Here is a 72,089-nt window from a genome sequence, read left to right on the forward strand (position 1 = left end):
TCTTTTCTCAAACGCATCAAGTCAAAATTTTGAGACAATCATTTTGTTCAGAATAGTAGGGCTGTCCAGCAACAATGTCTTTAGGGATATTAGGCATGTCAACCTCCCGCAATTACACAATTGGTCCCTTATGCTTTAAAACTAAATGTTGCTTTAAAATAAATCAATAGGCATTGTGTTTATGGTTGCCAATAAGACAAATCAGCAATATATCGAGAAAGTGTGCGGGCATTAAGTTGAATTTTTTGGGGATTGTATCATCACTACTTCTGCTCTTACAAGTTAAATAAACAAAAAGAGTCTAAGTGTATCCAGGTTGTCACAGAGCATAGATAGAATCTTTTGGGAATGATATTGAGTTTTATTTTTCAGGTTAACTTCAGAAGCTATAAAATTAAATTAAAAAAATACCGTTCGTGTCACGATTCAAAATTGTTGAAAAAGTTTCTCCTACATAAAAATTGCAACCCATTCTAGTCATGAAAGTGATAGTCAAGCCGAGAGTGATATCGAGCCGGTGATCGAATTTAATATACGTGATCCGAAACCGCATTTCTCGAAGGGTGCTCCGCGTCCTGTCCGGAATTGTCCAATAGTTGCGAAAAATGCTGAAAAGCGACAAGCCTGGTAGGTCATAAGCCCGGATGATCAAAATCATATTGAAGTCCGTAATGTTGCAAGAAAGGATTCTGGATCTGGTGGCGGAAGAGCTAACTACAGAGGTCAGTCGAGGAGAATCAGAGCTGCGTCATCAAAAGATTATTATAGACTTTCATACTTACCTGATGAGGTAGAAACGCTCTTTTTCCTGCCGACACATGACAAGTTAGTTCTAAGTGAATAGTGACAGTGTGGCCATGTTCACCCTATGCGAGTAATCATATGGAATGTCCAGGGTGTGAGAAATAAGGTTGAACAAGTACTGAAGGACCTAGGTGTTATTGATATTATTGCTCTTGTGGAGTCGTGGCATAGTGACGATACAGTGCCTTATTTTGAAGGATACTGGGTAGAAAATGTGGCGCGTAAACCAGCAAAGAATATGAGATATTATGAAAGTATTTTGCTGTTAATTAAGCAAGGTCGTTTCCGTAAACGTTCTCGAATTTCTAGTGTATCGGAGAATATTATATGGGTTCGGATTCATCTTGTTAGTGGTAAAAGATTGATTTTAGGTACCGTGTATATTGCCCCCCAGAATAGTTCGTATGCACCAGAGGTGACATGGAATTTATTAGAGGAGGAGCTTAGGCAATTGCGATCACGTTTTGATAAGGATTATTTTTTGGTGGTGGGGGACTTTAATGCTTATACAGGAATATGTAAGGAGATTCATCAAGTTTCATTTGTTGATATGCCGGACCTGATACCTGATATTTATAAAACATCTAGAAGGGGCAAAGATATTGAAAGAAGGGTTAATTATTGGGGTAAAAGGCTTCTGGAACTGCGTTCAGATAATGCATTAGTGATTGGAAAATATGGAAGATTTGGGAAGGATGGGGAGGAGAGTGAGTTTACCTGTCTGTCGGGGACAAATCCTAGTGTAATTGATTATGTTTTGGTTGGTATTGAGCTCGTGGCCCTGACAGTTGAAGTTGAGGTTCTTAGGGTCGTAGGCTCTGACCGCTTACCAGTTGAGATTAAGCTTTACCTTGGAAGAGGAGTTCCAAGGAATAAAAAAGGCGATAGTCCTCTTAGTAGGGTTACAAAGGATCTTTATTTTCAGGAAAGTTTTTAAAGAGTGAATGGAGTAAAGAGGAGCTGGAGTTGGTAAAAGAGGAGTTTTGGAGGCCTTAAATAATTGAGAAAGTTGAGAGTCTGCACGACGAAACAAGAGATATAGATGAAATTTTGGAAGATTCAGGTTTTGTGATTTATAAGTGTGCTCGTGTGTCAGGGAAACCAAATATGAAAAGGAAAAGTAGTTTTTTTGATGATGAATGTAGTTTTTTTAAAAAGGAGTTGGAGGAGTTATTAGATTTGGTAAATGCTTGCTCTGTAGAGGAAGAAAGGCAGAGTTCGTTTTTATGATTTAAGGGAAGGAGAAGGGAATATAATAGGCTAAAACGGAGGAAAAACTGGAGAAAATTATAGAGGAACAGAAAGAAATAGAGAAGGCTTATATGGTAGGGGATACAAAGTAATTTTGGTCAGGAATAAGGCAGGAGAATAGACAAGGAAAAGGTTAATTACAAATCCCTGAAGCTAATACTTGGCCTAGTTTTCTTGAGAGTATAGATGAAGATTCTAGTGGCCTTGGTAGTGAAGAATCAAGTGTTGCTCCGCAGTTTCTGATGAAAGAAGAAGATTATGAGTTAGTGAAGGAGGTAACCTCAGATAAGGTAGGAAAGTAGTTAAGAAGTTGAAGGGAGTATCAGGGCCAGGAATAGATGGTATACCAAAAGTTTTGTTAAAGAGGTTTCTTGGTGGTTTTTTTTTGCTAGTTTTAGCAAATATTTTTAATAGAATTATAAGTAGTGGTGTATGGCCTTCCCTATGGAAAGTATCGATTATGGTACCTCTATTTAAGACAGGTAGTCCTAGTGCTCATGATAGCTATAGGTTGAAAGCATTAGCGCCTGCACTTTGTAAAATTATAGAAAAGATTTTGGACAATCAGTTGAATGAATGGTTGGAGGGTTATAAGAGGAGCAGGGGGTTTTCACGAAAGGGTATAGTACGTCTGATAGAGCATTTGTGTTAAGTGCACTGATAGAGAAGTATCGATCAGGTAGAAATAAGCTGTATGTTGGGATTCTAGACTTAAGAAAGGCATTCGACAATGTAGATAGAGCTCTCCTTGAAAAGTGTTTAAGAGATGTAGGTCTACCTCTAAGTTTAACTTTTTCGTTTATTTGTTGGTATGTATTCTGGGACTAGGTCTATGGTCAGGGTTGCAGGTTCGGGATTTTCCAGGCTATTTGACCTTAAGAAAAGAGTGAAGCAGGGCAGCGCCATGTCCCTGAGACTGTTTGGTTTGTTTTTGAATGATATGGTGGAGTTTCTGGAAAAAAATGGGCTTCAAAGCTGTGTCTTGGAAAAATTAATTTTTCGGTGTTATTATTTGCGGATGACACTGCATTGCTTGCGAAGTCGGCAAGGGAGCTTCGGATATTACTTGATTTAATTGAGGAATATTTACAATTGAAAAAGTTACAGCTTAACTTTATGAAAACTAAAGTGATCAAAATTCAGCACCAGGGTAGGATGAGGTAAACATCAAATGGCTCATTGAATCACCCCATACCTTTTGTAATAAACTTCTTGAAGTATGCAATATGGCATACAGAGAAGGGAAATTCCCTATTTTCTGGAAAATTGCCGAGTACACACGAGTAGATCATCAGCAAATTCTCAAGTTTTTGACTGACTTCTAAGTTTTAATTCTGAAATATGCAGTGTGAATAAAAGAGGACTTATGACAGTTCTTTGTGGGAGACCATCTTTAACTTGTTTTCTTGAACAAAGTGCCATTCATCTGAACTTGAAAAGAACGATCACAACGTAGATCACCTATCATTGGTACCACTATAGATGGAAAATTTTTTATGATTCATAACTTCTAGTAACTTTTTGTATTTAACGTTTTAATAAGCATCTGTCCAATCACAGCCAAACTCACCATCCTGAAAAGCCTCTGCTCTGTCTGTTTCAATTCTGGTTATGTTGTCCATTGCACTGTGACCCTTTCTAAAACCTGTTTGGGATTAAGGTATCGTTTGATTGACTTCTGCAAACTATTCTAATCTTTTTAGAATTATACGTTCAAATATCTTGCCCATGGTGGGGAGGACTGATTTTGGTCTGTAAGATATTGGGTTATCGGGTGGTTTCCCAGGTTCGAGGATTGGGTGAGTAAGGGCAATAAGGACATAGAAAAGTTAAAAATAAAGCTTAGTAAGCAAATCTGACAATTTTTACTTTTTAGTTACGTGTTGCCTCCTCCTCAATACCTTGCTCTTAACGCTAAAACTTTTAGTACTTTTGAAAAAACCTTCTTATTGTTCCAATTAAACCAAACTAGTGTTTTAGAAGTCCTTCTAAAAGAATTGGGCCCAAATTAAAACTTTTAGTAGCGTAAAGAACGAGCTTTTGAGGAGGAGCTAACCCCCTTCATATACATAATAATTTCTGTTCGTTTTAAGTTTTAATGTTGCTCCTTACGTCTGGTTGGAAAAACTTGTTTTTTTATTTAAATTCTAATAATTTTTTAAATAATCCCAAGATATCTGGGCAACCTCCCCGGAGAAAGACCCTTATCACGGATATATCCTCTAGACAATTTAATGCCGGTGAAAATTTACCCAAGCAATTACCCTTAACAACCCAGCGCGTAAAACTGAAACGGAAAAGAGAAAGCAAGAAATATAAAAAAATTGCATAGGAATTCTGTAAAATTCCCCCAGTGTTAAATGTCTAGGGCAACTAGGGGGCCTAGTTGCCCTTCAGTCTTTTTGGTCACTTAAAAATGGCACTAAAACTTTTGATTTCCGTTTGAATGAGCCCCCTCACAATACTCTAGGATCACGGGTCCGATATGATCAACACTGAAAAAAAAACCCAAAGAAACAAGCACCCGAAATTCCGCTTTTTTAGAGTTTCGCTTACTATTGAGCCAGGTCGCTCCTTACTTACAGTTTGTTACCACGACCTGTTTGATAATAAAACCTACAAAACCACTTTCAAGCGAAAATTAAAAATGTTCATAAAATACTACAAAAACGGTTAGGAAAACACCTGCACATTGGAATACGATAAAATAAAAGTTCCATCTTAAGATTCAGTCCCTTTGTCCTATTTTCGTCCAATAAAATAATATCCAATATATTTCAATAAACAGAAACACAATGTTTCAGATGTACCTTTATTGTTAGAACAGTTGGATTCCTGGGTGTTGTATTCAAATTTACATGGTCCTGATATGCTAGGTAAATTGATCAAAGAAACATCTTCACATTTTGGTAACAAACTATGGTTCGGAAAATGTGAGGGCTTCTTGCTGCGACCTGGTAAAGCATCTTCAACTTCTAAAACAAAATTTAAATTAAACAGACATAAAAAAATTTAAAACTTGAGCTCACTAAGCAAATATGACAGCTTTTACTTTTTAGTTATGTGTTGCCTCCTCCTCAACACCTTTCTCTTTACGTTAAAGTTTTTAGTACTTTTGAAAAAACCTTCTTATTGGTCAAATTAAACGGACATAGTGTTTTAGAACTTTTTCTTAAGGACTTGGGACAAAATCAAAACTTTAGTGTAAAGAGCGAGGTGTTGAGGAGAGGACAAGCCCCTTCATAAACGAAATAAACTCTGTTCATTTTAAGTTTCAATGTTGCTCCTTACTTCCAGTTGGAAAAACTTCTTTTTTTTTAATTTAATATCTAACTATTTTATAGATAATCCCAGGAAATCTGGGCCACCTCCAAAGAGAAATACCCTCCCCATGGATATATCATATAGAAAATTTAATTCGGGTGAAAATTAAACCATTCAATTACCCTTAACCACTCAGAGCGTAAAATTGAGACGTAAAAGAGAAAGCAAAAGAAAAAGATAATTGTATAGGAATTCTGGCAAATTCCCCCAATGTATATTTCCTTTGACAAGTTCACCCCCGGAAACTTCCCTCTCCATGGAAAGTTCCCCCTGATAAAACCCCCAGCATTTAATTCGTCTTGTCACCCTAAAATGTATGCATGCTTCCAATAATAAATAGAACGCGTAAACATTAGATAATTTTTATAACTTATAAACTTTTCTCTGGGGGCTGTGGGATCATGTTAAATCTAAAGTAATGGTTATTCAGCCTTTCAGCTGTGATGAATACAATTGCTATTTCAAAATTTTTATCGGGCGATTTGGGGGAAAAAGGGAGTTGTGGAGGGGACCTAGTTGCCCTCCAATCTTTCTGATCACTCAAAAAGAGCACTAGAACTTTTGATTTCCGTTTGAATGAGCCCTCTCAAGGTACTCTAGGATCGATACGGTACTAGGGTGATCGATACGACCACAACTACAAATAAAACAGGCACCCATGAACTTTTTTCTGGCAAAAAATACAAAATTCTGCATTTTTGCAGATAGCAGCTTGAAACCTCAACAACAAGTTCTCTGATACGCTGAACCTCATGGTGTGATTTTCATTAAGATTCAATGACTATTAGGGGGTGTTTTCCCCTTTTTTCGAAAATAAGGAAAATTTTGTCAGGATCGTAGCCATTGATTGGTAAGACTAAACTTAACGCATTTTATATATTTGAAATCAGCATAAAAATGCAATTCTTTTGATGTATCTATTGGTATCAAAATTACATTTTTAGAGTTTCGGTTACTATTGAGCCGCGTCACTCCTTAATTACAGTTCGTTACCACGAACTGTTTGAAAATAAAACCTATCAAACCACTTTCAAGTAAAATTTTAAAAAGTTCATAAAAGGCAATAAACACGGTTTGGCATACACCTGCACATTGGACTCAGATGAAACACAAGTTCCATCTTAAGATTAAGTCCCTTTGTCCTATTTTTGTCGAATAAAATATTATTCAATACGTTTAAATTAACAAAAACACAATGTTTGAGATGTACCTTCATTGTTAGAATATTTGGATTCCTGGGTGTCGTATTCAAATTTACATGGTCCTGAAATGCTATGTAAATTAAGCAAAGGAACATCTTCCCGCTTCGGTGACAAATGATGAATTGGAAAATGAAAGGGCTTCTCGCTGTCACCTGATAAAGCATCTTCAACTTCTAAAAGGAAATTCTAAATCAAACAGACATAGAAACATTAAAAGTAAAGCTTATTAAACAAAGCTGGCAGCTTTTCTTTTTAAATAGGCTATGCTTAAAAATTTGGATATACAGACATAAAATATATACATAAAATCAGCTGTATAGGTAGGTTTTTTTTCCCAAATTATTTTGTAAATCTACTTTTCATAAGTCAAAAGAAAACAAGAAACATTCAAGAAATGTCCCTAACATAGAACGAATTAAAACCTGAAATTCATAATATAGAACAAGCTGCTGGATAAGTGTAGTTGCCTTAAATTAACCAAAAATCATATAACAAAAAATAATCAGATAACACAGCCCCCCCCAGAACCTGGGGGCAAGTGTTGTAATTTATGCCCCCTGGGCATATAAGGTTTTAATGGAAGAGATAGGAGTACAAACTTCAGAGGGGGCTCATTTATAAATCTGAATTTTTAGTTCTTTTTTTGAGTCAAAAGTGATCTGATGGTAACTACCCCCCCCCTCCCAAACCAACCATCTTTTTCCCAAATCCATCTGCCAATTTTTTGTGATTTTAATTTTATCCAAAATAGACCAAAGATCATACAGTAAAAACTCAGGGGTTTACACCCCCCTCCCCCGAGCCCGGGGTATATAAAGTTTTTATGGAAGGAATGATCATATAGCTTCGTCAGGCGCTCTTCCTATTGGAAATTGAAAGTTCTAGTTCTCTTTTTTAAAAACAAAAGGGACCAGAGGGCAACTAGCCCCCCTGTCTTCTTTACCTTAAAGTTATCCGATCAAATTTTTGAAATAGCCACTTTGTTAAAATAAGTCAAAAGATCAGTTAACAAAAACTCGTGTCAACACAAACCCATAGAGCCCTGGGACAAGTGTTTCATGTTATATCCAGGGGGCATATAAGGTGCTTATGCAAGGGTTTTGAAAATATTTCAAAGATCAGATAAGCCAAACCCCCACCACAACTCAAAAAACTTATAAAAGATATTTTACTCCATAGCCCAAGCAAGCTGACCCCGGGCCTTCTCTTTATGGCCCGACCCCCCCCCCAAAAAAAAACTTATTAACGAGTTTTTATTTAAAAAATAATGGCAACTCACCCCTTGCCCTCCATGGCCTGACCCCCCCCCCCCCACACACACACACAAAAAAAGAACTATTAACGATATTTTATTCCAAGACTTGGTAGCTGACACCTGGTCCTCCATGGCCCAAAACCCCTCCCTCGCCCCAAAAATTATTAATGATAAATCATGGGAACTGATCCCTGACCCTCCATCCCTCTGGTCCATTTATTCAGGTCAACTGAAAAAAAAAATTAAAGCTTAACAATCACAAAAAATAGACAATTAAAAGTAAAAAAAAAAAAAAAATACCACTGAATCAGGGTTTTCTGCATTAGTTCCCAAAACATAAAATACAAAATATAGTCTCACAAAGTTTAGCAGCTGATTTCAACTAACTTTATTCATCTCTTACTTGTATTATGATTAGATATTCCCATCTGAGCCCCCATAGCTACCCCTGATGTGTTGGAAATATTTCGTTCATCATCCCTGGACAGAAAAAAGACTGACAGAAAATTTTTCTCCAAGACAATTAATTGTCTCACCAAACTTAAAAATTAAAGCTAATAAATTGAATTTGACTGTGTTTTGCTCCAAAAAGAAGCCACTATTATCACCACTCAGCTTTTAATCGTTAAATCAAAGTACAAATGCAGTTAATTTTTTTTTCTTAGCATCACGTAATGAGCAGGGAGAAAAAAAACGGATAATTATTTTCTAAAACAAAGTAGCTTTTCTTTTATTCAGACATTAACTGTAAAACTTACCGTTTTTAATGAAACAATCCTCAGAAACTGTGTTGGGATCGCACATTTTCAGAAATTGTGACTAGTCTATGAAAGATCTTGGAACGGAGTTAATGCAAATTATGAGAAATACAATACTATCATTAAAACTTCGATACTACACAGATTTAAGTCAGGAGAGTCCTAAAATACAAAAGATATGAGGATTGATAACGAAGAATTACTTTTAACCACTGTAGAGCAGATTTTATCTTCATACAGTTGAAAGAAAACTCAACTCCTTCAACAGTCAAAGCCATTACAAATTTGATTATTATTTTTTTTAGAGGGTGCTAAAATACTAAAACTGTCTTTTTGATGTAACTAAATTTAAAGTGTAGTTGTGGATTTTAAGTTATAGTAAAATTTCACAGTAAAAAAGCAAAATACAGCTGTTAGTAAATTTATCAATCCGAAATTTAGAAAATTTGGTTTACTTAACGAAATGAAAGCTTTATTCATGGTTTTAATACTTTAAACACATTAAAGTGTAGGCCTATTATGTACATCTTATGTTTGTCCAAGCAATTTAAATTCTAATCTGAAGTGAAACTCAAGTATTTGCAAAATATTTCTAGAAAAATAAGTCTTTTGTCTTTTAATATAGGCTAAACTAAAATGTAACAACATTTTCCTAAAATATTACTGAGAAATTAATCGATTGTTTGACTAAGGATCTTCCTGGGACCCACTTATGCCAAGGTCTAAATTTGGCTTAAATTACTCTTGTAGCCAAATATTGTTTCATCTTTACCAATTTATTATGAAATCAATTTCACTCTTTCACTAAAACTCTTTAATTACACTTAAAGGTGATATTTAAATGTAAAACAAAACAAAAATATCCCTATTCAATATGTTTTCTATATATCATGGTTACAGTGACAGCTGTAACATAATAACGAGCAAACCCAACCAAAAGTAAAAAAATACATTCTTTTTAGTTTAGTCCAAAAGTCAATTTGTTTTATTCAAATAGTTATTCAGAGGGTCAGAGACCTTCCGTCATTTATCCTACTCGCCTTATTGTGAGCGATTTGAAAATTTATTCTGAGCTTCATTTAAAAAGGCAGGGGAATGCTAAAATGCTTCAATTTGCGTTCTTTTAGTTTTCGATTTAGTTTCTGTTTTGGGTTTATTTTTTAACTGCGCTTATCCAAATAACTTGAAGACTATTATTCTTATAAATTATTAAATTTATTATTATTTTATTTCTTAAAATCTTATAAATTTATTGTTCTGCAAAATCAATCTGTTTTCCGCAAAACAAAATATGTCGTAACTGTGGGTTATGCCAAGAGCTGTCATTTACATCTTCCTCCACTTGTCGCATCTTCATGTCACCTTTGGGATAGCTGTTTGTGCCTCGCAATATTCCTTCCAAATTCAAGCTTCCGATTTGTTTTTAGAACCCTTTAGAGAGCAAGTGACGTAATGTAAAAGGCCAATCCGATTCATTTGGAAATTGTGGAGATGACAATGCAATTCGACCAAACAAACAGCAACCTCCAAAAAATCACCTTTGTAGGCTACTATTTCCTCTCTTTCCTTTTTACTTTTAATAGATCTAATAGAAAGAATTCACTTTCGTCAACCAGTAGTGATTGATATAATTGTCCTAGAACAAGTGATAACCCTGCAAACAAAACTCTTGATGAGGTCAAAGCTACCAAAAGCCAATGGAATGCAGCTAAACTAGCAAATAGAAAAAATCCATTTAAGTTATAATTCATAAGTTTGTTCATGTTTATTAACCTTCAAGATTTAGTTAAGGGTGATGGACCTGGGATTTTGTGACCTTTTTTGGTTGTTCAAGTAAATATAGTCTTCACTTTTAATAGATCCCCCTTATCCACTGAATATTGAGAGACCCATTGTTTGCACTATAGACATTCGCTTTCGTTTTATTCTTCGGTAATAACATCAGAGCTGGAAGTTGTTTTATAATGTGGGTTCTAATTACTTAATAATTTAGTTCTTTTTGTGGGTTTAGTTGTTGTTTTACAGTGTTATATTTAAAAACAAGTGTAGTTTTTTCTCTCTTACCTTAAAATTTTTTTTTTTGGCTTTTCGGTTTTTTCCGTTTAAACTCCTGGACGTGGGGCCAAAATATTTGGGATTTTTTAAATTAAAATGTTGTTTTGTTTTTATTTTTTGTTTACTTGGTTGAAAAGAAAACCAGTTTTTCTTGCTTAATTTTTTGTAAATAGAAAAGCAGTGTGGTCTAGAAAATTATTTACATCTAGCCTAGAGGTGGCAAAAGACCAAATAAATTTTATTGTTTTTGAACTTAGCAAAAAAAAACAGAGCATTTTAATTACGTAAAAAAAGTCTTTAGAAAAGTGTAAGTAAATAAAATAATTCCAAAATCGTTTTGTTTCAAGCACCATTTAAATACATATGATGAAGTTAATCACACGAGAAAGGTAGATTTACTAAATTTAAATTATTTGTTGAAAGATAAACGTTTCCAGAGGTCACAAATTGTAAAAGAAATAGAATTGTTTTTTAATATCCTCTGCGTTTTTTTTAATACCTATGACTTCAATAAAATTATATCAATTTTCAAAAATTCTTTTGAACATGTTTTATGATTATCTAGAAAAAGATTAAACCAGAATTTTTTTGCAATTGAAATGGGAACATGAAAAATAAAAAATATGACTGTATAAACCTAAACATTTCCCGGGCCCAAGTATGATTAATTTAAGCAAAAGGGAGGTAACCAAAGAATAAAAAGAAATACTTGTGAATGGTGTAAAATTCGGTCTAAATCCTAAAAAAATACCAAAAGAAGAAATAATTTAAAAGGTCGAGATAAGGATTCATAAGTTTTATAAATATTTTTATAATAGAGATGATTTAAGACTGGGTATCGAGAATATTTTGATAATTTACATAAGAAATTAAGAACAAAGATTTTTTTTTTTTTTAAATAAATGATTTCCGATTCTATAATAATAAAAAAAGATGATAAAATCAAAAAGTTATTAATCCTAGAAAAATATGATTACGATAGAAAAATATAAATAATTCTAAAAGATATTTCAATATATAAAAACTTAACTCAAACCCAACTGAATCGTATGTTGCAAAATTAAGAAAGGATTTAGAAGGCCTTAAAACTAATGGAAGCATCACACCATAGATGTATTACAAGTTCTTTCCAAAAGGATCAGTCTGCCCAAGAACATGTGGTGTGCCAACAATACATAAAACAGGTCTCCTCTAAGACTGTTATTATCAACAGCTAATTCGCCAACGTAAAATAAAAAAAAAATATAGATAGCAAAGACACTTAAACTTTTATTAATATTCAGAATTCTTATATAAAAGACTCAGAATTCTTAAAAAATAAACTTATTAATATCAAAATATCAAATGAACCTAGGCTGTTTAGTTTTGATATAAAATCCATGTATACATATGTAGGTTAAATTTTGATAAATCTTTAAGTATTTTATCAGAAAAAGTTGTCAAACATCAAAATGAGAGAGAAAAATTATGAGCAGGACTTAAAGTAGAAACCATGTTTATATTAAATTTAGTTAAAATAACTAGTAGGTATACTAAATGTTTCAGGTTTAGAAATAATTTTTTTCATCAAATTAGGAGATTAGCAATGGGAGGACCCTTAAGTCTGCTGTCAGCAAATATCTATGTAGAGTATGTAGAAACTTTAGCTATAGAAACATATTTTTTCAAACCTAAATTTTGGGGCACATATATGATGAGTTAGTTATTTGGAATTGTGGGGAATCACAAATTGAAGCTTTTATGGAGCATTTAAACGACTTGGGAGGGGACTTAGTTTTTACAATTGAAAAAGAAACAGAGAATAAGTTACCGTTTTTGGATATTTGAATCCATGAAAATAATAATGAAGTAGCTTTTTTAATTTACTGTCAACCAACTAAAATCAACCATTATTTATCTTTTGCATCAAATCACCCAATCCAAGTAAAAGGGATGTAGTTATTTCTTTAATTTATAGGGTATTAAAATTAGCATCACCAGAATACATGAGTAGTGAACTAATTTTTATCAAGGATATTCTAATAGGTAATGGATATCCCAAAAAGATGATTTTTAAAATTATTGAAAAAAAAGTAATGGAACTAGTAATATTAGAAGAAGTTGGGTCAAATCAACATAAAAATTACATAACTTTAGCTCATATCCCAATATTGTCACAGAATTTAAGGAAAAAACTAAACAAATATAATATAAAAATAGCATTTTAATCTAGATAAATGATAAGCTCTTTGCTAAGAAATGGAAAAGAAGATTCCAAAAACATGCAAAGCTCATGTGGTAAATTATATGTAGGAAGAACACAACAGAATTTAGAAAATAGGTTAAATAAACACAAAAATGCCATAAATTGCTCACTAAAACATAATCAAAAACCGGAAATTTTTGAATCAGCTGTAGCAGAACACATATTTGACTTTCCTCAGGATAATATTTTATTTGATCAAAAAAACATTGTAGATATGTCTATAGGGCTTTTGCGAAGTTTTAGAAAAATTATTGAAATAAAATAAAATATCTATTTGGGTATTAGTAATAATACAGATGAAGGGGATCCTAGAATAAATACAATTTATAATAGTTTAATTAGGAGCAGGTAAAATTGTCTACCAGTAGTGATTTACATAATTGTCCTGGAACAAGTGATAACCCTGCAAAGAAAAGTCAGGATGAGGTAAAAGCTGGCAAAAGCCATCGGACTGCAGCTAAACTAGTAAATAAAGAAAAATTCATTTAATTTATAATTCACGAGTTTTCTTATTAATCTGAGAAATTTAGTTAGGGGTGATAGACCTATGGTTTTGGGACCTTTTTTTGGTTGTTCAAGTAAATATAGTCTTCACTTTTAATAGGCCCCATTTATCCACTGAATGTTGAGAGGTTTTTCGTCTAAACTTCAATGATCAGGAGTTGGATATTCTTAGTCCACATTAGGCAGGTCATTTGTGGGCTATTTTTGAAAACGAATCTGATGTACATTTACTTTTTAATTGTTTGTATGACTCTTTGAAAGAAATTATAATGGATACTTGTTATCCAACCTTGTTGAATCCAGTATCAAAGAGAACAACCCCTTTGAATCCTTGAATGATTCCTTAAAGGCTGATGGAAAAAAAAATAGTCTTTGGAAGGCCTACAGGCCCTGTAAGCCATTTACACACGATTATCAACTTCAACTTTTTAAAGCTTATAGAAGAGTTTACAATTCACTTTGCCAGAAGCCCAAATTGTTATTTTACTATAGTTAATTCTCTGTGTGTGGTAAAGACATTAGGAAAACATGGCTAGTAATCAATTGTGTTATCTTCTCGGTCCCCTTCTGTCCCTTCAAGAGTTTAATTGATGGTAAAATCATATATGGTGAGCTGAAAGTGCAAGAGTGCTAATATTGCGAAAAATACAGCCTCTTCTGTAAGTCCTTCTTCTTCTCTAAATGGATTTAGGTCTTATCTTGGACCTCCTTATCTTAAATCAATGGTTTTGCAGCCTACTTATGCAGTTGAAATAGCCAGAACTGTTAATTCTTAGAAAGGTTCTTCATCTTCTGGCCCAGACAGAACTTCTACTAAGGTTGTCAAGCTCATTCTTCCTGCCATCGTTACCGCTCTTGCAAGACTTGTCAATATGCCTTTCGAAGAAAGTGTCTTCCGAAGAGCCTCAAAGCATGCTTGTTTTATTATACATTTTAAAGGTGGTTCACGAAATGACCCTGCTAGATATCGTCCTATATCTTTCTTATCAGTGTTTAGTAAAATTCTTGAAAGAGCTATGCTTTTTCAACTTCTTAAATTTCTTAATTAAAATTTTTTTTTTCATGATTCCCAGTTTTGTTTTAGGGCAAAGCACTCAACTGAGTATACACGTGCAAATCTCTTGAATTATGTATATACATTTCTTAACTCTATTCTTGTACCTGCTACTCTTTCTTCTGACGTATGTAAAGCACTTGATTCAATAGCACACAAGATTCTTCTTTGAAAACTATCCCACATTGGAATTGGGAGTATTTATTCTTCCTTTCTATCATATTTATTTGGTCAAGTTATCTCAGTTGATCCTCTCTTTCCAACCCATCTGAAATAGAGTTTGGTGTTCCAAAAGGATCTGTGATTGGGCTGAAACTTTTTAATTTATGTTAATTAACCTTGTAAATGAGGATAAAATCTAAAACATACCACTTACTATTGTCTTTGTCAACCTGCATTCGTCACTAATTGTGACAAGAGTTTGTCCTTCTCCAATACATTTATAGCTTTTGCAGTTGACAGTACTCTTGGCACAGCTGGTAGATTTGAGTCTAATCTCTGTTCAAACATGATTACCCTTTTTGAAAGTTATTGAGTGGTTTGGTTCTAATTATCTTGCCTTAAATGTTGGTTAGTCATGTTTTCTTATTTTCTCACGAATTTCAAGGGCTTGTTCTGGTGTAAATGAAATACATGTATCCAGAGTTTCTCTTATTAGGCCTAAAAACGTTGCTCTCGATTCCTAGGCATCTTACTTCATCAAACTCGCTCCTTCAAGCCTCCCATAATCTCATTAAAATTAAAGTCTCCAGAAGCCTTGGGATCCTTAAAAAATTTAAACACATTTTTCCAGGGTTAATTATTAGATTCCTATTCTACATGGCCAGTTTCCTGCAGCCTTATGTAATAATACGCTTTTAATTTCTGAGCAACTGACTTATTATTTCTTCGCTTCCTATAATTTACATATACCTTATAGACTGTCCATACAGTCTGACTTTTCACCCTGTGAAAGATTGAAACATAATTTGGAACACTCTCCTGGAGTCTGCACAGAGCTGCTACTCACTTGGTATCTTCAAAAAGTATATTCAAGATTTTCTTGCAAATAATTATTTTTTTCCTAGTTCTCTAATGAGTTGATGTCTCTGGATTGGTTCTGCACTTTATTTGTGTGGGTGAAATCAAGTATTTATTCCCTTGCCTAGCTTGGACTTTTTTTTGGGAGGGGGGGGGGTATTGTTTTGCTTGGTGATGGGAGATTATTAGTATAAAAATGTTTGATTAATGTATTTGTTTAATTTTTTTTCTCCCCTTGTTTTTTCCTGGCGAGAGAGCAGTATGGGAGAGTCTTTATTTTTGTGAGTAATTTACCATTGATCTCGGTATTCACTGATATTTTTCTTGTTTTGTCTTTCAAAAAAAATTTCAAATTGAATAAATAGCATCCTAGGCATCCACCTGCTCATTATTCAGAGACAATTTCTAATAATAGAGCCAGTCTGCTGGATCATTAGAGGTTGTTCTATTTCAAGAAACCCTGCAGTATCCTCAGGGCCATAATAAATGGCTTAGAGAATACAATCCATGATAAATCATCTTTTCTGGAGCCAGTATACTGAAGTCTACTGGGCAAAATGAACAAAAGCTATGAAAGCTTTTCCAAAGCCACAAATATATTTCTGGGAAGAGACCTAGATCTTGCAAAACTCATGTGAAACCTATTGGCCAGGACTGAGGTTGAAAGACTTTAAATTCATTGATTGCACTGTCTTTAAGACACTATTCTGTGAAATTTATATATTTAAATTGATATTCATAACTCTTTGGTTAATTTACCAGTGGATTGTGACAGCTCCACAAACTTTGGCAAAAGTGAAAAGAAGTTTCAGCAAACTGATACTGGTACAACATTTATGCACAACAATGCATGATGACCGTTTTGATCACCTTGTATTGATGTGCTTCGAGAGTGCAAACCAATATATTTGACTTTTTAATTGAAGTATTGTACGGTAAGATAACCAGTACTTGGCAAGCTAATCTATGCTTTAACAGCTAATTCATTGTAAAATGTCTATCCTACTACCTAGAAAGCATATTGTTTCAAAATTGAATGTGTCAAAATCATCTTAACAAGCATGTGTTTTATCTTGAATATTTTAACTATAGGCCTATACAACACTCATAATTTCAAATATACTGATAGACAACAGTGGGCCTAATCTTGACAACCCATTTATAGCTTGAATCTAATCTTGGAAAATGTGGTCTAATCTTTGACACAAGATCTTAAAGTTATAACAACACATCCTAATCACAGTCACAGTCAACCTTGACTTTCTCACAACTCTTTTTTTTAAACAATAAAAACTTTAGCGTGAAGAGCGAGGCGTTGAGGAGGGCACAGCCCCTTTCATATACGGAACAATTTCTGTTCGTGTTAAGTTTTAATGTCACTCCTTACTTTCAGTTTAAAAATTGTTTTTTTATTTAAAGGCTGCGAAAGCGGGGGGTTTGGGGGGCGGCAGCCCCCCAACTGTACGTTCTAATCCCTGTACGTTTTAAGGTTCGAACTTGTGACTCAGCCTCTTTAACTCTTTAGAAAACGTAGTTTTTTTCAAATAATTAATGATATAGCATGTGTTTAAAGAAAAAGCAGCAGTATAAAAAAAATTACTGCCAATAAATAAAAAAAAATCACCACTGCTCATTAAAAAAAAATTATTATACCCCCACCCCCCTAATGAGCAAATATACAACCAAAATTGCATTCTGATTCTAAATATAACCTTCATTCACATAATAAATAAATGTTGCCCCCACCCCCCTGATGTGCAAATATATACCCTGAGTTGGATATATTTAGGGGTTAGGGGTCACTTCATTTGGTTATATTTAGGTTCATAATGCAATTTTTGTAGTATATTTGCACATTAGGGGGGTGGAGTATTTACTCTGTATGTAAAGGTATATTTATATCAATATTTTGTATTTTTGCCACTGTTGTATTAATATTTTGTATTTTTACCACTGCTCATTAAAAAAGATGGTATTTTTGCCACTGCTCATAAAAAAAAAAAAAAACAGAATTAGCAATGACTGGGATGAACTCTATCTATAGAACAACTTATTTGGTAACTCATAGTGGTAATTTCAAAAGATTTGCACATTATATTTTAGCATGGAGAATATAGTAAATTCTTGTTCATGTTTGAAAACAATGATTCGCATAAATATGTCGAACCAAACAATGATTGAATTTTATATGCCGCGTTTTTCAACAATGGGAATGTTTTTCGATCCACTGCATTCCAAAAGAACTCTGACATTAAGGACTTTAGCAAAATATCATTCTTAAGGTCCAAAATTTCTAACTCTAGTTCTTCTTCTGTCTTACCTTGAATAAAATCTCCAATACATGCGGCTATTTCCGTAACATTTATTTGGCAAGTAAAAGGATTGCTACAGAAGAAAACTATTGGCTCAATATGTTTAAACTGCAAAAATCTCTCTTCAAACTGTTTTTTCTAACTCTTGAAGATGCTTAATAAATAATGTCCCATTTAATTCATTGTCACCTAGCATTTTCTTCATATGTGGGAAATACACGAGAGAATTGATCTGCAGATGTGATATCAACAAATCCAATTTAGCTTTAAATGACTTTACAAAGCTTATCATTTCAGCTATGCTTTTGTCTTTACCCTGCAACTCCAAATTTAGAGAATTAAATTTTTCCATGATGTCTGTGAGAAATCCCAAATCAATCAGCCAGCCAGAGTCAGCTAGTTCATCATAATTTTCCTTTCTATCGTTTATAAATGTTTTTATTTCTTCAATTAAACTCACATATCTTGTAAGAACCTTTCCTTTACTGAGCCAACGTTCTTCAGTATGCAAAATAAGATCATGTTCTTTACCTTCAGTATCTTCTAACAGGGCCTTGAAAAGCCGGTGTTGCAAAGGAACTGCTCGAATAGACTTGATTATTGTAAATTTGTAACTATTTTCATGACGTGTTCAAATGGCGAAATTTTACAACACAGAGCTTCCTGGTGGATAATAAAATGATAAGACATGAAGTTAGAAAATGAATCATCCTCCATGCAGAAGGCAATAAATTCTTTGTTTTTGCCCATCGTTTCTAGTGCCCCATCAGTGGTTATTGCAGACAGCTTGTGCAAAGGCATATTTATTGACTTGGCGTATGTTTTGAATGTATTATAAATATCTTCACCCCTTGTCTATCCTTTCATAGGTAATATTTGTAACACATCCTCTTTTACTGTAAAGGTACTAAACGCCATTCTTACCATAACTGCTAACTGTGCGCTGTCTTATATATCTGTTGACTCGTCAAAATGTAGTGAGAACCAGTCACATATTTCCAAGTTAATTTTTAACTGAGTTTGTATGTCTGTTGAAATTGCATGTATTCTTCTTGTGACCGTGTTATTTGACAACAGTAAGTTGTCATTGCTGAGACAATGTCACGTTTGTTAGAAAATCCATCAAACAAACAATCGGCACCAGTCAAAAAAAGTTCCTTGAACAACTCACCATCAATGAAAAGTTTCTTCTTTTTTACGAGCATGTGAGATACTTTGAAAGATGCAATAGTGGCCTTTTTAGAATTTTCTACATGTCTAGTGAAAACAGTCTGTTGCGCTGTTAGACTTGATTTTGGATTACAAATTTTTTCCTTTCTTACTTCAGATTTAAGAGGATAATTCACATTAAAAGTGCCATGATTTGTCTTAAATTTTCAACTTTAAAGAGTTCAACGTTATGTTTTTTCGGCACTGCAATGCTACTACCACACAACAAACAAACGCATTTATTTTTCAAATCAACGAAACAATATGATTCCTCCCAGTCAGTGTTAAAACTATAAGTTTGTTGTCTTTTACTTGGTCCACTCATTTTAGGTCTAAAATAGATAGTAAAAAAATAATAATTGGACTACAATATAATATCAATGGTATAGTACAAGTCTGTTCTGCATTAAATGCATAAATATATAATAACAAGAACTATAACTATCTCCTCAACAAAATAGTCTATTCAAGATCATCGCTTATTAATACGAAAAATAACGCACCTCGCTTTTAGCCTGTTAATTTTTTTTTATATAAAAATCCTAATTCGTGTTTCGTCTGCGAACATGTCTCTTATCTAACTGTCGCGACCCAAACAGGCCAGCACAGCAATCACAATGACAACAGCGCGGTCCCAGGCGGGGAATCCTTTTTGTGCATCACTCCATGTACACGCGGAAACCCCGAAGTGAGCCGATGATCGACGAAGCAATCAGAGTTATGTGCCTTGTGATTTGGCACCTTCGGCGTTTAATAGATCAGTTCGTGGCGTTCGTTTTATTCGTTCACTTTGGGTTTTCTGCGTGTACAAGGTGTGATGTGCAAATGGCACTAGCCGTTCCCAGGCTAGCGTAAATAGTACAGTCTGGCTCACCACTAGACACGTTGGGAGAATTATCGAACATATTTAATAAACCTAGGCAGTCAGAAAAGAAATAAAACTCTAACAAAGGAATAAAAATAAATCATATTTTAAGTTAATGTTTATGAAAAAAATTATGTCGAATAGTGAGAGGCGGGCACAGGGTTGGGAACCACTGACATGGAACAATCAAAAACCTGAAATTCAAAAAACAAAAATTCACAACATAGATCTAATAGCAGGATAATTGTAAATGTAGGATAACGTTCTCAATGAAAAAAGAAAGAATATTGAATAAAACAGCTGAATTCAACTAACTTTATTCCTCTCTGACATGTCTTATGACTTGATATTCCCATCCGAAGCCCCATAACTACCCCTGTTTTGATGGTAATATGTCATTCATCATACCTGCACATGGAAGAGATTGACAGGAAAATTGTCAATAGGATAATTACTTGACTCACTAAACTTAAAAATAAAAGCTAATAATCTGAATTTCAATATGTTTTGCAGCACAAAGAAGCCACTTTTATCACCCCTCAGCACTTAATCCTTAGGTCCAAGAACACATGCAGTTACACTTTATCTCTTAGGACCACTTAATGAGAAAGGAAAAAAAGGGACAATTATTTTCTAGAGCAAAGTAGCTTTTCTCTTATTGTGTAACAGAAAATTTAACTGTACAACTTACCGTTTTTAATGAAAGAATCCTCAGAAACCGTAATGAGATCAGTTATTTTTGGAATTTGTGTCAAGTCCATAAAAGATCTTGGAACGGAGTTAATTCAAATTATGAGAAGTATTATACTATCATCAATACTTGGATACGACACAGATCAGACACATACGACTTAGTCAGGAGAGTCCTAAAATACAAAACATATATTGATTGAAGATTAATAATGACTCTTTAACGACTGCAAAGCATATCTTATCTTAATACAGTTGAAAACACAGGCTCAAATTCCTTCAGAAGTCAAAGGCAATATAAATCTGATTATCAATTTTAAGAAGAAGGTGCAAAAATTTAAAAACTACCTTTTTGATGTAACTATTATTAAAAGTGAAGTTGTTAATTTTAATTCACATTAGCCTTTCACAGTAAAAAAGAAAAATACAACTTTTAGCTTATTCTGTTAGCTGTTATGGCTGTTAGCTGTTTTCTTTCAGTAAACTTTCCAAGCCATAAACTATTTGGTTAGAAAATTTGGTTTAATTCCTGTAATGATTAGGGCTTTGGAAATGTGACAATAGATCTAAAATTAGATCCAAAAAAACATTATGTAATAGAATTGTATTTATCAATTTAAAAATTAAGTAATTACCTTCTAAAGAAATTTAAAATTCAGATCTAAAGTGAAACTCAAGCAATTTAAAAATTAGTTAATTGAAAATGAATCTAGTATTTTAAAATCCACTAAAATGTAACAATATTTGCATAAAAAATTCAGAAAATCAATAAATTGTTTAGGTTTACTAAGGAGGACAATCTTTTTGGGACCAATTTATGATAAGGTCTTAACTTGCCTTCAATCACTTCTTTTTTAAATATGCCTTCAATATTCTGGCCTAAAAACAATTTAGATAGGTCAGAAGTTTGAGAAAATTCGTTAAGAGCCTTAATTTTGGAATAAAAAACTATTAGTGTAATTGACATCACTTTATATACATCAGTATTGCAATGAACTTATCACATGCTTAAAGAGCAAAAAACTGATAATTGCGAAAATATTTGTATATATTTTGACAAGGGATTACAGCAATTCCAAAATCTTAAAAAATAAAACCTAAAGTTTGAAGCTTAGTAGAAATCGTTGTTAGAAATCGGACTTGCTGTAATAATCAAATATCTTTGAATAACCTTCAGTATGAAAAGACATTTAATTGCCTAAAGAACAAAAAACTGGTTATTGCAAAAATATTTGTATATATTTTAAGAAAGGATTACAACAAATCCAAACCCTTAAAAAAGAAAACCAAAGTTTTGAAGCTAAAAATAATCATTGTTAGAAATCGGATTTGCTGTAAAAATCAAATATCTTTGAATATCATCAATATGAAAAGACATTAAATTGCGAAAAGGGCAAAAAAACGGGTAATTACTATAATATTTTTATATATTTTAACAAGGGATTACAACAATTCAAAAACCTTAATAAAGAAAACCAAAAGTTTGATGTATTATATCATTCCTCATATATTTATTCCTCAAAATCTTAATAAATTTTTAATTTCTTAAAGTTATAAAAATGAAGACATTTATAGGAAATTTTTTTCAGTAAATTACAGATTATATTCTGGCTTTTGGAAGGCATAGGAGGGGTTTTGAACCCTATTCATATTAATTTCTGCTCGTTTCGAGTTTGAATCTGTTATTTACTTTAAATTTTGCTCGTTTTGGGCTTCATTCATTTATTGACACTGATTTGTGGAAGTTGTATGCTTGGTAGTTTCTTTGATTCTGTTTTTGTTCATTTTTGGTTTAATGGAGTTCTTTACTTTTTTTGAAAAATTTATTTTGTGGAAAAAGTTTTTGTTAATTAATCTTTGAAGTAGGAAGAGGGACGCTAAATTTATTTAGGAACTTAAGGAGGGCGATAGACACATGAGTTCTATGGATGATGTCTTTAACGTGGATATCCCACTTTAAATTCGAAGAAATTATGACGCCAAGTAGTTTAAATGAGGACAGAGAAATTTCAGGAGGGATAGCATTAAGAAACCAGAGCGAGGATTTGAGGAAACAAAACGGTATTATCAAGGCCTATTCTCTTTCACTGGGGAACCTAGGGAACCATCACCTAGTTCCTATAGGACCTCACCAGTATAAATTTTGAACCCTTCTTGCCTTTGTAATCCACCAAAACGAAATCACCAGGTTTTATCGCATCTGTTTTGTTTTGATCCATGGCAACCCTTAAGTCTTCAGATCCGAAAGAGTCTTCCGAGTTATCGTCACAAACAACACCCTGCTCCTCTTCACTTTTGTTACTGGGGTTAAGTATTTTGGTCATGCCTTTCTTTTGGCTGGTGCTTTGGCTTCTTTCATGACGCTTTTTTCTTTCGATTTTGATTTATTGATTGTTTTCCTGTCTCCTTTCAGTTTCTGCCGCATGAATAGCATCTTTCAACGGTGTAGATGTAAGTACCTTTGACTGAACAGGTTTTCTGCCTCCCTTCCGATTTGCAGCTTCTCTCTTAGGTAGTGGAGCTATATTTTCTGGTTGAAAAAGCAAGGACCTGGATAAATAATGCAACTGGCGAGGGAAGTCACCCACGACTCCATCAGTCTCTGGCAAATCATCCTAACATGCAATCGACTGTTCCTCTGCTGTAGGAAGAAGTGCTCTACTTTTAGTCTGCAGAGCAAGGAGAAAATCACTCTGTTGCCAGACATCAGTAACGAAAGGGAAGATACAAGGCTTTGAAAACCCACTGACAATGTTTGCAGAAGTGATTGCTTTTGGGAAGGATTCTCCAAGCAACTGACTTATTCTGTACTCAGTCACTGCTCTGCCAGGGTGAGATCTCAGGCTCTGGTGGTTTGTATCAATCTTAAAAGCCTTGTTATATGATATTTAGATTATTTTGAATGAAAGGACTGTCTCAAAATTTCTATTGGATATATCTTAGGAAAACACGACGTGTTTGTGTGTGTGTGTGTGGGTTGAGGGTAGCTATGCTTTGATCACTGACTCTTAAAATGGGCACTAGAACTTACGATTACCAATCCAAGGAGTCCCTTCCGATCTCTCGGGTTTGCTTCAACCCGAAAATCCTTGTTATATGATATACAGACTATTTTGAATAGAATGGCTATCACAAAATTTCTATTTGATGCATTTTGGGACAATACGACGTGTGTGTTTGTTTAGCTGCCCTCCGATCACTTTGACTCTTAAAAAGAGCACTAGAGCGTATGATTACTAATCCAATGAGCCCTCTCCGAAGCTTATATGACCAGGCTTTCCATAAAAACCTTATATGCGCCAAGGACATAACTTAAAACCCTTACTCTGAGGTTGGGGGGATTTGTTATCCTGAAAGACATAATTTCCAGACCTTTCAAATACGTTGAACTAAATGGCCATGTCAAAATTTGGATTGAAGTGTTTGGGAATTGTTTTTTTCCTAAAACCATATTTTAACTTGGAGTACACATCTCCCCCCCCCCCCAGCATTACTTTTCGACTTTATGTATGTCCCAACACAAACCAATATTATTCAAAAGTTTTATTTTATCAATTCAATACACGTTCCTTTCTTAATATTCCTCCTAAAACCATTTTTCAATTTGGAGTACACGCGCCTGGAAATTATTGAGAATATGTTATCAGATTAATATAACTGTTTCAGGGTGAACTTTGATGGTTGTGTGTAGATGAGAGAAGACATATACTTGTTTTTCTACTTCTTTAATAACATAGGTTAATCCAATTATCGAATGCTATTTACCATTACTTTCACTCGCAATATGTTGATTCTTGCAATTGTGTACTTAGAAATATAGACACATCATCCAGGGCATAGTGATGAATAGTCCAAGCGATGTAAGACTTTGTTTAGTTTTTGTTTAATACTACCTCAATAAAGACAAGAGTCTGAGAATATTGCGACATTTCAGAAAAAATTGGGGAAAAGCACCACCTAAAAGTCAAAGAATCTTAATGAAAATAATGCCATCAGATTAAGCATAATCGAAAATCCCTAATGTAGAACTTCCTCCTTTTTTATTCGCTTATTTTCGCGTTCCAACGTGGCAACGATAGTGAGAATGTGGTACAGCTCTAAAATCTTCTTTATTCTGAAACATCCAAATGAAAAATTTAGAAAATCGTAATTTTCAGGTATGAATATCAATCGAACAAATTAGATTTCATTTTCACTGTCCTTGGTACCTCAAATGCTTTAGCAACTTTTTTCCCCTTGATATTCATTCAAATTTTCTTCATAAAGCCGGATTTGAGATAGATCTTCTTGAAGCGTCTGAACACAATTTAACGGCACATTCTCAGGGGGCTTTCGGGCTAGTCCCTCTCTCGACCAAAAATGCTCACAAAATGCCAAAATGTGTTATTCCCTCTTCCCATAAATAATTATGTACATACTTGTTTTGTCTCTGGATGAAAAATGGAACAAATTGCACCGAAGACTCGTATAGACTCGCATTTTCCAATAATCTAACTGTAAGGGTATATTTTTTCGGCAACAGCTTTACTCACAGTTGCCTAAATTCATAGAAATTAGGCAACTGTCATAGAACCGAACATAAAAAAAAAAATTTTTTATGAAAAAAAAATATAAGTAATTAACAAACTCCTAGAAGTAACAAGTTTTTATAAGTAAGTAAAAAACTCCTAGAAGTAACAAGTTTTCGGTCAATGTTGACAAATTGTTCTTAGAAGTAACATATATTTCTTAAGTTTTAACGCGTTATCTGTTAGAAGTCACAAGTTTCCTATCATAGATATCAAATTTTTTATAGAAGTAAAAATTTTTTCGTTATGCTAACAAGTTTTCTACCAGAAGTAGCAAGATTTCCTTAACACTAACAAATTTTTTTCTTTGAACTATCAACATTTTCCCAAATTAGCGTTGGAAGTAGAAAAGATGTCTACTCCAAGTTGAAAAAAAAAGGTTTTAGGAGGAATATTAAGAAAAGAACTTGTTCTGAATTGATAAAATAAAAACTTTGAATAATATTGCTTTGTGTTGGGATATACATAAAGTCGAAAAATAATGCTGAGAGGGAGAAAAGATGTGTATTCCAAGTTGAAAAAAATAAAGGACCCTCCATCCCTCTGGTCCATTTATTCAGGTCAACTGAAAAAAAAAATCAAAGCTTAACAATCACAAAAAATAGACAATTAAAAGTAAAAAAAAAAAATACCACTGAAAGAGGGTTTTCTGCATTAGTACCCAAAAAATAAAGTACAAAATATAGTCTCAAAAATTTTAGCAGCTGATTTCAACTAACTTTATTCATCTCTTACTTGTATTATGATTAGCTATTCCCATCTGAGCCCCCATAGCTACCCCTGATGTGTTGGAAATATTTCGTTCATCATCCCTGGACAGAAAAAAGACTGACAGAAAATTTTTCTCCAAGACAATTAATTGTCTCACCAAACTTAAAAATTAAAGCTAATAAATAGAATTTGACTGTGTTTTGCGCCAAAAAGAAGCCACTATTAACACCACTCAGCTTTTAATCATTAAATCAAAGTACCAATACAGTTAAATTTTTTTTCTTAGCATCACGTAATGAGCAGGGAGAAAAAATACGGATAATTATTTTCTAAAACAAAGTAGCTTTTCTTTTATTAAGACATTAACTGTAAAACTTACCGTTTTTAATGAAACAATCTTCAGAAACTGTGTTGGAATCGAACATTTTCAGAAATTGTGACTAGTCTATGAAAGATCTTGGAAGGGAGTTAATACAAATTATGAGAAATACAATACTATCATTAAAACTTCGATACTACACAGATTTAAGTCAGGAGAGTCCTAAAATACAAAAGATATGAGGATTGATAACGAAGAATTACTTTTAACCACTGTAGAGCAGATTTTATCTTGATACAGTTGAAAGAAAACCCAACTCCTTCAACAGTCAAAGCCATTACAAATTTGATTATTATTTTTTTAGAGGGTGCTAAAATACTAAAACTGTCTTTTTGATGTAACTAAATTTAAAGTGTAGTTGTGGATTTTAAGTTATAGTAAAATTTCACAGTAAAAAAGCAAAATACAGCTGTTAGTAAATTTATCAATCCGAAATTTAGAAAATTTGGTTTACTTAACGAAATGAAAGCTTTATTCATGGTTTTAATACTTTAAACACATTAAAGTGTAGGCCTATTATGTACATCTTATGTATGTCCAAGCAATTTAAATTCTAATCTGAAGTGAAACTCAAGCATTTGCGAAATATTTCTAGAAAAATAAGTCTTTTGTCTTTTAATATAGGCTAAACTAAAATGTAACAACATTTTCCTAAAATATTACTGAGAAATTAATCGATTGTTTGACTAAGGATCTTCCTGGGACCCACTTATGCCAAGGTCTAAATTTGGCTTAAATTACTCTTGTAGCCAAATATTGTTTCATCTTTACCAATTTATTATGAAATCAATTTCACTCTTTCACTAAAACTCTTTAATTACACTTGAAGGTGATATTTAAATGTAAAACAAAACAAAAATATCCCTATTCAATATGTTTTATATATATCATGGTTACAGTGACAGCTGTAACATAATAACGAGCAAACCCAACCAAAAGTAAAAAAATACATTCTTTTTAGTTTAGTCCAAAAGTCAATTTGTTTTATTCAAATAGTTATTCAGAGGGTCAGAGACCTTCCGTCATTTATCCTACTCGCCTTATTGTGAGCGATTTGAAAATTTATTCTGAGCTTCATTTAAAAAGGCAGGGGAATGCTAAAATGCTTCATTTTGCGTTCTTTTAGTTTTCGATTTAGTTTCTGTTTTGGGTTTATTTTTTAACTGCGCTTATCCAAATAACTTGAAGACTATTATTCTTATAAATAATTAAATTTATTATTATTTTATTTCTTAAAATCTTAGAAATTTATTGTTCTGCAAAATCAATCTGTTTTCCGCAAAACACAATATGTCGTAACTGTGGGTTATACCAAGAGCTGTCATTTACATCTTCCTCCACTTGTCGCATCTTCATGTCACCTTTGGGATAGCTGTTTGTGCCTCGCAATATTCCTTCCAAATTAAAGTTTCCAATTTGTTTTTAGAACTCTTTAGAGAGCACGTGACGTAATGTAAAAGGCCAATCCGATTCATTTGGAAATTGTGGAGATGACAATGCAATTCGACCAAACTAACAGCAACCTCCAAAAAATCACCTTCGTAGGCTAATATTTCCTCTAACTCTTTCCTTTTTGCTTTTATTAGATCTAATAGAAAGAATTCACTTTCGTCAACCAGTAGTGATTGATATAATTGTCCTAGAACAAGTGATAACCCAGCAAACAAAACTCTTGATGAGGTCAAAGCTACCAAAAGCCAATGGAGTGCAGCTAAACTAGCAAATAAAAAAAATCCATTTCAATTATAATTCATAAGTTTGTTCATGTTTATTAACCTTCAAGATTTAGTTAAGGGTGATGGACCTGGGGTTTTGTGACCTTTTTTGGTTGTTCAAGTAAATATAGTCTTCACTTTTAATAGATCCCACTTATCCACTGAATATTGAGAGAAGAGTGACCCATTGTTTGCACTATAGACATTCGTTTTCGTTTTATTCTTCTGTAATAACATCAGAGCTGGAAGTTGTTTTATAATGTGGGTTCTAATTACTTAATAATTTAGTTCTTTTTGTGGGTTTAGTTGTTGTTTTACAGTGTTATATTTAAAAACAAGTGTAGTTTTTTCTCTTTGAACTTAAATATTTGTTTTGTTCTTTTTGGTTTTTTACGTTGAAAATCCTGGACGTTGGGCCAAAATATGTGGGATTTTTTAAATTAAAATGTTGTTTTGTTTTTATTTTTTGTTTACTTGGTTGAAATTAAAACCAGTTTTTCTTGCTTAATTTTTTGTAAATAGAAAAGCAGTGTGGTCTAGAAAATTATTTACATCTAGCCTAGGGGTGGCAAAAGACCAAATCAATTTTATTATTTTAGAATTTAGCAAAAAAAAACAGACCAATATAATTACGCAACAAAAGTTTTTAGAAAATTGTAAAGTAAATAAAATAATTCCAAAATCGTTTTGTTTCAAGCACCATTTAAATACATATGATGAAGTTAATCACACGAGAAAGGTAGATTTACTAAATTTAAATTATTTGTTGAAAGATAAACGTTTCCAGAGGTCACAAATTGTAAAAGAAATAGAATTGTTTTTTAATAGCCTTTGCGGTTTTTTTTAATACCTACCACTTCAATCAAATTATATCAATTTTCAAAAATTCTTTTGAACATGTTTTATGATTATCTAGAAAAAGATTAAACCAGAATTTTTTTGCAATTGAAATGGGAACATGAAAAATAAAAAATATGACTGTATAAACCTAAACATTTCCCGGGCCCAAGTATGATTAATTTAAGCAAAAGGGATGTAACCAAAGAATAAAAAGAAATGGTTGTGAATGGTGTAAAATTCGGACTAAATCCTAAAAAAGTACCAATAGAAGAAATAATTTCAAAGGTTGAGATAAGGATTCATAAGTTTTATAAAGATTTTAATAATAGAAATGATTTAAGACTGGGGATCGAGAATATTTTGATAATTTCCATAAGAACTTAAGAACAAAGATTTTTTTTTTTTAAGAAAAAAAAAATGATTTACGATTCTCTAATAATAACAAAAGCTGATAAAAGCAATACGGTAGTAATCCTAGAAAAAGATGATTACGATAGTAAAATAGAAACAATTCTAAAAGATATTTCAATATATAAAAACTTAACTCAAACCCAACTGAATCGTATGTTGCAAAATTAAGAAAGGATTTAGAAGACCTTAAAACTAATGGAAGCATCACACCATAGATGTATTACAAGTTCTTTCCAAAAGGATCAGTCTGCCCAAGAACATGTGGTGTGCCAACAATACATAAAACAGGTCTCCTCTAAGACTGTTAGTATCAACAGCTAATTCACCAACGGAAAAGATAAAAAAAATAGATAGCAAAGACACTTAAACTTTTATTATATCTCCAGAATTCTTATATAAAAGACTCAGAATTCTTAAAAAATAAACTTATTAATATCAAAATATCAAATGAACCTAGGCTGTTTAGTTTTGATATAAAATCCATGTATACATATGTAGGTTACCTTTTGATAAATCTTTAAGTATTTTATCCGAAAAAGTTGGCAAACATCAAAATGAGATAGAAAAATTATCTGCAGGAATTGAAGTAGAAACTATGTTTATATTAAATTTAGTTAAAATAACTAGTAGGTATACTAAATGTTTCAGGTTTAGAAATAATTTTTTTCATCAAATTAGGAGATTAGCAATGGGAGGACCCTTAAGTCTGCTGTCAGCAAATATCTATGTAGAGTATGTAGAAACTTTAGCTATAGAAATATATTTTTTCAAACCTAAATTTTGGGGCACATATATGATGTGTTAGTTATTTGGAATTGTGGGGAATCACAAATTGAAGCTTTTATGGAGCATTTAAATGACTTGGGGGGGGAATTGGTTTTTACAATTGAAAAAGAAACAGAGAATAAGTTACCGTTTTTGGATATTTGAATCCATGAAAATAATAATGAAGTAGCTTTTTTAATTTACTGTCAACCAACTAAAATCAAACATAATTTTTCTTTTGCATCAAATCTCCCAATCCAATTAAAAGGGACGTATTTATTTCTTTAATTTATAGGGTATTAAAATTAGAATCACCAGAATACATGAGTAGTGAACTAATTTTTATCAAGGATATTCTAATAGGTAATGGATATCCCAAAAAGATGATTTTTAAAATTATTGAAAAAAAAGTAATGGACCTAGTAATATTAGAAGAAGTTGGGTCAAATCAACATACAAATTACATAACTTTACCTCATATCCCAATATTGTCACAGAATTTAAGGAAAAAACTAAACAAATATAATATAAAAATAGCATTTTAATCTAGATAAATGATAAGCTCTTTGCTAAGAAATGGAAAAGAAGATTCCAAAAACATGCAAAGCTCATGTGGTAAATTATATGTAGTAAGAACACAACAGAATTTAGAAAATAGGTTAAATCAACACAAAAATGCCATAGATGGCTCACTAAAACATAATCAAAAACCGGAAATTTTTGAATCAGCTGTAGCAGAACACATATTTGACTTTCCTCAGGATAATATTTTATTTGATCAAAAAAACATTGTAGATATGTCTATAGGACTTTTGCAAAGTTTTAGAAAAATTATTGAAATAAAATAAAATATCTATGTGGGTATTAGTAATAATACAGATGAAGGGGATTTTAGAATAAATACAATTTATAATAGTTTAATTAGGAGCAGGTAAAATTGTCTACCAGTAGTGATTTACATAATTGTCCTGGAACAAGTGATAACCCTGCAAAGAAAAGTCAGGATGAGGTAAAAGCTGGCAAAAGCCATCGGACTGCAGCTAAACTAGTAAATAAAGAAAAATTCATTTAATTTATAATTCACGAGTTTTCTTATTAATCTGAGAAATTTAGTTAGGGGTGATAGACCTATGGTTTTGGGACCTTTTTTTGGTTGTTCAAGTAAATATAGTCTTCACTTTTAATAGGCCCCATTTATCCACTGAATGTTGAGAGTTTTTTCGTCTAAACTTCAATGATCAGGAGTTGGATATTCTTAGTCCACATTAGGCAGGTCATTTGTGGGGTATTTTTGAAAACAAATCTGATGTAGATTTACTTTTTAATTGTTTGTATGACTCTTTGAAAGAAATTATACTGGATACTTGTTATGCACCCCTGTTGAATCCAGGATCAAAGAGAACAACCCCTTTGAATCCTTGAATGATTCCTTAAGGGCTGATGGAAAAAAAATAGTCTTTGGAAGGCCTACAGGTCCTGTAAGCCATATAAACACGATTATCAACTTCAACTTTTTAAAGCTTATAGAAGAGTTTACAATTCACTTCGCCAGAAGCCTAAATTGTTATTTTACTATAGTTAATTCTCTGTGTGTGGTAAAGACATTAGGAAACCATGGCTAGGAATCAATTGTGTTATCTTCTTGGTCCCCTTCTGTCCCTTCAAGAGTTTAATTGATGGTAAAATCATAGAGGGTGAGCTGAAAGTGCAAGAGTGCTAATATTGCGAAAAATACAGCCTCTTCTGTAAGTCCTTCTTCTTCTCTAAATGGATTTAGGTCTTATCTTGGACCTCCTTATCTTAAATCAATGGTTTTGCAGCCTACTTATGAAGTTGAAATAGCCAGAACTGTTAATTCTTAGAAAGGTTCTTCATCTTCTGGCCCAGACAGAACTTATACTAAGGTTGTCGAGTTCATTCTTCCTGCCATGGTTTCCGCTCTTACAAGACTTGTCAATATGTCTTTTGAAAATGGTGTCTTCCGAAGAGCCTTAAAGCATGCTTGTGTTATTATACATTTTAAAGGTGGTTCACGGAAAGATCCTGCAAGATATTGTCCTATATCTTTCTTATCAGTGTTTAGTAAAATTCTTGAAAGAGCTATGCTTTTTCAACTTCTTAAATTTCTTAATTAAAAATTTTTTTTCATGATTCCCAGTTTTGTTTTATGGAAAATCACTCAATTGAGTATACACATGCAAATCTCTTGAATTAGCCTATGTATATACATTTCTTAACTCTAGTCTGGTACCTGCTACTCTTTCTTCTGATGTATGTAAAGCACTTGATTCAATAGCACACAAGATTCTTCTTTGAAAACTATCCCACATTGGAATTGGGAGTATTTATTCTTCCTTTCTATCATATTTATCTGGTCAAGTTATCTCAGTTGATCCTCTCTTTCCAACCCATCTGAAATAGAGTTTGGTGTTCCAAAAGGATCTGTGATTGGGCTGAAACTTTTTAATTTATGTTAATTAACCTTGTAAATGAGGCTAAAAATCTAAAACATACCACTTACTATTGTCTTTGTCAACCTGCATGTGTCACTAATTGTGACGAGTTATACATTTATAGCTTTTGCAGTTGACAGTACTCTTGGCACAGCAGATAGATTTGAGTCTGATCTCTGTTCAAACATGATTGCCCTTTTTGAAAGTTATTCAGTGGTTTGATGTTAATAATCTTGCCTTAAATGTTGGAAAGTCATGTTTTCTTATTTTCTCAAGTATTTCAAAGGCTTCTTCTGGTCTAAATGAAATACATGTATCCAGAGTTTCTCTTATTAGGCCTAAAAACGTTGCTTTTGATTCCTAGGCATCTTACTTCATCAAACTCACTCCTTCAATCCTCCCATTGATCTCATTAAAATTAAAGTCTCCAGAAGCCTTTGGATCCTTAAAAAATTTAAACACATTTTTTCAGGGTTAATTCTTAGATTCCTATTCTACATGGCCAGTTTCCTGCAGCCCTATGTAATAATATGCTTTTAATTTCTGAGCAACTGACTTATTATTTCTGCACTTCCTATAATTTACATATACCTTATACTCTGTCCATACAGTCTGACTTTTAACCCTCTGAAAGCTTGAAACATAATTTGGAACACTCTCCTGGAGTCTGCACAGAGCTGCTACTCACTTGGTATCTTCAAAAAGTATATTCAAGATTTTCTTGCAAATAATTATTTTTTTCCTAGTTCTCTAATGAGTTGATGTCTCTGGATTAGTTCTGAACTTTATTTGGGTGGGTGGAATCAAGTATTTATTCCCTTGCCTAGCTTGTATTTTGTTTGGGAGGGGGGGGTATTGTTTTGCTTCGTGATGTGAGTTTATTATTCTAAAAATGTTTGATGAATGTATTTTTTTAATTTTTTTTCTCCCCTGTTTTTTCCTGGCCATAGAGCAGTATGGGAGAGTCTTTATTTTTGTGGGTAATTTACCATTGATCTTGGTATTCACTGATATTTTTCTTGTTTTGTCTTTCAAAAAAAAATCAAATTCAATAAACACCATCCTAGGCATCCACCTGCTCATTATTCAGAGACAATTTCTAACAATAGAGCCAGTCTGCTGGATCATTAGAAGTTGTTCTATTTCAAGAAACCCTGCAGTATCCTCAGGGCCATAGTAAATGGCTTAGAGAATACAATCCATGATAAATCATCTTTTCTGGAGCCAGTATACTGAAGTCTACAGGGCAAAATGAACAAAAGCTATGAAAGCTTTTCCAAAGCCACAAATATATTTCTGGGAAGAGACCTAGATCTTGCAAAACTCATGTGAAACCTCTTGGCCAGGACAGAGGTTGAAAGACTTTACATTCATTGATTGCACTGTCTTTAAGACACTATTCTGTGAAATTTATATATTTAAATTGATATTCATAACTCTTTGGTTAATTTACCAGTGGATTGTGACAGCTCCACAAACTTTGGCAAAAGTGAAAAGAAGTTTCAGCAAACTGAAACTGGTACAACATTTATGCACAACAATGGATGATGACCGTTTTGATCACCTTGTAATGATGTGCTTCGAGAGTGCAAACCAATATATTTGACTTTTTAATTGAAGTATTGTAGGGTAAGATAGCCAGTACTTGGCAAGCTAATCTATGCTTTAACAGCTAATTCATTGTAAAATGTCTATCCTACTACCTAGAAAGCATATTGTTTCAAAATTGAATGTGTCAAAATCATCTTAACAAGCATGTGTTTTATCTTGAATATTTTAACTATAGGCCTATACAACACTCATAATTTCAAATATACTGATAGACAACAGTGGGCCTAATCTTGACAACACATTTATAGCTTGAATCTAATCTTGGAAAATGTGGTCTAATCTTTGACACAAGATCTTAAAGTTATAACAACACATCCTAATCACAGTCACAGTCAACCTTGACTTTCTCACAACTCTTTTTTTTAAACAATAAAAACTTTAGCGTGAAGAGCGAGGCGTTGAGGAGGGCACAGCCCCTTTCATATACGTAACAATTTCTGTTCGTGTTAAGTTTTAATGTCACTCCTTACTTTCAGTTTAAAAATTTTTTTTTTATTTAAAGGCTGCGAAAGCATGGGGTTCGGGGGGCGGCAGCCCCCCAACTGTACCTTTTAATCCCTGTACGTTTTAAGGTTCGAACTTGTGACTCAGCCTCTTTAACTCTTTAGAAAACGTAGTTTTTTTCAAATAATTAATGATATAGCATGTGTTTAAAGAAAAAGCATCAGTATAAAAAAAATTACTGCCAATAAATAAAAAAAAATCACCACTGATCATTAAAAAAAAAATTATTATACCCCCACCACCCGAAAGTGCAAATATAAAACCAACATTGCATTCTGATTCTAAATATAACATTCATTCACATAACAAATAAATTTTGCCCCCACCCCCCTGATGTGCAAATATATACCCTGATTTGGATATATTTAGGGGTTGGGGTTCAGTTCATTTGGTTATATTTAGGTTCATAATGCATTTTTTGTTGTATATTTTTGCACATTAGGGGGGTGGAGTATTTACTCTGTATGTAAAGGTATATTTATATCAATATTTTGTATTTTTGCCACTGTTGCATTAATATTTTGTATTTTTACCACTGCTCATTAAAAAAGATGGTATTTTTGCCACTGCTCATAAAAAAAACAGAATTAGCAATGACTGGGATGAACTCTATCTAAAGAACAACTTATTTGGTAACTCATAGTGGCAATTTCAAAAGATTTGCACATTATATTTTAGCATGGAGAATATTGTAATTTCTTTTTCATGTTTGAAAACAATGATTCGCATAAATATGTCGAACCAAACAATGATTGAATTTTATATGCCGCGTTTTTCAACAATGGGAATGTTTTTCGATCCACTGCATTCCAAAAGAACTCTGACATTAAGGACTTTAGCAAAATATCATTCTTAAGGTCCAAAATTTCTAACTCTAGTTCTTCTGTCTTACCTTGAACAAAATCTCCAATACATGCGGCTATTTCCGTAACATTTATTTGGCAAGTAAAAAGATTGATACAGAAGAAAACTATTGGCTCAATACGTTTAAACTGCAAAAATTTCTCTTCAAACTGTTTTTTCTAACTCTTGAAGATGCTTCATAAATAATGTCCCATTTAATTCATTGTCACCTAGCATTTTCTTCATATGTGGGGAATACACGAGAGAATTGATCTGCAGATGTGATATCAATAAATCCAATTTAGCTTTAAATAACTTTACAAAGCTTATCATTTCAGCTATGCTTTTGTCTTTGCCCTGCAACTCCAAATTTAGAGAATTCAATTTTTCCAAGATGTCTGTGAGAAATCCAAAATCAATCAGCCAGCCAGAGTCAGTTAGTTCATCATAATTTTCCTCCGTTTATAAATGTTTTTATTTCTTCAATTAAACTCACATATCTTGTAAGAACCTTTCCTTTACTGAGCCAACGTTCTTCAGTATGCAAAATAAGATCATGTTCTTTATCTTCAGTATCTTCTAACAGGGTCTTGAAAAGTCAGTGTTGCAAAGGAACTGCTCGAATAGACTTGATTATTGTAACTTTGTAACTATTTTCATGACGTGTTCAAATGGCAAAATTTTACAACACAGAGCTTCCTGGTGGATAATAAAATGATAGGACATGAAGTTTGAAAATGAATCATCCTCCATGCAGAAGGCAATAAATTCTTTGTTTTTGCCCATCATTTCTGGTGCCCCATCAGTGGTTATTGCAGACAGCTTGTGCAAAGGCATATTTATTGACTTGGCGTATGTTTTGAATGTATTATAAATATCTTCACCCCTTGTCTATCCTTTCATAGGTAATATTTGTAACACATCCTCTTTTACTGTGAAGGTACTAAACGCCATTCTTACCATAACTGCTAACTGTGCGCTGTCTTATATATCTGTTGACTCGTCAAAATGTAGTGAGAACCAGTCACATATTTCCAAGTTAATTTTTAACTGAGTTTGTATGTCTGTTGAAGTTGCATGTATTTTTCTTGTGACTGTGTTATTTGACAACAGTAAGTTGTCATTGCTGAGACAATGTCACGTTTGTTAGAAAATCCATCAAACAAACAATCGGCACCAGTCAAAAAAAGTTCCTTGAACAACTCACCATCAATGAAAAGTTTCTTCTTTTTTGCGAGCATGTGAGATACTTTGAAAGAAGCAATAGTGGCCTTTTTAGAATTTCCACATGTCTAGTGAAAACAGTCTGTTGCGCTGTTAGACTTGATTTTGGATTACAAATTTTTGTCTTTCTTACTTCAGATTTAAGAGGATAATTCACATTAAAAGTGCCATGATTTGTCTTAAATTTTCAACTTTAAAGAGTTCAACGTTATGTTTTTTCGGCACTGCAATGCTACTACCACACAACAAACAAACGCATTTATTTTTCAAATCAACGAAACAATATGATTCCTCCCAGTCAGTGTTAAAACTATAGGTTTGTTGTCTTTTACTTGGTCCACTCATTTTAGCGCTAAAATAAATAGTAAAAATATAATAATTGAACTACAATATAATATCAATGGTATAGTACAAGTCTGTTCTGCATTAAATGCATAAATATATAATAACAAGAACTATAACTATCTCCTCAACAAAATAGTCTATTCAAGATCATCGCTTATTAATACGAAAAATAAAGCACCTCGCTTTTGGCGTGTTAATTTTTTTTTATAGAAAAATCCTAATTCGTGTTTCGTCTGACGAACATGTCTCTTATCTAACTGTCCCGACCCAAACAGGGCAGCACAGCAATCACAATGACAACAGCGCGGTCCCGGGCGGGGAATGCTTTCTGTGCATCACTCCATGTACACGCGGAAAACCCGAAGTGAGTCGATGATCGACGAAGCAATCAGATTTATGTGCCTTGTGAATTGGCGCCTTCGGCGTTTAACAGATCAGTTCGTGGCGTTCGTTTTATTCGTTCACTTTGGGTTTTCTGCGTGTAAAAGGTGTGATGTGCAAATGGCACTAGCCGTTCCCAGGCTAGCGTAAATAGTACAGTCTGGCTCGCCACTAGACACGTTGGGAGAATTATCGAACATATTTAATAAACCTAGGCAGTCAGAAAAGAAATAAAACTCTAACAAAGGAATAAAAATAAATCATATTTTAAGTTAATGTTTATGAAAAAAATTATGTCGAATAGTGAGAGGCGGGCACAGGGTTGGGAACCACTGACATGGAACAATCAAAAACCTGAAATTCAAAAAACAAAAATTCACAACATAGATCTAATAGCAGGATAATTGTAAATGTAGGATAACGTTCTCAATGAAAAAAGAAAGAATATTGAATAAAACAGCTGAATTCAACTAACTTTATTCCTCTCTGACATGTCTTATAACTTGATATTTCCATCCGAAGCCCCATAACTACCCCTGTTTTGATGGTAATATGTCATTCATCATACCTGCACATGGAAGAGATTGACAGGAAAATTGTCAATAGGATAATTACTTGACTCACTAAACTTAAAAATAAAAGCTAATAATCTGAATTTCAATATGTTTTGCAGCACAAAGAAGCCACTTTTATCACCCCTCAGCACTTAATCCTTAGGTCCAAGAACACATGTATTGTAAATTTTCGTCCATATACATAATAGTCCAGTTTTTTGACCGCAAAAATTATTGCAAGGCATTCTTTTTCAATTGTGCTATAATTTAATTTTGCTTTCGATAATTCCCTGGATATAAATGTGATTGGATGTTCCTCATCATATGAGGATGTACTTAAAAGAGAAAAACCCACAAGCAATTGAAGAAATGTCCGAATTAGCAGACAGGCACACTGAAATTAGAAGGGAGGCATTCCCACAAAAACCATGGTTAGGAGGAAATGGTAGAAAAGAATACCCGTACACAGAGAATAAAAAGAAGGCGAGACAACACGGGGAAACACAAGGAGTATTATCCTGATAACGATTTCACTTGATTTGTCAATAAATCACACTTTACACAAAGTCAGATTTTATACGCTATGGACAAACCCCGAAACAGTATGACTTTACATATTACCACTATACTAAAAGAAGACATTACCCCTCAGTTTGCCGACGCGCGAAAAAAATTACGACAATAATTACAGAACAAGGGAAGAAGGGGCAAACAGAAGACAGGATAATCCGAGAAGTATTATCAATTCAAAAGATATGTCGTTCCTTGATGAGTGGGAGACCGCCCTTTATGACGAGCCACCGTGGAACGATGAAAAAGATAGTCATTGTACTCACGTCCAACCTGCCAGACCCTGGGATATCAAGGGCCAGCGAAATTGACCGTCTGATCTGGAGTCCGTGGGGAATACTCTCTCCCTGTCACTTCATACTTCACCCAAACCGTTGTCCAGTAACCCTATTCAGAGCTGTTACTCTTCATGGGAACCGACAATTATTTTCGGCAAATTGTATTCAGTGGGAGATGTATCCAAATTTCATTTTCAATTAGCATCAACGCGTATTTTTCGGTTAATTATCCCGGGAGAGGGAAACCAGAAAAAAGCGATTCATGGTTCGCTCAGATTTTTACTTCATTGTCCTAAACCCTTATCGTTTTCACAGGCCTGTGTATTTTCGGCCTTAGACTATTTGATTATTGGGCAATGCTATATTATGCCTCTGAATTATATGGGTGAGCAGAGCCAGATCTAGAGGTGGCAGGTGCCCTGGGTGGCATGTCCTGGGAGCAGCAAAACAAGCTAAAATTGTAATATTTATGGGCCAAAATTGTAATATTTTCAGTAGGGGTTTGTAGCAGGGGGCAATGAACTCTACATTTGCCCCCCTCTCCTGAGAAAAAAGCCAAGTTCAGCTCTGTATGTGAGTAGGACTTTCAATTTCCCTTCTAATGAATATCTTAAACTTCACGGGGAAAATAAAGGGGGAAGGGCATTATCCCAAAATGAATTTCCTGTGGGGGGATTGACATTTTCCCCAGGATGGAGGGAATTTTCCCCAGGAGGAATATTTGAAGGAAGAATTTTTCAGGGGAGGGAAAACACCTAAGCCCAAAGTTTCTTTAAGTGACTCTTTTCTTCAAATTAATTTAATGGGAAACATACAAAGCTAAAAGCATAAAGCAACAGCAACACTTGAGGAGAATATACAATTTGGGATAGCCTATATGTTTGACCACTGTGGATTGATGCTCTGCTTGGCAATATGGAGTATCAGTGCTCAATTGCTGCTGCAACAAGGTTGGGCAACAAGCTTACTATTTGTCCCTTTAGAAACACCTAGCAACTGAAATATCAACTTGATGCCCTATGCACCAGCAGCTCAGGAGTATCTTTATCCTATTTTTTATATATACTTGACCATTAGAGGGGGGAGGGGGAATAGTACATGAGTGGTTTTAGGAGCAAAATAAGTAATTAGGGATGATTTTTTATTAGTTTTAAGAATTTTATTGTACTTTCCTTTGAGAGGGAAACAACTAAAACAAAGCTTCAATTCTTTCTTCAAATCAAAAGAATTCCAAAGAAGCACTAAAGCAGCAAAACCTAAGGGAAGCAAGTTGAATACACAAATACAGTTCAAGGTACATTTTGTCACAATTTTTCAAAGATTTTTTTTTAAGGGTCTTTTAAGAGGTTGAAGTAGTGTCAACACAATGAAGAAACAGAAAATGTTTAAAAGTAGTTTAAACAACTTATTGTGTTTCTTTTAGCCAATGAATATATAATATACTAAAACAAAACACAAGAACATTAAAAATTATTACTTTATAATATCCAGAATGTTTTTATTAATCAGATTATCAAGTTTGCTTCCATTACTATACATTTTTCAATATTACATTTTGGCAAATTATGCACTCAATAGCTTACAGACAATAAAATTTAAAGCTAAGAAAATTACAAATTTAATGTAGGAGCTAGAAGGTATGACAGAATTGATGAACAATGGAAAAATTTGTTGCTAATGCAGAAAAAGCCTTTTTCAGAATTAAATATGGTACTAGTGTACAGTTCAGTGTCATCAGAAGAAAACACTATTAGATTCTGAAAAAAACCTTAAAAAAGACAAAAATACTTACTTAAATAATTCTTAAAAGTGCTTTGCTTTACATTATTCCCACACCCTCCCTAGTATACTAATTAAAAACCTGATTTATGTACTGCTTCAACTATAAAATAGGCCCTAAAAAACTAACAAATATGACTACAAAGTGCTTCTAAACCCCTTACCCTTGCTAATGGGCAAATATATAGCCAAGCCTAATTATATATTTCTTATGTATCTGGCAGTACAAAACTTTTGGGGTGGACCCAATGCCCGTAAACTGAATCAACATTAACAAATTCAACAAACTGAAAATACATGGGCAGGGGCATGCCAAGAGGGGGAGAGAGGGGTGCACTGCCCCCCTAAATTTTTTGGCTTTCAGTAAAGTTTTCACCAAAGGAAAAAATTTTACAAATTGGCAGAAGTTACACAAAATTCTTGATTTCTTCAGAAAATTTGGTATGTCAGGTAACAATTCCTGGTAAATTTGCAGTGAGTCATATAATTTAGCTAAGATTAAAGTGAAAAAATCATTTGATGACTTTTTTATGCTTTCATAATTCAATAATTGCTTCTGGGGCTAATTGCATCTTGAGCTCTTTAAGGGGCCCCAAAGGTATTTCCTTTTTGTAACCACACAAAGAGGTTATCACCACTAGTTGAGTTATCGAAAAGTGGTTAAAAACATATCACTAGCTTATAAGTAGGTTGTTCAATAGTAATATATTCCAAAAATACTTATTTATAACAATTCAAACCTCATTTATCAGGCATATCCAATATAAACCATTTCCCTACAATTTCAAGTCTTTCTAATGCCATTGACAAAAATAGTGCTGAATTTTGCTATTTGAAACTTTGCTGTCAACAATTCAGGGTATATTCCAATTCAGTGCATATATTTGCACATTAAGAGGGTTAGGGTGGGAAAATTTCAAGGAAAATTTGCAGTGAGCCATATAATTTAGCTAGGAAAAAAGTGAAAACATCATTTGATGCTTTTTCATGCTCTTTTATTATTCATATAAAATGCCTCTGGGGCCCCTTTAGAGGCTCAAGGCGCAATTAGCCCCAGAAGCAATTATTGAACAATGAAAGAGCATTAAAAAAGGCATCAAATGATGTTTTCATTCACTTTCATCTTAGCTAAATTATAAGGCCCAAAGAAAATTTACCTAATTCAGTAGAATTTATGAAGTTTGCCCCCCTCCCACCAATGAAAAGAAGCTTGGTATGCCCCTGTGAATGGGAAATATAAAGTTTGAGCAATATGTTATGGTTTTAAGATTCTGTACAGATTTATAATTAATTTGGGCACTTTTCTTGTTTATAATGTTCTTTTCAGATTGTTATAGTAATTTCTTCTGTTGAGCCCTGCTTGTTCAATAAAATTCTTTATATTTTACTGAATGAAATTCTTTCTTTATAATTTTCAGCAGCTATTAGTTAACCCTATTTCCTTTGTTTCTTCAATTTTATTTGTTCTTGAATATGATTTAATCAATTATTATATCACTTTAATTGAATAGGCTAGGGCTAGCCAATGAAGCACCAGTAGGGGGGAGGTATTAATTGTCCAAAACACAAAAAAAAATTTTTTTAAGCATGTCACCTTCTGAAGAGAAGCTGGTACTTATGCATTATACATAACCCACTACTATACACAAAATAAGTTGAGTTTGGTTAATGGTAATTAAATAAAATAGGATGAATATATAATAGTTTAGAAACAAATTTGGGCTACATATTTGCCCATTAAGGGGGGTGGGGGTAAAGCAAAGCATATATGCCTATTAAATAAAATAACCTAACCTAGGTACCTCTCCCCCCTAAACCCCAAAAAACAATTGTTTAAATATTGTACTCAATGAGAAGCCACACTTTGCAAACCATTTATCTTTTGCAAATAGCCATTTGATGTTTTTTGTCTGGTTTCCTTGTATGGTCTATAGCACTAGATACCCCAAAAAACAATTGTTTAGATATTGTCAACTCAATGAGCAACCAAACTTTGTAAACTATTTATCTCTTGCAAAAAGCCCTTTGACAGGTTTTGTGTCTGGTTTCCATGTAGGCTAGTCTAAAGCGCTAGATTAGTTATAATGCATGAGTACCAAGAAGTAGGGGCAAAGAACTTACCAAGATCAATCACTCTTTTGTAGTTAGTGTTTCCTTCTAAGTGGGCTAATCTTTAAGTAGGACTATTTGAAGCTATTTTTTAAGCCTAGCCTCCATCTAACTGTAAAATCCTAATAGCCTAATTGAATTACCTGTTGAAAATAAAACTAATATTAACTTCCACGTCTAATCTGACAAGTTTTTATCTTAGTTTAGGGTTAATCTTTCAGCTCAGTTAAGTTATTTAAGTTTTAATGTAGATTAGTCTTTAACCAGTTAATTAAGTTTGTAGATTGTAGGCTCTATATAGTATGCTATCTATTTATTATAATTATCTATACGTGAAGTCATACAGAGTAAACGTTTTTAAAAATACTTTCAACAAATTTTTTATTTGGAATTTTTGAAAGGTTTTGGCAACGTAAGTTTGCTTTTCTATTGCCTAATCCATAAACAAAGCAATGGTAAAATCATCAGTTGATTTTCTAGTAACATTAAATAAAAAAAAGGTTTTTTCAACTGAAAGTAAGGAGGAACATTAAAACCTAAAACAAACAGAAATTATTACGTATTTTAGGGGGGGGGGGGTGGTTCCCTCTTCAATACCTCGCTCTTTAGCCTAAAGTTTGACTTTTTGTTCCAAGTATTTAAGAATGATTCCTGAAATACAAGGGGAGTTTAATTAGAATATTAAGCTTTTTTTAAAGTATAATAAGCTTTTTTAAAGTTAAAAAAAACAATAACATAAAGAGCGAGGTCATGTTGAGTGGACAAAACCCCTCATATATGTGATAATTTTTCTTCGTTTTAAGTTTTGATATTCTTCCTTACTTTAAGTTGAAATTTTGTTCATACTTAATTACTGATTATTTTTTAATAACACCGCGAAATCCAGCTTTCCCTCCGTGGAGAGGAAAGCTTCACCCACGAAAAGTTCTACCATGGAAAGATCTTGTTACATAAAGTTCCCTCCTACCCGCCAGAAAAATACCCCCGAAAAATATATGTAGACTTCCCAATAGCCTACATACCCTATAACTTAATAATGGGCAAAGTTCATAGCTTGCAGTTCTTCCTCGGGGGCTGAGGGGACTCAATTATCCTTAAAGATATAGTTACTAGATCTTTTAACTATGCAAAATATAATGGCTATCTCAAAATTTTGATCAGACAACATTGGGGAAAAAGGGCGTTGGAAAGGGGCTAGCTGCCCTCCAATAAAAAAAGAAAAACGAGCAAAATGGGGTTTTTATAGGCCAAATGAAGATACTGAAAAAACAAAGTGAATATTTCGAGAGGACAAACGCCTCTCTTCTTCAGCGCGAAACGAAACGATGTATCAATAAAAGCCAAAAATTAAAAGAATTAAAACCAACCACCTAACAACCATAAAAGCGAGTTATTCGCCAATATCCGCGATTTGCACAAAATCCAAAAAAAAAATATGAACTTCCATCGACGGATACTAGCAAACAACTGACAAAGAGAAGCAACCAATTCATTCACTCGAAAAACAAAACGAACCAGCAATTAAATAAGTTGGAGAAATATGTAATTTGATTTCGGATTTTAATTAATGCATTTCTTGCAAGCACCCTTTGAGACCTAAGGGGTTGTTCACGTGTTTGAATAGATGACTGGGAAGGTGGTTCAAGGTTTATTTCAGGGATTACTAAAGTATCGGCTTCTCTTTTGAGAAAACCGAAATATTACTCGTTTATTCTTAAATCACCGGAATCTCTGTTTAAAGCTAGAACTAAATGTTGGTATTTATAAATTTCAACAGCTTCTCTCTAGTGCTGGACAATACCTTTGTCATGCGACATTAGGCTAGCTTGATTAAACAAAATAATATGGTCTGGGTTTTCAAAGATGTGCTCTGCAACGGATGAGTCAAAATTTTCTGTTTTTTTCCGCCTTTTAAGTGCGTTATTAATTGAACTAGAGTGCTGAGTTAATGTATCAGTTAATCACTGATTAGTGCTTCTGACGTAACCAAGGCCCTACGAACAAGGGATTCTGTAGACACCGGAGTTTTCACCTAACGGGATAGGGTCTTTAACTTGATAAATTTGGGACCTGATAGTTTTTCTGGGTCTATAATAAGTGTAAATGTTATTTTTCCTTAGATTTTTTGAAATGTGGTCTGAAATCCCTCTAACATATGATACATCGTTTCGTTTCGCGCTGAAGAAGAGAGGCGTTTGTCCTCTCGAAATATTCGCTTTGTTTTTTCAGTATCTTCATCTGGCCTATAAAAACCCCATTTTTGCTCGTTTTTCTTTCTTTATGTGATGTCAGGCCAATGTGGTTTAAGAAATTATCTGCCCTCCAATATTTTTGTTAACCTAAGAAGGGCACTAGAACTTTTGATTTCCGATCAAATGAGCCCTCTTTCAATCTTCTAGAATCACTAGTTCGATATAATATCTCCTGTGGAAAAAGAAAAGCAAAGAAACAGGCATCCTTGATCTTGCTTCCGGCAAAAAATTCAAAATTCTGCATTTTTGTATATAGGAGCTTAATACGACTACTGTAGGGTTCTCTGATATGCTAAATCTGATGGTGTGATTTTCATTAATATTAATTTATGTTTTAAGGGTGTTTCCCTCTTTTTCAAGCAGTGTTGCCATTTTTCAACCATTCAATTCAAATATTTAAGTATTTGTTCTTAGGCTACCCTCATCCAACACGGAGTTCAACACAGACTGTGCAGATTAGACACGGAGTTGGGTTGAACACAGAGTTGGGTTGAACAAGGACATGGAGTTGGGTTGAACACAGAGAGCCTGAAACCGACTTTTGTTGAATACCTGAAAACCCAACTAAAAGTGTTGGCTTTGTAAATAAGGCTGCAACTCCATTAATATCAATAATACTCTTCAGGGTCTCTGAAAAGTACTACCACGGCACAAATAGTACTACTACTTCTAACAACTCATCACAGCATCAAGCCACTCGAGGTAAAAAAAAGCTACACTAGTTCCTCCTCTATCCCAATCTGTTCAAAACCTCCCTTTTTACACCCTCACAGAATGTTCCAATTTCCCTTAAATCTTTCTTTAAGACATCTTTCCACCCCAATTGTGGGCGACCTGTTTTCTGTTTAGCCATAGCCACTTGGCCAAAAAGGTCAATCTTCGGAAACCTGTCATCCTTCATCCGCAGAACGTACCAAGCCATCTCAACCTTACTCTCTATCTCCCCAAAGTACTACCTACCAAAAAATTTGCGCCTGTTATTTGAGCACCAAAGTTTCCCTTTAGCTTAAATCACTAGCGTTATGCAAAAACCGTCTAAGTCACATTTTTTACGAAATTGAGTTATGGAATCCACCTCATGTAAAATTTCACGACAAGTCGTTTGGTATAATCAGAATCGATCTACGTCTTCAAATAAGGTCACAGTTAAAATTTGAATTTTCAGTCTAAGTCCTTTTACAGCAATTTGTAAATCGCAAAAACAAGCCAAGTCTTTGGATCCGGTGGTCACTGGACTTGGCATGTTTTTCCTTTTTTGTCTGTGGCCGCAGGATTGGGCTTGTACTGTTTTGATTCATAACCATCATCAGTGTTTACAAACCAAATGGAATTTCTGGAGGGAGAAAAGGGTGAAAAGATTAAACTAATAAAGCATTTTGCTAAATTTTTATTTTCTTGTGTTTATTAATTTAAAGGTTAATATTAACGTATTTAAGCTATTTTCCTTCTCTTCTTTTCATCTTGTGACTGGTAGTGTTGAATTGCTTTTGTTTTGGTGTTTCCTGTAGCTCTTGGTTAGCCATTAGGATTGCCTGACCCTCCTCACTCAGGAGGTTCAGCTACATCTGCTGTTATCATTATTATGAGGACAAAATCATAAGAGTCTGGTTAACAAGCAAGAGTCATCCTGGTCCCCTAAATCCCACTCTGGGGATAATCATGAAAGCAATCATGCTTTTAAGAAAACAGACTAAAGAGCTCCAAAAGGATTCAATATTGGCAGGGTCAATCAACGGTGTTAATTGTTTGAAGGTCAAGAATCAATCTGTGTTCAAAAAGGTTCTGGAGATAAGGAAGCTAGATTTGGCTGATTATCTAATGTTAACATTTTCCTGTGATAAGGATTACCATTGTACCAAGTTCACAAGGATTGCGGGACCCCCCCTCCCAGGGGCTACATGCCTGAGGGGCTTGTCTTTTTTGATAATATACCCTCAGTAAAATTTTTTCTGTACGCAGATGACTTAGCTATTTGGACCGAGGGCAGATAGACCCGGTAATAGATTCTTTGCCTGACCAAGACAGTGAAGTTACTGTGGAAGAGGCAAATTCCGGTTGAAAGTGTGGCTGAAGTGCGAAGTACATGAGACGGAGAGAACGGACTGAAAGAAAATACAAAGGCGAAGAATATGTGAGTGCCAAAAATATTGTTCACTCTGCTAGAAAACAGAAGGAAGCTTTTAGAAGTTGCAGGCTGAGTTGTTCCGAAAAACTTGGTAGTGAAACGAAAGCCAGTCTGTTTGAATTGCATTGGGCTATAGGTGAAAAGAAACTACAGCAGCAATTTCTTCTCAACTGCGTGAACAGAACTCGACCAAAACGAGCCAGGAAAAGAAAAGATGATAGTAACAAGGAGTGCTATGCCTGTTACTATTATGTGACTGTTGAGTCGGAGAAAGTTAAAAAATGCAAGTCCTGTTTTATGTCTGTCTTTGCTCTAACCAAAGCAGTTCTCGCAGCGGTTCAAGAAGAGCATGGGAAGTTCTCTTTTATTAGCACTCCTGAGAGACGCCAAGCTCTCAGCAGATCAGTCTCGGCTGCATTTAGGTTATAAAGCAGCACATTGAATCATTTCCTGCTTATGAATCCCACTATGCAAAGTCACAAACTTCGAGGAAATATTTTTTTTTTTATCTAAGCCTTCAGAAGATGTGCGATCTTCACAAAGATTTTGCTGCAGAAAAGGGGTTGCCAGCAAAATCGGTTGCAATGTACAAGAAAGCTTTCTATTAAGAATACAATCTTGGATTTAAACCTCTTGTCAGTGACTCCTATGGAACGTGTGAAAAGCTTAAGCAACAGATTAATTGTGCTGATCCTGAAGATTCCAAAAGAGTCTTGCAAGCTCAGCTTGAGGCCCATGAGACAGCCTATAGATAAGCGTACGAGTCTAAAAAGAAAGACAAAGAGGTTGTAAAGAACGACAATTCCACTCTTATGTGGGTTTTTGATCTCCAGCAGTCCCTTCCTACGCCCTTTGTACAGACTAAAAAAGCTTTCTACAAAAGGCATTTGTGGACCTACAGCCTTACCATTCACGAAATCAGCATTTTGAAGGAGGGAAAATTTTGATAGAGGGAATAGATCATTTACCTTTGGCACGAAGGAACAGGTGACAAGGGAGCCTCTGAGGTAGCCTCTTGTCTGTTTAAGCATCTGAAGGCAGTGCCGTCAAGAATAAGACGGCTAGTCTTGTACTCGGATATATGTGGTTCTCAGAATCAGAATATGTATGTGGCCTGAATGTTTTTGTATTATATTTCCATAATTGCTTTAGAGGATTTTGAATTGATAGATCAAAAGTTTCTTGAGCCCGTACATACTCACCTCGAGTGCGACAGCGATCATGCCAGGATTAAGAAGGCCAAAAAGTATACAGACTTTTAAATCCGAGTTCCAGCTGACTGGACGAACTTAATACGTCTTGCAAGGGTAAAAATTCCCATGACCGCTACTGAGATGCAGAAGTCAAGAATGTTTGACTTTATTGAATTTTTCAGGAATAGTTGTGTCAGAAGAACAGTAAACACCAAAAATCAGCCATTCTCTTAGTTGGCTGTCCGTTGGTTGCGGTACGAAAAAAAAATTAGCATCATCAAGTTCAAAACTTGTCTAAATGAAGATGCACCGTTCAGAACAAAGAATTTTAGAAAGAGAGGATCCCAGAAAATTTTATTTGCAGGTATGAAGACAAAGTATCCCAATGGGAAGACGATTTCTAAAGCGAAATAAGACGACTTGATGTCACTTCTGTCGTTTGTGCCTGGGGACTATCAAGCCTTCTACAAAGTTTGCTTTATGACAATACATTGGTGGACTACCTCGAAAATGAAAATGAAGAAGAATGAGCTAATATTCTCATGTTTTACAAATTTATACAAATTTAATAGCCCTTTGAATTTCAAGTCAAATAATGGTTCGTTTACACATTGCGGAAATCCACGCGGAAATCCGTCCGTTTCTTTTCGAACTATAGCTAAAATAACGCTGCGTTTTAAGGCAAAGATTTCAAATTATTACAACAGCATGACCATGGTTCTTACCCTCTTCTGAAAGCTGTTGAGCAATAGAGCCTAATGACACCGTTTTTCTTAGTTTTCTTATAGCCTGGGTGCGCAGGATCATAAAAGCCGGGTGTAGCCTTGAACCAAAGTTACAAGATCGTGTAGTTTTTGATAATGTATACTCATGATTTTATTCATTTAAAAATCTTGCCAAGATTCCGTCCTGATTTGACCAAAACGTTGCGGAAAGCTAGAAATTTTTTCTAGCACAAAAACGGACGGAATTTCCGCACGGATTGCTAAATGCGCATGAATTTCCGCAATGTGTAAACGAACCATAAGCCCTTTTTTGAAGTTTTTACGACAACGCCTTCTATAAAATCCTTATATGACCCCAGGGCATAACTTAAAACCCTTTCTCTGTGGGTTGTGGGGGAGTTTCCTCCTCAAAAATATATTTTCTATCTGGAAATCAACTAGCCTACTTTGAACAAAATGGTTATTTCAAAATTTTGATTGGATGTGTTTGGCAGAAGGATAAGCGTGGGGGGGGGGGGCTAGTTGCCCTCCAATCACTTTTGACTATTAAAAAGGCACTAGCTCTTTGAAATTTAGAATCGAATGAACCTGTTTTGAAGTTTCTACGACAACGCCTTCTATAAAAACCTTATATGTCCCCAGTGCATAACTTAAAATCCTTGCCCTGAGGGTTTTGGGGGAGTCTCCTCCTCAAAAAATTATTTTTTATGTGAAAATCAACTACGCTGAACAAAATGGCTATCTCAAAATTTTTATTGAATGTGTTTAGGGGAATGATGGGCGTGGGGGGGGGCTAGTTGCCCTCTGATCACTTTCGGCTATTAAAAAGGGCACTAGCCCTTTGAATTTCCAATCGAATGAGCCTGTTTTGAAGTTTCTACGACAACGCTTTCTATAAAAACCTAATATGCCCCCAGGGCATAACTTTAAACCCTTGCCATGAGGGATGTGGGGGAGTGTCTTCCTTAAAAATATATTTTCTGTCTGGAGATCAACTACGCTGAAAAAAATGGCTATCTCAAAATTTTGATTATATGTGTTTTGGGGAATGATGGGTACAGGGAGGGGGCAGGTTGCCCTCTAATCACTTTCGACTATTAAAAAGGGCACTAGCCCTTTGAATTTCCAATCAAATGAGCTTCTTTTGAAGTTTCTACGACAACACCTTCTATAAAACGCTTATATGGCCCTATGTGTTTGGGGGAATGACGGGCGTTGGGGGGGGGCTAGTTGCCTTTCATTAAAAACTTTATTTGCCCCAAGGGCAAAACTTACAACCCTTGCCATGAGGGCTCTGGGTGGAGGGGCTGTCATCCTTAAAGACCTAATTTCCTAAACCTTCAACTACGTTGATAAAAATGGCTATATAAAAATTTTGATTGGACGCGTTTGGGGAAAAGGTGAGCGTGAGAGGGGGGTTAGCTACCCTCAAATCACTTTCGACTATTAAAAAGGGTGGTAGTCCTTTGAATTTCAAACTGTATGAGCCCTTTTTCAAGTTTCTACGATAAAGATTTCAATAAAAAACCTTGTATGCCCCCAGGGCATAATTTAAAACCCTTGCCCTGAGGGTTGTGGTTGAGTATCCTCCTCAAAAACATATTTTGCACATGGAAATCAAATACGCTGAACAAAATGGCTATCTCAAAATTGCTATTGGATGTATTTGGGGGAATGATGGGCGTGGGGGGGGGGGGGGCTAGTTGCCCTCCAATCCCTTTCGACTATTAAAAAGGGCACTAAGCCTTAGAATTTCCAATCAAATGAGCCCCTTTTGAAGTTTCTCGACAACACCTTCTATAAAAACCTTATATGCCCCTAGGGCATAACTTAAAACCCTTGCCCTGAGGGTTGTGGTTGAGTATCCTCCTCAAAACATATTTTCAACTCTCCATTCACTTTCGACTATTTAAAAGGGCACTATCCCTTTGAATTTCCAATTTAATGAGGTTTCTTTGAGGTTTCTATGACAACGCCTTCTATAAAATCCTTATATGCTCCCAGGGCATAACTTAAAACCCTTGCCCTGAGGGTTGTGGGGGATTGTCCTCCTCAAAAATATATTTTTTATGTAGAAAACAACTATGCTGAACAAAATGGCTATCCCAAATTTTGATTGGATGTGATTGGGGGAAAGATGGGCGTGGGGAGAGGGGGGCTAATTGCCCTCCAATCACTTTTGACTATTAAAAAGTTCTTTAGCGCTTTGAATTTCCAATCGAATAAGCCTTTATTGAAGTTTCTACGACAATGCCTTCTATAAAAACCTTATATGCCTCCCGTGCATAACTTAAAACCCTTGCCCTGAGGGTTGTGGGGGAAGTGTCCTCGTCAAAAACTTATTTTCTATCTGAAAATCAACTACGCTGAACAAAATGGATACCTCAAAATTTTGAGTGGATGTATTTGGTGGAATGATGGGCGCAGGGGGGGGGGGCTAGTTGCTCTCCAATCACTTTCGACTATTAAAAAGGGCGCTAGCCCTTTGAATTTCCAATCGAATAAGCCCCTTTTGAAGTTTCTACTTAAGTGCCTTCTATAAAAACCTATATATTCTCCCAGGGTATAACTTAAAACCCTTGCCCTGAGGGTTATGGGGGAGTGTCCTCCTCGAAAACATTTTTTCTATCTTGATATCAACTAGCCTACGCTGAACAAAAGGGCTTTCTCAAATATTTGTTTGGATGTGTTTGGGGGAATGATGGGCGTGGGGGCGTGGGCGTGGGGGCGTGGGGTGGGGGCTAGGTGTCCTCCAATCACTTTTGACTATTAGAAAGGGCACTAGCTCTTTGAATATCCAATAGAATGAGCACATTTTGAAGTTTCTATGACAACGCTTTCTATAAGAACCTTTATATGGTCCAAGGGCATAAGTTAAAACCCTTGCGCAGAGCTCTGTAGGGGATTGTCCTCCTCAAAAACATACTTTCTATCTGGAAATCAACTACACTGAAAAAAATGGCTATCTAAAAATTTTGATAGGATGTTTTTTGGGAATGATGGGCGCGGGGGGGGGGGCAGGCGGCCCTCCAATCAATTTCGACTATTAAAATATGTATAGCCCTTTGAATTTCCAATCAAATGAGCCCCTTTTGAAGTTTTTACAACAACACCTTCTATAAAAACCTTATATGCCCCTAGGGCATAACTATAAACCATTGCCTTGAGGGTTGTGGGGGAGTATCCTCCTCAAAAACATATTTACTATCTCGAAATCAACTACGCTGAACAAAATGGCTATCTCAAAATTTCGATTGGATGTATTCGGGGAATGATGGGCGTGGGAGGGGGGCTCGTTGCCTTTCATTAAAAACTTTATATACCCCCAGGGCAAAACTTACAACCCTTGCCCTGAGGGTTTTGAGGGAGTTTCCTCCTCAAATATGTGTTTTGTATCTGGAAATTAACTACGCTGAACAAACTGGCTATCTAAAAATTTTTATTGGATATGTTTGGGGGAATGAGGGGCGTTAGGGGAGGGGGCTAGTTTCTCTCCAATCACTTTTGACTATTAAAAAGGGTACTAGCCCTTTGAATTTCCAATCGAATGAGCTTGTTTTGATGTTTCTACGACAACGCCTTCTATAAAAAACCTTATATACCCCCAGGGCATAACTTAAAACCCTTGCCCTGAGGGTTTTGGGGGAGCATCATCCTCAAAAACATATTTTCAATCTGGAAATCATCCAGCCTACGCTGAACAAAATGGCTATCTCAAAATTATGATTGGATGTGTTTTGGGGAATGATGGGCGCGGGGGGGGGCTAGGTGTCCTCCAATCGCTTCCTACTATTAAAAAGGGCACTAGGCCTTAGAATTTCCAATCGAATGAGCCTGTTTTGAAGTTTCTACGACATCACCTTCTACAAAAACCCTATATGCCCCCAGGGCATAACTTAAAGCCCTTGCCCTGAGGGTTGTGGAGGACTGTCCTCCTCAAAAACATATTTCTATCTGAAAATCAACTACGCTGAACAAAATGGATATCTAAAAATTTTGATTGGATGTGTTTGGGGGAATGACGGACGTGGGGGGGGGGTCTAGTTGCCTTTCATTAAAAATTTTATATACCCCCAAGGCACAACTTACAACCCTTGCCCTGAAGGCTGTGCGTGGAGGGTTTGCCATCCTTAAAGACCTAATTTCCAAAGATTTCAACCACGTTGAATAACATAGCTATCTTGAAAAGTTTTGATTGAATGTGTTTGGGGAAAAGTTGGACGTGAGAGGGGGGTTAGTGACCCTCAAATCACTTTCGACTACTAAAAAGAGTACTAGCCCTTTGAATTTCAAATCGTATGAGCCCTTTTTCAGGTTTCTACGACAAAGATTTTTATGAAAAATCTTATATGCTTCTAGGGCATAACCTATAATCCTTTCTCTGAGGGTTTTGGGGGAGTGTCCTCCTCAAAAATGTGTTTTGTATCTGGAAATTAACTCCGCTGAACAAAATGGCTATCTCAAAATTTTGTCCTCCAATCACTTTCTACAATTAAAAAGGGCACAAGCCCTTACAATTTCCAATCGAATGAGCCTATTTTAAAGTTTCTACGACAATGCCATCTACAAAAACCTTATATGCCCCAGGACATAACTTAAAACCCTTGTCCTGAGGGTTGTGGAGGAGGGTTCTCCTCAAGAACATATTTTCTATCTAAAAATCAACTATACTGAACAAAATGGCTATCTCAAAATTTTGATTGGATGTGTTCTTGGGAATGATGGACGGGGGGGGACTAGTTGCCTTTCATTAAAAACTTTATATGCCCCCAAGCCATAACTTACAAATTTTACCCTGATGGCTGTGGGTGGAGGGGTTTTCATCCTTAAAGACCAAATTTTCAAAACTTTCAAGTACGTTGAATAAAATTGCTATCTAAAAACTTTGATTGGATGTGTTTGGGGAAAAGGTTGGTGTGGGGAAAAGGTTGGCGGGGAGGGTAGTTACCCTCAAATCACTTTTGACTATTAAAAAGGGTACTAGCCCTTTGAATTTCAAATCGTATGAGCCCTTTATCAAGTTTCTACGACGAATATTTCAGTAAAAATCTTATATGCACCCAGGGCGTAACTCATAATCCTTGCCCTGAAGGTTGTGGGGGAGTGTCCTCCTCAAAAATATATTTTCTGTCTGAAAATTAGCTAAACTGAACAAAATGGCTATCTCAAAATTTAATTGGATGTGTCGTGGGGAATGATGGGCTTGGGGGGGGGGCTAGTTGCCCTCCAATCACTTCCGACTATTGATAAGGGCACTAGCCCTTTGATTTTCCAATCAAATGAGCCTGTTTTGAAGTTTCTACGACAACACCTTCTATAAGAAACTTATTTCGACAAAATGGATACCTCAAAATTTTGATTCGATGTATTTGGTGGAATGATGGGCGCAGGGAGGGGGGGCTAGTTGCTCTCCAATCACTTTCGACTATTAAAAAGGGCACTAGCCCTTTGAATTTCCAATCGAATAAGCCACTTTTGAAGTTTCTACTTAAGTGCCTTCTATAAAAACCTATTTATGCCCCCAGGGCATAACTTAAAACCCTTGCCCTGAGGGTTATGGGGGAGTGTCCTCCTCGAAAACATTTTTTCTATCTTGATATCAACTAGCCTACGCTGAACAAAAGGGCTTTCTCAAATATTTGTTTGGATGTGTTTGGGGGAATGATGGGCGGGGAGGGGGGCTAGTTGCCCTCCAATCACTTTCCACTATTAAAAAAGGCACTAGTCCTTTGAAATTTACAATCGAATGATCCTGTTTTGAAGTTTCTACGACAACGCCTTCTATAAAAACCTTATATGCTCCCAGGGCATAACTTAAAACCCTTGCCCTGAGGGTTTTGAGGGAGTTTCCTCCTCAGAAACATATTTTCTATGTGGAAATTAACTACGCTGAACAAAACGACTATTTCAAAATTTTGATTGGATGTGTTTTGGGGAATGAGGGGCGTGGGGGGGGGGGCTAGTTGCCCATTAATCACTTTCAACTATTGAAAAGGGCACTAGCCCTTTGATTCTCCAATCAAATGAGCCTGTTTTGAAGTTTCTACGACAACACCTTCTATAAGAAACTTATATACCCCCAGGGCATAACTTAAAAACCTTGCCTTGAGTGTTATGGGGGAGTGTCATCCTCAAAAAATTATTTTTTATCTGGAAATCAACTAGCCCAATCTGAACAAAATAGCTATCTCAAAATTTGGATTGGATGAGTTTTGGGGATTGATGGGCGTGGGGTGGGGGCTAGGTGTCCTCCAATCACTTTTGACTATTAAAAAGGGCACTAGCCCTTTGAATTTCCAATTGAATGAGCCTTTTTTGAAGTTTCTACGACAACACCTTCTATAAAAGCCTTATATGCCCCCAGGGCATAACTTAAAACCCTTGCCCTGAGGGTTGTGGGGGATTGTCCTCCTCAAAAACATACTTTAGTCCTTTGAATTTCAAATCTTATGAGCCCTTTTTCAAGTTTCTACGATGAATATTTCAATAAAAATCGTATATGCACCCAGGGCGTAACTCATAATCCTTGCCCTGAAGGTTGTGGGGGAGTGTCCTCCTCAAAAATATATTTTCTATCTGAAAATTAGCTAAACTGAACAAAATGGCTATCTCAAAATTTAATTGGATGTGTCGTGGGGACTGATGGGCGTGGGGGGGGGGCTAGTTGCCCTCCAATCACTTCCGACTATTGATAAGGGCACTAACCCTTTGATTTTCCAATGGGCGTGGGGGGGCCTCGTTGCCTTTCATTAAAAACTTTATATACCCCCAGGGCAAAACTTACAACCCTTGCCCTGAGGGTTTTGAGGGAGTGTCCTCCTCAAATATGTGTTTTGTATCTGTGTTTTGTAACTTACAAATTTTACCCTGATGGCTGTGGGTGGAGGGGTTTTCATCCTTAAAGACCAAATTTTCAAAACTTTCAAGTACGTTGAATAAAATTGCTATCTAAAAATTTTTATTAGATGTGTTTGGGGAAAAAGGTGGCGTGAGGGGGGGGGGGTAGTTACCCTCAAATCACTTTTGACTATTAAAAAGGGTACTAGCCCTTTGAATTTCAAATCGTATGAGCCCTTTTTCAAGTTTCTACGACGAATATTTCAATAAAAATCTTATATGCACCCAGGGCGTAACTTATAATCCTTGCCCTGAAGGTTGTGGGGGAGTGTCCTCCTCAAAAATATATTTTCTATCTGAAAATTAGCTAAACTGAACAAAATGGCTATCTCAAAATTTAATTGGATGTGTCGTGGGGAATGATGGGCGCTGGGGGGGGGGGGCTAGTTACCCTCCAATCACTTTCGACTATTAAAGAGGGCATTAGCCCTTTAAATTTTCAATCGAATGAGCTTTTTTTGAAGTTTCTACGACAATACCTTCTTTAAAAATCTGATATGCCCCCAGGGCATAACTTAAAACTCTTGCCCTGAGGGTTGTGGGGGATTGTCCTCCTCAAAAACGTATTTTTCTCTGGAAATATATTACGCTGAACAGAATGGTCATCTCAAAATTTTGATTGGATGTGTTTGGGGGAATGATACACTTGGGGGGGGGGCTAGTTGCCCTCCAATCACTTCCGACTATTAAAAAGGGTACTAGCCCTTCGAGTTTCCAATCGAATGAGCCTGTTTTGAAGTTTTTACGACATCGCTTTCTATAAAAACCATATATAACCCCAGGGCATAACTAAAAACCCTTGCGCTGACGGTTGTGGGGGAGTGTCCTCCTCAAAAACATATTTTCTATCCGGAAATCAACTACACTGAACAAAATGGCTATCTCAAAAATTTTGATTGGATATGTTTGGGGGAATGATGGGGGTGGGGGTGGGCTAGTTGGCCTCCAATCACTTTTTACAAGGAGGGCTAGTTACCCTCCTTTTGAAGTTTCTACGACGACCCCTTCCATTTGAAGTGCCCTGCTCTAAAGGAAAAATAATAAATAGTACATTGTGCCCACATCGTTCTTATATGCCCTCAGGGCATAACTTAAAACCCTTACCCCGAGGATTTTGGGGGAGTGTCCTCCTCAAAAATATATTTTCTATCTGGAAATCAGCTATGCTGAATAAAATGGCTATCTAAAAATTTTGATTGGATGTGTTTGGGTGAATGATGAGCGTGGGGGGGGCTTGTCGCCATCAAATCACTTTCAACTATTAAAAACGGCACTATTCACTTCAATATCCAATCGAATGAATCCTTTTCGAAGTTTCTACGACAACTCCTTCGAAACGAAGTGCCCGGGTATGGAGAAAAAAAACACATTGTGCCCACATCATTCTTTACCTTGGCAGCACTTGCGCGCTGCCTATGAAAAGAATGAGCCCCTACTTACTTTCAGTTCTTCACCACGAATTGTTGGACAATTATTTTGATTCATAAATCAAAAGTCTTGATGCATAGTAGGATTTTCAAACTTGGTTTTCTCTATACGCAGTACAGATACAATATAAAAACTATGCGGCTGTTTCTCTTGAAGCATTCATTGTTGTCAAAACTTTAGGAGATGATCAAAACCTTTTCTTTAACCTTTTACACTATACGAATGAGCTGCTATTTACTTACAGTTCGTCACCACGAATTGTTAGACTACTATTTCATTTCATAACTCAAAAGTCTTGATGCAGAGTAAGATTTTCAAAATTCTATTTCTGTATACGCTGGGACCACTTACTTTTTCTTAAACAGTAAAGTGAACCATGAATGTTATGAATATAGAAGCAAATACAAAATAAAAACTATACGGCTGTTTCTTTTGAAGCATTACTTGTTGTTTAAACTTTAGGAGATAAGCAAAACTTATTTCTTTAACTTTTTAAACTATAAGAATGAGCCATTACATACTTAAAGTACGTAACCATGAATAGTTTGAATATTACGAATAGTTTGAAGATTATCAAAACTTCTTTTTTTACTTTTTTAAATATAAGAATCAGCCACTACTTACTTACAGTTTGTCACCATGAATTATTTGACTATAATTTCGATTCATAAATCAAAAGTTTTAATGCAGTGTAGGATATTCAAACGTGGTTTTCTCTATACGCAGAAAATTTGCACTTTTACCAAATCGGTAATGTGAACCATGAACGCTTTGAACATAGAAGCAAATACAAAATAAACACTATACGGATATTTCTTTTTAAACATTGCTTGTTGTCAAAAATTTAGGAGATTATCAAAACATGTTCCTTTGACTTTTTAACTATAAGAATGAGCCATTACTTACTCACAGTTCGTCACCATGAATAGTTCGACTATTATTTCGCTTCATAATTGAAAAGTCTTGATGCAGGGTAGGATTTTCAAACTTGTTTTTCTGTATACGCATAGAAACCGTACTTTTCCTTAAACGGTAAAGTCGACCATGAACGTTTTGAACACAGAAACAAATACAAAATAAAAACTGTACGGCAATTTCTTTTGAAGCATTGCCTGTTGTCAAAACTTTAGAAGATAATCAAAACTTGTTTGTTTTAACTTTTTAAACTATAAGAATGAGCCATTACTTACTTAGAGTTCATCACAATGAATAATTTTACTATTATTTCGTTTCATAAATCAAAAGTTTCTATGCAGAGTAGGATTTTCGAACTTGGCTTTCTCTATACGCAGAGAAATCGTACTTTTATATAAACGGTAGTGGACAATGAACGTTGTGAACATATAAGCAAATGCAAAATAAACAATAAATGATCGTTTTTTTAAACATTTCTTGTTTTCAAAACTTTAGAAGATTATCAAAACTTGTTTCTTTGACTTTTTAACTATAAGAATGAGCCGCTACTTACTTGCAGGTTTTTTCACCACGAATTGTAGGATTATTATTTCGATTCATAAATCAAAAGTCTTTATGCAGAGTAGGATGTTCAAACGTGGTTTTCTCTATACCCGGAAAAATCGCACTTTTACTTAAACGGTATAGTGAACTATGAACGCTGTGAACATAGAAGCAAATACAAAATAAACACTATAGGGTGAATCAGGGAAAGTCCGACAGTGGGGTAAGTCCGATAACGACCTTCAATTTGTCTATGGTCCATTGTATCTGTGGGAGGCTTTCATATTTTCTTCCATATTAGTAGCAGTAGGCAACAGTGCCATCAACTTCTGGTAGAGTTTGTACGCATTCTATTCAGAGGGTTTTGAAGTTTTTTGGACAGCGTTTTTTTAGGAACACAGGTAACTGACTTTACCTTAAATTATGCAGATTATAAAGTTAGAGAGATAGAGAATTTTTTTTTAATTTATTATAAACTATAATACCAGGAGCATCTTCCTGATTTTTTAAAACAAGCTAATGTTATTAGTTGAAAAGATAAGAGGGGTGTCGGTCTTACCCCCAAAAAAGCCCATCTGGGGAAAGTCCGACATGTCGGTCTTACCCCCTACGGGGGAAGTTTGGCTGGGGTGTCGGATTTACCCCATGTTACCAAAGATGGATATTTTAAATGGTAGAACAGATTCTAAGCTTTAGATAATAAAGGTTGAAGCCAGTAACCATCCTTATATGGCTCTACTAACTTAGTGGAATGTAGTGTTATGTTGATCATTCATGTATTGCAGTTCTGTGCCTGCTTTCGTTTATCTTTCTCCCCTGTAATTTTTTTTTCGTCTTAACCTTTACTTGTGACCTGCCGTGCAAAAAGTGTAGCAAAGTAGAAATGCTACTTGGCATGTATCAAATTTGTTGGCAGATTTTGTCTGAAAATACCCTTTTTATATATAAGATAATTTTTGCTCTAAGAAAAGGTGTCAAAACACAAGTCGTGCTCCGCCGTGCAAAAAGTGGGATAGCATATTAGCAATGCTACTGGACAGTTTTTATGGCCTAGTAAAATTTGTTGGCATTTTTTTTTCAAAAATACCAGTCTTCCACTATCCCCAAATGTTTGGGCATTTCCCCCAAAATCTGTCTTCTCATAAACATTCTCAAAATCGGTTCCCCAAAAATCCCCTTTCTTTCAGGGTTGCCACCCCTAGTGATTTAAAACTGACGACAATCCACCCCTAGTAACTATTACTTTCACTTGAGTTGAAATAATTTTTTCACTATTTTCAAAAGTTTATGTCTCAATTATTTACTACACATCAAAACCAGACATAGATCATTGAATTACTGACCTTTCTTCCTATGCTAGTAAAAGTATACTGACCTTTTTATAGTTGTAGTACAGTGATCAATGAATATTAAGAATGCAGTTGGGTGTGTATTATTTTTATAATACCAATATCATTGGAGTGTACAACTCAATCCATAAACTATCAGCAGTTAGCTATATACTGCATACTTGAGACTTTGAATACTATGCACCATTAGCAGTATTAGAGTAAATATGAGACAGTACTTTAATATGATTAAATATGATTAAGAAAACTATTGATATTTCTAACCGCAAGCTATACTAAGTTACATTTGTTACTTTTCTGAAAATTTTACCTATAGAAATACTTCTTGCTCAAAGAAAAGCTGTCAAATCACGGATTTTGCTGCTAAAGTGTTGGCAGCTTTTGGAATTCTGCTACTGGCAGTTTTGGAATTTTTGCACACCTGCTTGTGACAGGTTTTCGAATACATTCATCAATTCATTCATAATTCCCCTTCAAATAAATTCATCCATTCATTCATAATTCCTTTGTCTTTTCTAGATGCCTAGAAATTATGTTCGGAAAACACAACGCGGGGTTGGAGGAACATATGATGCAACTCAGCTACAAAATGCGCGAGCAGAGATATCTTGAAAGAGAATGTCTATGCTACAGGCTTCGAAAGTATTTCAAATACTACGCACTACCTTGCATGACCATCTTATGAAGAAGACAAAAGTCAAAAAAACAGTTTGTGGTGGAGGGAGGAGTCAAGAAATTCTTGCTGAAATAGAAAAGGATATGGCTCAGGGTCTCCGAATACTTTGAAAAGTGGGGCATAGGTCTCAGCAAGCAGGAATTTTTTGACCAAGTCCAAGACTATCTCATCAAGAACAAAGTTCAAACAAGATTTAAGGACAACCAACCTGGTCATGACTGGTGGGTGGGGTTCAAGTGCCGAAACAAAATTTCACTAAAGAAACCAGAAAGGTTAGAAAACAAAAGACTTTTGCAGCAATCTGACCCCTTCATAATGTATGGTTTTTATGAGCTGTTGTATGAAACTGCCACAGCAATGGATATTCTTGACAAGCTGCAGTGCTGGTTTTATTTGGATGAGACATCTTTCTGCAGGGATCCGGGCAACACGAAAGTTGCTGGAGCCAAAGGCTCACCAGCGACTCGTAGAACAGGTGGTAATGGACGTGAAAATACAACTGCCTTGGTTTGTATCAATGCAAACGGAGAAAAATTCACAACTTTAATAGTTTTCTTTGCAAAGAATAACTGGACCTCATGGATACCTGTAGATGGAGCTGACCCTGGTACATCTTACTCATCTACCAATAACGGGTGGATGACGTCTGATATCTTTATGAATTGGTTTAATTCCAGTTTCTTTTTCATGTACAGGGAAAGGCACTTCTAATCTTAGATGGACATGGCACACATGCTCTTGCAAAACTTGCAAAGTTTTCTCTTGCTCTTGCAAAACTTGCAAACAAAATTAACGTGACAATTCTCCAGCTAACTCCACATGTATCCCACAAGCTTCAACCTCTCGAGAAAGTGGTTTTCAAGGGAATGAAAGGGTCTTATGATCAGAATCTCTCGAAATGGCAGGTGGAGCACCCTGGCAACATTCTGTCAAAGAAGGATTTTGTATGTCTCTTATCAAAGGCATGGGATACCTATATCACTCCTAGTTTGATCGAAAAGTCGTTCAAAGCAACTGGAATCTTCGACCTGAGTGTTCCAATGAGATTAAACCCATCAGTAATTGACCAAACCAAGTTTGAACCTACCAAGTTAAGATGCTATGCACAAATGAAAAAGGAGTAAGAGAAAAATTCAGGCACATCTTAAGTCACAACCACTGTCAACACTGAACTAGAAAAAATTACCTTTTCTGTTACCTTTAGTCCAAAGAAGTTGCTTGGCAACCAATCAAAAACTTTTGAAGAGATTCTTCTTGACTCAATCAAGCGGCCCGACCTACCATCAGTTTCAGGAATAGAAAAACGGAAGAAAATTGCAAGAGAGGCAGAAGTGATAACATCAAAAGAACATCTAGAAGTGCTTAAGAGGGAATAAAATCTGAAAGCAAAAGGCAAAGAGAAGAAGAAAAGTTCAGATGGGAAGGGTATAAAATCGAAAAAAAAAAATTTTCCTAAGAGGGCAGCCAATAGAGATATTGGTGATATCGAATCAGACATCAGCCTTGAACTTGGCTCTGATGAGGATGATCAGAGTATTCAAGATAATATTCAAGAAAGTGACAGCAACGACAAGGAGACACCCAGTAAGCAAAAGATTGTTCCCAAGCTAAATGAGTACTATGCAGTCAGATACGATGCAAGGAATGACGAACAAGGTTACATCGGAAGGGTTCTAGACTTTCCTGACGAGGGAAAAATTAAGCTCAAGTTTCTTCACTGCTTGATTCTTGCCACCTAATCTTTCAATTGGCCAAAGAAAGACAATATCGATACTGTGGATGACAAATACATTTTGCAGGACCAGTAAACTTAGTGGGAAAACCGGACCATTTGAAATACCCCACATCCGTCAGGTTATTGTATCGTACAAGGCAGTTACTATCAAGTGTCAGTAGATCTTTGTTTTATGACCATACACGTAAGCTACAACATATATGAGTAACTTTTTGTATCTGGAGTCAAACCATAATTTGTGTGATATGTTTTTCTTTTTTAAAATACAAGCAATCATTTACATTCAGTGATTTGTGCACCTCGGCTATGATACTTGTAACGTTTATCTGTTGGGTAAGTCCGACACTGTCAGAGTTACCCCAGAGCAGCAGAAAAAAGTAGGGTCTGACCTTTTGATGCCAGTCAGTGAGTTTGTCATAAAAATTGCTTGCTCATGGACTTGTACTGATTTCTTGATGCCTTTTAAGATGGTGAAGTGATATTATTTTTGACGTACTTTTGAAAAAAGATAATAGGATTTGTTGCACTTCCCCCAAAACTGGGGCAAGTCCAAAATAGCAGACTCCACCAAATTTGAGACATGGTGATGGGCTACAAGCACAGTATATGGTAAAATCAGAAAGTTAATAATATGGGAAACTGTTGTAAAAAAAAAGGTTGATTGAAGATGATATGAGATACTCCTAAAAAAAAATCTTGAGAGTCAATTTAACAAAAAAAAACATGTTAAGGTGTCGGACTTTCCCCGATTCACCCTACGGCTGTTTCTTTTGAAATCCTGCTTGTTTTCAAAACTTTAGAAGACTATCAAAACTTGTTTCTTTTCCTTTTTTCATTACAAGAATAAGCCACTACTAACTTAAAGTTTTTCACCACGAATTTTTAACTATTATTTTGATTTTTAAATCAAAAGTCTTTATGCAGAGTAGGAAGTTCAAACGTGGTTTTCTCTATACCCTGAAAATTCGCACTTTTACTTAAACGGTATAGTGAACTATGAGCGCTGTGAACATAGAAGCAAACACAAACCAAACACTATATGGCTGTTTCTTTTGAAATCCAGCTTGTTTTCAAAACTTTAGAAGACTATCAAAACTTGTTTCTTTTCCTTTTCTCATTACAAGAATAAGCAACTACTAACTTCGAGTTTTTCACAACGAATTTTTAACTATTATTTTGATTCATAAATAAAAAGTCTTGATGCAGGGTAGGATTTTCAAATTTTGTTTTCTGTATACGCAGAGAAATCGTAGTTTAACTTAAAAGGTAAAGTGGACAATTAGCGTTGTGAATATAGAAGCAAATACAAAATAAAACTACGGCTGTTTCATTTGAAGCATTGATTGTTGTCAAAATTTATAAGACTATCAAAACTTGTTTCTTTGACTTTTTTAATTATAAGAATGAGCCACTAATTACTTACAGTTCGTCACCACGAATTGTTGAACTGTTATTTCGATTCTTAAATCAAAATTCTTTATGCAGAGTAGGATTTTCAAACTTGGTTTTCTCTAAACGCAGAGAAATATTACTTTTTCTTAAACGTAAATTTGATCTTGAATGCCGTAAACATAGAAGTAAATACAAAATAAAAAGTATACGCCTGTTTCTTTTGAAGCATTTCTTGTAGTCAAAACTTTAGAAGATAATCAAAACGTGTTTCTTTAACCTTTTAAACTATAAGAACGAGCAACCACTTACATACAGTTCGTTACCATGAATAGTTTGACTATTGTTTCGTTTCGTAAATCAAAAGTCTTGATGCAGGTTAGGATTTTCAAACTTTGTTTTCAGTATACGCAGAGAAACTATAATTTTTCTGAAACAGTAATGTGGACCATGAGCGTTGTGAACATAGAAGCAAATACAAAATAAAAATTGTATGGCTATTTCTTTTGAAGCATTGCTTGTTGTTAAAATTTTGGAAGATAAGCAAAACATATTCCTTTAACTGTTTAAACTAAAAGAATGAACAACTTTTTGCTTAGAGTTCGTCACCATGAACAATTTGACTATTATTTGTTTCATAAATCGCAAGTCTCTATGCAGAGTAGGATTTTTTAACTTGGTTTTCTGTTGTCAATACTTTAGAAGCTTATCAAAACTTGTTTCTTTGATTCTTTTAACTATAAGAATGAGCCAATACTTACTTAAAGTTTTTCACCACAAAATGTTGGACTATTATTCTGAATCATAAATCAAAAGTTTTTAAGCAGAGTAGGATTTTCAAACGTGGTTTTCTCCATACGCAGAGAAATCGCACTTTTACTCAAACGGTAAAGTCAACCATGAACGTTGTGAACGTAGAAGCAAATACAAAATCAACATTAAATGGTTGTTTCTTTTGAAGCATTTCTTATTGTCAAAACTTTTGAATATTATCAAAACTTGTTTTTTTTTATTTTTTAACTATAAAAATGAGCCATTACTTACTTACAGTTCGTCACCATGAATTGTTGGACTATTGTTTTGATTCATGTATCAAAAGTCTTGATGCAGAGTAGGATTTCCAAACTTGATTTTTTGTATACGCAGAGAAATCATACTTAAACGGTAAAGTGGACCATTAAAGTTGTGAATATAAAGCAAATTTCAAAATAAGCACTCTACTGCTGTTTCTTTTGAAACATTGCTTGTTTTTAAAACTTTAGGAGATTATCAAAACTTATTTATTTTATTTTTTTCATTATAAGAATAAGCCAGTACTTACTTACACTTCATCACCAAGAATTGTTGGACTATTATTCCGATTCATGAATCAATATTTCCATTCATAATCTTTGATTCATGAATATTATCAAAATTTATTTGGCCTTGTTAACTATAAGAATGAGCAGCTATTTACTTACAGTTTAATACCATGAATGTATTGACAATTATTTTAATTCATAAATCAAAAGTTTTTATGCAGAGTAAAATTTTAAAACTTGTTTCTTTGTATACCGTACGCTTAGAAATCGTACTTTTATTTAAACAATAAACTGAAACATGAACGTTGTGAATATAAAAGCAAATACAAAATAAATATTATACGGCTGTTTCTTTTGAAGTCTTACTTATTGTCAAATTTTAGAAGAATATCAAAACTTGTTTCTTTGACTTTTTCAACTATAAGAGTAAGCCACTACTTACATACAATTCTTCACCATCCATTGTTGGGCTATTATTTTGATACATAAATAAAAAAGTTTTGATACAGAAATGGATTTTCAAACGTGGTTTCTCTATACGCAGAGAAATTATATTTTTACTTAAACGATAAAAGCGACCATGAATGTTGTGAATATGGACGCAAACGGCCGTTTCTTTTGAAGTATTTCTTGTTGTCAAAACTTTGGAAGATAATCAAAACTTGTTTCTTTGACTTTTTAACTAGAAGAATGACCCACTACTTACTTATAGTTCGTCACCACGAATTGTTGGACTGTTATTTCAATTCATAAATGAAAAGTCTTGATGCAGGGTAGGATTTTCAAACTTGGTTTTCTGTATACGCAGAGATATCGTACTTTAGCTTAAATGGTAAAGTGGACCATGAACGTTGTGAGCATAGAAGCAAATGCAAAATGAAAAAAAAATATTAGTGTTTTTTTAAGCATTGCTTGTAGTCAAAATTTTATAAGATTATAAAAACTTGTTTCTTTGACATTTTTAACAATAAAATTGCGCCGTCACTTACTTATAGTTATTCACCATGAATTATTGGATTATTATTCTGATTTTTAAATCAAAGGATTTCAAACTTGGTTTTCTCTATACACAGAGAAATCGTACTTTTACTTAAATGGTATAGTTGACAATTAACGCTTTGAAAATAAAAGCAAATACAAAATATTGTAATTAAAGTCCATTCAGAAATACCTCTTAATGTGGCTTACGAAATTATTTGAAATTTGAAGAGAAAATATTATTCAAATATCCACATATCAAGTGGAAGTGCATATTCCTGTCCCAAAGAATTGCGGTATTTTTGTTAAAAGCTCTTAAAATGGCTTAAATTTACCTCTAATGGGTTTGTGTGAAATTTGAAGAGAAAATATTATTCAAGTGGGCCCTTTTTTTTAACTAGGGTTGCATAGTATTGCCCCAAACAAACGGGGTATTTTTGTTAAAAGCTCGTAATAGGGATTAAATTTACCTCTAATAACAACCCTTGCACCGTGGAATTACTTGCTAGGACTCCCATCTTTCTTTAATTCACGCCTGTATTTGCCTATATTTCATCCTATGTCAGGCCTTTTCATGTTTTTTTTTTCATTTGCTGAGTTTTAAAAACTTTTCCAGTGATTTCTTGATTTAATAGCATTTTTTCAATAAATTTTGTATTTACAATGGTCTGTCTAATTTAGATTCCATGTTCCAGGGGGAAATACATGCTTAGACCACACTGGCTATACATGACAAATGAAACTCAGAGAGGAGAGAAAGTAACAAAATGAAAAATAAAATAATAAGGGTGAAAAAACGAGGATTTTGTCAGCCAGCGGCGAAACCATGAAGATGAAAATATAAGCAAATATTTCGACAAGGACTTCCGCCAAGTAGTCCTCAGTGCTAAACAAAAAGAAAAAAAAAAAAAAAAAAAAAACAACGAAAATCTAACCTTTCGAAGTTTACCTTACAAAGACAGAACAGACACTTTTTTTCTTTTTTGTTTAGCACTGAGGACGACTTGGCGGAGGTCCTTGTCGAAATATTTGCTTATATTTTCATCTTCATGGTTTCGCCACTGGCCAACAAAATCCTCGTTTTTTCACCCTTTTTGATTTTATTTTTCATTTTGTTACTTTCTCTCCTCTTTGAGTTCCAGGGGGAGTTTTCAATACGCAAACATTTACACAATTTAAGCTTCTTGTGGTACCTATCGCCCTTATTACTAAAAAAATACGCTATGAGTAACCCTTAATATAATCTGGCAACACTCTCTTAAAGTATCACTTAATGAGCAGGTGATAGCAAATTAGGCAATTTCTAGTGATTGATTTTCCCCCTCTGGTTGTCAATTGTTGCAGCCGTAGGAAACACGCAATGGTCATTCTAGCTTGCGCCAAAAAGGGGACTCTCCTTGCGTGCAAAGGTAATATCCTAGAATATATTAGCCAAACCATAATATTAGAAATACATTACTGGTCCAGGTGTCTAGGGCACTGTTCCATTTGATGGGAATGGCCTTTCGAGTTCTAAAGGGAAAAATACATTAGAATATAAGGGAAAACGTATTGAAATAAAGTTAAATCTTAAAAAGTATTAGGTAACAACCCTAGTATATGTCGTGTTCAGTTACAAGCGGGGGTCCCCCATGAGCTCTGAAGAAACAATTAACGTTAAAATTAGAGATCCGTAAACATTACCCATTGCATAAGAATTAAAGAAATTTTGAAAAACGATTTAAAAAAAGTCTTGAGATGTCCCGAAAAATCTTTAAGAAAAATGTCTTAGAAAACATCTTGGAGAAGGATGTCTTGACATGTTTTAAAAAACGTCGTGGAAAAAATGTCTTAATAAAATTCCTCTGCATGGTTCTGTCATTACGTAACTTCCACTTGTTTGCCGTGCTCAGTTACAAGGGAGGTTCTCCCACGGGTTCTGAAGAAACGGGCCATGTTAGAATATGTCATTTGTTAATATTCCCTATTACATATGAATTAAAGAAATGTTGAAAAACGTCTTGGAAAAAATGTCTCAATGAAATTCCTCTGCTTAGCGCTGACATTGAGTAACACCAATGTGTGTGCCAGACTCAGTTACAAGCGGGGATCCCCACGGGCTATGGAGAAACATGTCTCAATAAATTTCCCCTGCTTCTCCAGTCGACTTTAACATGTCCGATTAGGTAAAATTTGCATAACTAAACATTCCCTATGGCATAACATTTGCATCTCTTTGAAAAAATTCCTTATCAAGTAATATCCAAAGTAAACATTCAACTCTTAACTCCAATTACATAGGAAAACATTATCTATGGCGTAACATACACCTGCGACTCTTAGTTTCAATATGGTGTTACTAAAACCTGCTATCGTAACTGGTTGCATTAAGGGTCCTTTTAAAACAGTGCTGTCACAGGAATTCGGGGGTGATTCCGTTTAAAACAGGGACCGCTTGTGTTTCTTGGGTGTGTCTTCCCAACTGTAAACACTCCTATGACGTAAAATCTGATGTTTCTTGAAAACAGGGTGTCTTTAAAATCAGAGGTGTGTGTCTCACCAAATGTAAACATTCGCTGTGACTTAAAACCTCTTTGCCGTTTTAAAACAGGGATGGGCCTGAATCCAGGGTGTTGCAAATTCCACGGGTGTGTGTCTTCCCAAATGAAAACATTCCCTGTGATGTAATACCTGCTAACCCATTAAAACGGCATTGCAGAATCCAGGGGGATGTCTTTCCTAATGTAATCATTCCCAATTACATAATAGTTAATGACCGTTTAAAATAGGACTGTCGTTGAATGACATGGGTGTGTCCTCCAAAACATAAATGTTGCCTGTGATGCAACACCTATATCTATTAGTTTCTCTCCTATGACTCAACTAACAGCTGCTGTTCGTTTAAAACAGGAATGCGTTTAAAATCCGGGGTTGTCTCCCCAAATGTAAACATTCCCTGTGATGTACATGCATCTGATCTCGTGGAATAACGAGCACTGTTTGTGTTGCCGGATAGAGCTCCGTTTAAAACAGGGCACCGTTTAAAATTTGGGATAGGACACCGCTTTAAGTTATTAAGGGGATACTACTTATATATCACTTTTTTTAGATAGTGATTCAAGTTGTTATCCTTAATATATTCCACTATTGCAATTAAAGCAGATTGAAGTCTATGTATATGCATTATATTAACTTTTGCTGCAAAATATAACTGTTCCTTCAATTTGAATTCGCTTAATGAAATCAAATATCTCGCAAACATCTCATCCCATTTAAGGCTTAGTCGACATCATCTTGTAATTTCTACTGCTACTTTTGGTACTATTGTATTTTTATCATTGCTGCTGCTGCTGCCAACTTCAAATAATGTAAGCAAACCACTCATTTTTGCTATTAAATATTCGTCACATAAAAACTTTATGAAAAAGAGTATACTCAAACTGTTCTCTCTAGGAATTTTACTTTCTTACTATTATAAAATATATTTAAAATCCAATCTTATCTTAGATCTGGCTGCTACGGCTGGTTGCTAGGGCCTCAAGAGTATAAGTTAATTATGTTCTTCTGTCAATATACAATTTTATAACTGTTCCTTCAATTTGAATTCGCTTAATGAAATCAAATATCTCGCAAACATCTCATCCCATTTAAGGCTTAGTCGACATCATCTTGTAATTTCTACTGCTACTTTTGGTACTATTGTATTTGTATCATTGCTGCTGCTGCCAACTTCAAATAATGTAAACAAACCACTCATTTTTGCTATTAAATATTCGTCACATAAAAACTTTATGAAAAAGAGTATACTCAAACTGTTCTCTCTAGGAATTTTACTTTCTTACTAGTATAAAATATATTTAAAATCCAATCTTATCTTAGATCTGGCTGCTACGACTGGTTGCTAGGGCCTCATGAGTATAAGTTAATTATGTTCTTCTGTCAATATACAATTTATGTATCCTCTATAGTATGTTGCTAGGTACTAGTTGCTAGGTAAGCCGGTTATTCAAATAATACGTTCCTCTCGGTTATTCAAATTATGTATTACCGGGGTCTGTTATAGGGATACTAACCGGTTATGCAAATGATGCATTGTCGGGCTCCATTACTCCAAGACTATTGACCCCTTAATCACAAAGAGTTTCATTAGAATGAATAGCTGTTATGAAAGTAATAAAAAGAGCCTTTATTTTAAAGAGGGAGTTATTGACGAGGGGGTAAACCACCTCATATACTTAATAATTTCTGTTCGTTTTAAGTTTTAATGTTGCCACTAACTACCAGTTGTAAAAACTAGTTTTTTTATATTTTATTTCTGATTATTTTTTAGATAATGCGAGAAAATTGGGCGCCCCCTTCATAGAAAATTCCCTCGCCACATGAAACATTCCTCCATCCGACCCCCCCCCCCACCAGAAAAAATCCCCCCTGAAAAAGTATGTGTACTTCCCAATTAACAACACTATATTTAAATAGGTAACAGTGACAACTTGCAGCCCTTCCCCGGGGACTTTGGGGGATTAAGTCATCCTCAAAGACATAGACATCAGATGTTTCAACTATGCGGAACGAAATGGCTATTTCAAAATTTTGATCGGGTGACTTCGGGAAAAAACTGAAAGTGGGAGGGGGCCTAGTTGCCCTCCAATGTTTTCGGTCACTTAAAAATGACACTGCAGCTTTTATTTTCCGTTCAAATGAGCCCTCTCACGATATGATAGGACCACTGGGTTTATACGATCACCCCTTAAAAGAAAAAACAACTACAAAAAACATCCATCCGTGATAATTCTCGCAAAAAATACAAAATTCCACATTTTTGCAGATTGAAGCTTGAAATTTCTACAGTGGGGTTCTCCGAAACGCTAAATCGGGTGGTGTAATTTTAAAATTCATTAAGATTCTATGACTTTTAGGGGTTGTTTTCACCTTTTTTCGAAAATAGTTCAAATATCCTCAGGCTCGAAAATTTTGATTGGAATAATTAAACTTGATAAAACTTGTATACTTGAAATCAGTATGCAAATCCGATTTTTTTGATAGATCTATTTGTACAAAAATTCCGCTTTCTAGAGTTTCGATTACTATTGAGCCGGGCCACTCCTTACTTACAGTTCTTGAACAAACTGTTTAATTAAATGAAAAAAAGAAATTTTTCGTTCAATTGAAAGCGTGGAACAACATTAAAAAGAACAAGACTTATAAATCCTTCTCTTGTGTTTTCGTTAAACCTCTCAAAGAATTTGGGGATAATTTGTTACTTTAGTGGAAAGACGAAGGGGTTAGGGATGGGAAAACCACCTCATTCAGAGAATAATTTGAAACTGTTTAAAGTTTCAATATTACTCTTTAATTTCATTTGAAAGAATTTGTATTTTATTGATTGTATTGTAATATGCATTTATGAGTATTTGCTTTCTTTTTTTACTGTTGTTACTTTCTTCTATAGTTAATAACTAGAACTGTTTTTTTCTAGGGGTATTTTTCTAAAATAAAGAGTTGGCAAGATTGTATATTTAAACCTTGCTAAATTTAAAGCAGTAAGAACATCAATAAAAATCATGTTTTTTCTTAATTAGAAATTAAAAATTGCACAAGCATACATTACCTGGTAATTTAGAAAAAAAGAAAGAATTAAATTTCTATAAAAATACCTCCATTTGCAGTTGTGCAGTTTTGGCAGCCGTGGTTTAATTTTGAATATTGTCTAGTCTTTGTGAATTAGCAGCTTTTACATGAAAACTAAAAAGGCCAAGCTAGAGAATGTGTGTTTGAAGATTTTGGGCCATATATAGTCTCAAGGGAGACTTGTGAAGGCTCCAACTAGGGAACCTCTGATGCTATTCCTTTGATCTTGGTCCATTGTGGTAACAAAAAGCGTCATTTCAGAATTTACTGTGATTACCCAAGAAGTCGAAATTAAAATTGATATCAATAAAGGTAGTTAGACCACGATCAATATTGACCGCCAACATTAATGTTTTCGTCAGTCTTTCTCAAATCACAGCTTAAATTT

The 72,089-nt window shown here is 34.7% G+C and overlaps 1 protein-coding gene and 1 long non-coding RNA gene across 5 annotated transcripts in view; both read right to left on the reverse strand.

Annotated features, from left to right (window-relative positions):
- Nucleotides 1–8,798, reverse strand: part of LOC148948006 (uncharacterized) — an 88,792-nt gene extending 79,994 nt beyond the window's left edge. The window contains exons 1-2 of the mRNA XM_089096064.1: nucleotides 8,595–8,798; nucleotides 4,866–5,030 (exon numbers count right to left, since the gene is read on the reverse strand). Of these exons, the coding sequence (XP_088952190.1) occupies nucleotides 4,866–5,030; nucleotides 8,595–8,640 (211 nt within the window). The 5' untranslated portion in view covers nucleotides 8,641–8,798. The remainder of the gene's footprint in view (nucleotides 1–4,865; nucleotides 5,031–8,594) is intronic.
- Nucleotides 8,799–20,554: 11,756 nt separating this feature from the next.
- Nucleotides 20,555–42,699, reverse strand: LOC148948008 (uncharacterized). Of its 4 annotated transcripts, none has more exons than XR_016142327.1 (2): nucleotides 42,601–42,699; nucleotides 20,555–20,724 (listed from the first exon to the last, which is right to left on the reverse strand). It is a non-coding gene; the product is annotated as an uncharacterized LOC148948008 (long non-coding RNA). The 4 variants fall into 4 exon arrangements; XR_016142329.1 differs by lacking the exon at nucleotides 42,601–42,699 and adding an exon at nucleotides 32,189–33,050; XR_016142328.1 differs by lacking the exon at nucleotides 42,601–42,699 and adding an exon at nucleotides 26,207–27,300.
- Nucleotides 42,700–72,089: the final 29,390 nt, after the last annotated feature.

This window comes from Artemia sp. Qi Xiang Cuo, chromosome 10 (genome assembly GCF_049724085.1).
Source record: "Artemia sp. Qi Xiang Cuo chromosome 10, ASM4972408v1, whole genome shotgun sequence".
In the NCBI taxonomy this organism is placed as follows: Eukaryota; Metazoa; Arthropoda; class Branchiopoda; order Anostraca; family Artemiidae; genus Artemia; species Artemia sp. Qi Xiang Cuo.